General features: G+C 38.3%; 3 protein-coding genes across 6 annotated transcripts; 1 reads left to right on the top strand and 2 right to left on the bottom strand.

Annotated features, from left to right (window-relative positions):
• Nucleotides 1–20,562: 20,562 nt before the first annotated feature.
• LOC132114435 (growth arrest-specific protein 2-like) lies at nucleotides 20,563–36,250 on the top strand. The gene is made up of 8 exons (XM_059522557.1): nucleotides 20,563–20,697; nucleotides 26,162–26,327; nucleotides 28,740–28,849; nucleotides 29,543–29,684; nucleotides 31,599–31,662; nucleotides 31,754–32,150; nucleotides 32,260–32,367; nucleotides 35,914–36,250. The coding sequence occupies exons 2-8, from the start codon at nucleotides 26,183–26,185 to the stop codon at nucleotides 36,121–36,123; spliced, it is 1,176 nt and encodes a 391-aa protein (XP_059378540.1). The 5' UTR covers nucleotides 20,563–20,697; nucleotides 26,162–26,182; the 3' UTR covers nucleotides 36,124–36,250.
• Nucleotides 36,251–38,193: 1,943 nt separating this feature from the next.
• On the bottom strand, nucleotides 38,194–47,923 carry LOC132121204 (transmembrane protein 178B-like). The gene is made up of 4 exons (XM_059530399.1): nucleotides 46,916–47,923; nucleotides 40,955–41,068; nucleotides 39,655–39,792; nucleotides 38,194–39,474 (listed from the first exon to the last, which is right to left on the bottom strand). Exons 1-4 carry the CDS (start codon nucleotides 47,292–47,294, stop codon nucleotides 39,224–39,226), a joined length of 882 nt encoding a protein of 293 aa, XP_059386382.1. The 5' UTR covers nucleotides 47,295–47,923; the 3' UTR covers nucleotides 38,194–39,223.
• Nucleotides 47,924–50,753: 2,830 nt separating this feature from the next.
• slc39a13 (solute carrier family 39 member 13) lies at nucleotides 50,754–64,031 on the bottom strand. Of its 4 annotated transcripts, none has more exons than XM_059530379.1 (11): nucleotides 63,842–64,031; nucleotides 63,127–63,161; nucleotides 62,205–62,580; nucleotides 60,575–60,682; nucleotides 58,980–59,113; nucleotides 55,599–55,727; nucleotides 55,359–55,448; nucleotides 54,578–54,628; nucleotides 54,218–54,350; nucleotides 52,132–52,231; nucleotides 50,754–52,007 (listed from the first exon to the last, which is right to left on the bottom strand). In XM_059530379.1, the coding sequence occupies exons 3-11, from the start codon at nucleotides 62,551–62,553 to the stop codon at nucleotides 51,932–51,934; spliced, it is 1,170 nt and encodes a 389-aa protein (XP_059386362.1). In that variant the 5' UTR covers nucleotides 62,554–62,580; nucleotides 63,127–63,161; nucleotides 63,842–64,031; the 3' UTR covers nucleotides 50,754–51,931. The 4 variants fall into 4 exon arrangements, with proteins under 4 accessions (XP_059386362.1, XP_059386370.1, XP_059386354.1 ...); XM_059530387.1 differs by having other exon boundaries at nucleotides 62,205–62,561; XM_059530371.1 differs by lacking the exon at nucleotides 63,127–63,161.
• Nucleotides 64,032–72,089: the final 8,058 nt, after the last annotated feature.

Here is a 72,089-nt window from a genome sequence, read left to right as displayed (position 1 = left end):
AATTTTTCCACAGTCATTAAAATCTCATCTATCCCAACAGAGGGGCATATAAGCGAATGGAAAGGAATTTTTATGTAGTCATTGTTTTAGTGGCAAGTGATATGTGGTGATGTTTACCACTACCTCAGTCCCAACACAGACAAATGAAAACTGTTAGATTCAGCATATACATTATATAAAGCTGAGGGGGAATCTGGGCTTTCCCACTCAGCTCCACCCTTTAGAGACCACCTGACTGCATAGCCTTGGGTGGGTTTTTGTATCAATGCTGCATGCTGACATCCCATATTCACTTCCTGTAATCAAGATTCACATCATGTTCAGGTGCTGGAAGGGGAAATCTTGTGGGTGGGGAAAGTCTTGCTCGTGAAACTGGAAGGGCAAGCCGTTACAGCTGCTGGAGGAATTCATATGTATTTGTGAAGATGCATTAAAATTATAAAAACCATGTAATAGAAATTAACAAATACTTGTTCTTGCATTATTTTCTGCTGGAACAGAATATAACAGGCACAGCAGTTCATTTCTATTACAGGATCTTTATCATTTTAATACATGTTCAACATTAACACTATTGTTTTATATATATATATATATATATAAACTATTATTTTCCACCCTCATTCTGACATCTAAAACGACCTGTTTTAAGGGGCGGGTCACAGTATTGATTCGCTAACATCACTGCATAGGGAACAGTATCAGTGCCCCCTTACTGTTATGTATAAACCTGTGCATCGTAAGTATAAACTTGTGTGGTTTTTGCTTGTGTATGTATTTTTGTTGGTAGGTGGAGGTGCTTGTGCATCCACTAATGGGGGGCAGGTGTTGCAGTGGTCTCTTGATACGAGTGTTTTGACAACATGATCAACATAAAACATCATTTTCAGACAAAGCATAATGAAATCATTCACTTACGGTTTGTGATGCAGCTGCAGTCAGATCTAGTACCGCTTCATCTTTCAACAAAGGTTTTGTGTGTGTGTGTGTGTGTGTGTGTGTGTGTGTGTGTGTGTGTGAAATGTCCATGACCTTTACAAAACAAAATACTCAAGCTTACAATCTTCGGACAAGATTCGGGATGCAATTAAATGCTGTTTAAACAGATTGCAAATGATTGCACATTTAAACTGAACTGAGATGATGACATCACTCACTGAATTCAATTATGAACTGCCTTTAACTGTCATTTTGCATTGTTGACACAGTTTTCCTAATCAATGTTGTTCAGTTGTTTTGGCAATCTTTTTAGTTTAAAGCGCTATATAAATAAAGGTGACTTGACTTGACTTAAACCAAACGCCTCAAAGTGAATGTTCTTCCACTCCATTTGTCTATTTGACGGCAGACTTGAACAAGTGAACTGTGTCGAAAGCAAACACACATCTGTATACTGTATCCAGTGTAGACAAGATATCAGAAGTGATTGTAATTGTGTTTGTTTTTGACGCGGCGCTAAATGTTTGTATCGCGTAGCGAAATCATGCGATTGGACGCCAGTGGGCGGGGCATCAGAGCACTCAGATCACTTGGACGTGGTTGTGTAAAAGAGGTAAAAACGATATAAATACTGTTCGTTTTCTTACACAAACCGCTCGTTTCGTGTCTTAGGTCATCAGTGTGTACTTATGATGGGGAATTGTTTAATTTGGACTCCTCTGTGCCTGCTCTTTGAGGTGGTGACCATAGACCTCCATTATATAAGTCACAAACAAGAACGGTTTGACCTAAAAATATTAAAATGGGAAATACTGCGGAAACAAAGAAACCTACATCTTGGATGTCCTTGAGGTAAGCTAAAACATACCAAAATTTAATTTGAGAGTGAACTATCCCTTTAACTGATTTTGCATTTATACATAATATGCAGTGGTGCTCCTTGATCATCTGAATGACAGAGTGAGTGACTCGAGAGGAGAAAGACCGACTGAAAGGCTCAGGGGAGAAGCCTGACCTTTAGAAAGCCAGTCCACAATGAGACTTGCATCCCACAGAGGGGCAGGACACATCCAGTGAAAACAGCGCATAGGATATGGACATTATGTTGCGCATATCTGTTATCTTTCATACTGTGCACCCAGGGCTGTAGTGGGGTCAGTGGGGCCCCGCTGAAGGTTGTACCAGTGGGCCCTGTTTAAAATTGTTTAATTTGTATGTTCGTTCATTTTTATTTATTTTTGCTATTTACACAATGTTTAAGTTTTTTTCAAGTTTGTAGGTGTCCAGGTACAGAAACCGAATAATTAAATGTAAAATAGCACTGGATAGTCTTCAATGTAAAAATGAAATATACAATCAAACCAAAATTTATTCAGACACCTTGATCATTTCTCACATTATTACAGTTTATTTGCTATTGCTTCTAAAATGGTTATAAAATATGACAGGAATTTAGAGTTAAACTGTGTCAAATTCATCTTGATAATGTCATAACTTTGATAGAAATGTATGTAATGGATTACGATCAACCAAAACTACAGACAACTGTGATTATGACAATATTTACACAACTATCAATACTTTGTTGACCAATTACCAAGCAATGCTTCATTTTGTTCAGACTGTGGTGTGAAAAGGTTGCATTAGCAATTCAGAAGAAAAAGAAACACATAAGCAATATGTGGTGCTTTATAAGGTGCTGAATAATTTTTGGTCCCAATTTTATATATATGTGGCAATGCTGAGGGAGGGGGGGGGAACGTTGGAAGTAAGTTTGAACACACCCAAATACAATCCGACTACGCCACCCCGTAAAGAAACGGGGAAATAACCAAAAATAAGGGACACAGGTTCGTAGGCTGAAGTAATCCGAGAGAGGCGTGTGAACAATGTACAAAAGACTTTATTCAAATAACCATAATTAGTTAAAACGTCAATGATAATCAATGTCAATTGTCAGGTCACCATCAAACACTGTCACAATCAGAAACTCTGTGTACTGGACAAAATAAAAATATCAATTCGAAAATACAACAAAAGAATAAACAAAAATAATAATAATAAAAGACACAGGCTTTCCAGTGGCAGGGGGCAGGCTAGATGGAGTGAAGACCCTATCTGTGGATTCGTGTAACACACACGCACACACACACACAGTGAGAGGTGAATCCAAGCAGCACTGCACTCCACACAACTGCACCACCACCTGTAATACTCCAAACTAGCTAGCTAGCCTCCCAGCCCCGGGCCAGCAGTGCCTAGAATAAACCAAAACAAACAAAACAAATTCAATTCAATAATACAGTGGAAATATTTCCATCAAAGTAAACAAAAACATTTATAAAGAAACACTATTACAATATCAAACTTAAAATATTGAAAGTATACAAAACAGAATACTAATAAACAACGATATAAACACCACACAAAATGAAATGAATGCAACAGTCCGAATCGAGCAGGTCCCAGAATCAGAGTTTCCCAACACTAGCGTGGAAACACTTATCAGGGCACGAGCGATGACACTAATAATGCCCTAGATGTAAACCAGCCCAAAAAGCAGGGAAAGAAAAACAGCAGCGCATCCTCCTTTAACGACGGGTATAAACTTCCGCCTTCAAGAAACGCGACGGGAGAGACCACCCAGCACACTAAGAAAGAAGAATTCCTAATTAAATACTTGTCTTGCGAAAAAGAGGAAGCAGATTGATCACGCTTACCCAAAGCAATTCTTTGTGCCACATGAAGTGTATAGTCGCTCACAGCTCATAATGAATTAACATGCAGGAAGACTTTTCACTGATTTCATGGCTAAGAGTTAAACAGATAAGTAATCACCCGACGCCAAAATAACAGTAGGTAAAAAAAAAGAAATCACGCACATACCTGACATGCAGTGGACAGCCTGTAACCCAACCAGGCATAAAATGCACGTCTGCACCGGCACACTCAGTATGGGCGGTACCAGTCGTGACGCACCCCAGGCGATCTAACTCCAGCCTTAAAATACCATCAGCGCCACCTCCAATAGGCTATGGTGGGTGACAATCATGCACCAATGAGCCAATGAAACTAAACTACGTCACCCACCTTGCCACAATCTACCCCCAGCTCTTGAATCGTCGCCCCGCCGATTATTCCAATAACACTAATCCCAATGTCTAAACAATGCGGATATAAAACCGGTTGAGGCCTCAACAGCCTCCAAACCTGCCACCCTCCCTAAAGCCCTAGGAAGATGGTTACGGTTAGAATGATGACCAGCAGTAGTTCGCCTAGTACGCCTCACTGCCCCATTCACATAAGATGGACCAAAGGGAACAAAATCAGTCAAGGTTAATTGACTTACGGCGCCCTGCCCTGATGGTCCAGGAACCACAGGAGCCTCAACCTCCACATCCACCACAGTCGTGGTTCCTGTCCAAACATGAGAAAATAGGGATATTCTCCAGTCACCTGATGGGGAGTAGTGTTATAACAGAAGAGTAGTTGGGGCAATGCAGAGACCCAGTCATCCTTCCGTGAACTAGGCAGGGTACGCAGGAGATTGTGCAGGGTCCTGTTAAAGCGCTCACACTGCCCATTGCCGGCAGGATGCCACGGGGTAGTGCGAGACTTCTCCACCTGGTATAAGTGACACAACTGCTGGATAAGGGAGGACTCAAAACTACGGCCTTGGTCTGAGTGGATGCGGGCAGGAACGCCAAACTTACAAAACCACTCAGACACAAGTACCTGGGCTACGGTTTCAGCTCGCTGGTTCCGGGTAGGGACTGCCTGCGTAAATTTAGTAAAGACGTCAGTCATTACCAATACGTTCTCAATTCCCGAACGTGAGGGCTCAAGCAAGGTGAAATCGATGGCCAAGATCTGATTTGGCCTTTCTGCCAAGAGGTGACCCATAAAACTCTGAACTACAGTCTGGGTGTCCTTAGCAGCCTGGCATCTCTCAAATTCACGGCACCACTGAGCTACATCAGCTGTAAGGCCTGGCCAATAACAGCGCTGTCGAACCAGCTCAGTGGTGCGGTCAATGCCCTGGTGCCCATGCCCTTGATGAACATGGGCCAAGATCTCACGTCGCAAAGTAAGTGGAAGAACCAACTGAAAACCCTCCTCACCTCCATCTGGGCGAAAGACACGGCGATGCAATACACCCGCTCTATCCACCAGCCGATCCCATTGGCGGAGTAACACGAGGGCAGCTTTAGGCAGCTGTCTCCGCTCTGCTGGGGAAGGGGGAACACCTTGTCTCCAAAACTTTAGAATCTGACCAATTACGGGTCAGCTTGCTGACAAGCGCCCATGTCGCCCTCAAAACCAGGCAACACGGAGACTACAGCTTGAGTTGCTTGTGGACGTGATTCTGCCACAAACACCTGCTTAACAGTGGCTGGCACTTCAGTTCCCAACAAGAGTGCATTCATCTCACACTGCCCAGAGGGGTCCTGTCTGGAGAGGGCTTTTTCATTTCTATTGCTCCTACCCGAGTGATACCGGATGGTAAAATCAAACGCTGCCAGCTGGGCAGCCCAGCGTTGCTCAGTAGCAGCAAGCTTAGCGGTCGACAGATGGCTAAGAGGATTATTGTCAGTGTAAACGATACACTTGTGTCCTAACAGATATTCACGAAATTTTTCAGTCATGGCCCACTTGAGCACCAAAAACTCCAATTTCATGGAGCTATAGTTAACCATGTTGCGCTCAGTGGTAAGACTGCGGCTGGCATACGCAATAGGTCTTACTCTCCCATTCTGCTCCTGAGAGAGGACTGCTCCCAAACCACCATAACTAGCGTCCACCTCCAGGATAAAAGGTAGGGAGAAATCTGCGTATGCCAACACCGGTGCTGTTGTAAGCCTCACCTTTAATTCCTCGAAGCTCTGTTGGCACTGTTCCGACCAGGCATCAGCAAAGCTCTTACCAGCCCGTTCCCGGGGCCTACCAGTAGTACACTCAGCCACCACACGATGCAGGGGGGCTGCCAGTTTCGCGAATCCCTGGACGAAACGGCGGTAATAACTGGCAAACCCCAAGAATGAGCACAGTTCTGATGCCCCGGTAGGACACCGCCACTGTGACACTGCCTCTATCTTGCTGGAATCTGTGGATACGCCCTGAGCCGAAATCACGTGACCAAGATACTTGACCTCTTTCTGGAAGAACGCGCATTTTGCCAATTTGGCCTTTAAACCCTCACGCTCCAAGCGGCCCAGCACAACCTCCAAACGCTCCAGATGCTGCGAAACAGAAGAGGAGAATACTACAATATCATCTAGGTACAGCAGTAACGAGCTACCCTGTTGGTCTCCAAACATCCGTTCCATCAGACGCTGGAAGGTGCTTGGAGCATTACAGAGCCCAAAGGGCATACGGTTAAATTCAAATAGGCCAAATGGTGTACAAAATGCGGTCTTCGATCTGTCTTTTTCATTGACGGGCACCTGGTTATAACCACTAGCCAAATCCATGGTGGAAAACAATCCAGCCCCCGTCAAGAAATCTAGCGACTCCTCAATGCGCGGGAGGGGAAAAGCATCCTTTCTTGTTTTCGCATTTAGCTGACGGTAGTCAACACACATACGTAGACTACCGTCCTTTTTCCTAACCAGCACAATGGGTGACGCATACGGGCTACAGCTTTCTCGGATCACGTTGGTTTCTAATAGCTGGTTAATATGAGATTTCACGACCTCATATTCTGATGGTGGAATCCGCCTATACCTCTGACGAACGGGCACAGTATCCAACAGTGGTATCTCATGCGAAATCAAATTGGTGCAACCCAGATCACCGTCATGAGCTGAGAACACAGATTGATATCGCTTCAGCAATGCCCTGACCTCACCCTGCTCTCTCTGAGACAGGACTGAAAGATCAACTGCATCAATTGGTTCTTGAACTGGTGCAACTATTTCCGCAACCTGAGAACGCACTAAGACCCTCATTGGCTCTACCTCAGTTATCCCAGCTGGCAGGCTTACCACTTGAACACTATTAAGTGTTCCCAATGTCGCACCTGCGTACAACATTACATCTACGGTCCCCACATTAACCATGGGCAAATAAACTGTACCCCGAACCACTCTAACCAGCGCAGGCGAGGCTAGCAGGCCAGCTGGCAGTCCAGACACCGGAGGCTCGAACAACACGGTTCCATCCGCATATTGTTCGGAACAAGTAGCAGGCACTAGCTTCAGCATACCACCTGGAATGCGACACGACTTACGACCCCGCAATTTAGCCCTACCAATACGCACCACAGAAGGCTGGTTTCCCACTAGATGGCAATGTTGTAACGCCTGTAAGACAAATTTTGGGGCCTCCACGGAAGAGGGAGAATCAAATAAGTCAGGGCCATACTGTCCAAAGAGCTCCCGGTAGCATCTACTAAGAACATTCATTCCCAGTACTCCAGGAACTTGAGTACAGATGCCCCCAGGAGGATCCCTGACCACCAAGACCCCGCACTTAGAAATCAACCGGTTACACATCTCAATGTCCAATTCCATGTAGCCAATATAGGGAATTGACAAGCCATTGGCTGCACGAAGTTGGAGCCAATGGCACGACTTTAAACGGTCTACGCCCCATGATTGGAAATGAGTTTGGAAACAGCTTTCGGTAATGGTAGATACCATTGATCCTGTGTCCACTAAGCAGGACACTGGAACACTACCCATATGAACAAGCAGGTGTGGGCATGACGACATCAAATGGGATAAAATAGTACTGGAGCCATTTTCTTCCCCAACCACGCCTTGGCTCTGCAACAAGGTGGGAATTAGTTTCCCGATGACATAGTTGAGTCAGGCTGTCCACTTACCATTAGTGATGAAGCACTTGAAGGGAAACGGGTAAGTACGCGTTCTCCATCACACTCCCTAGCGAAGTGGCCCGATTTCTGACATCTACGGCACACAATCTGATTACGAAGAGGGGATTGACTACGGGGTTGAGGGCCTGTAACCGGGCGATACTTTGAGTCAGTTTACTAATTTGTTCTTGCTGCAACCGCAACATTTCTTTAACTTCCCCCAATTCGGACTCCTGAGAAGACCTCACGGTGTTCTTACGAGGCTCACTCCGTACCCCATACTGGATACCACCTGTAATACTCCAAACTAGCTAGCTAGCCTCCCAGCCCCGGGCCAGCAGTGCCTAGAATAAACCAAAACAAACAAAACAAATTCAATTCAATAATACAGTGGAAATATTTCCATCAAAGTAAACAAAAACATTTATAAAGAACCACTATTACAATATCAAACTTAAAATATTGAAAGTATACAAAACAGAATACTAATAAACATCTATATAAACACCACACAAAATGAAATGAATGCAACAGTCCGAATCGAGCAGGTCCCAGAATCAGAGTTTCCCAACACTAGCGTGGAAACACTTATCAGGGCACGAGCGATGACACTAATAATGCCCTAGATGTAAACCAGCCCAAAAAGCAGGGAAAGAAAAACAGCAGCGCATCCTCCTTTAACGACGGGTATAAACTTCCGCCTTCAAGAAACGCGACAGGAGAGACCGCCCAGCACACTAAGAAAGAAGAATTCCTAATTAAATACTTGTCTTGCGAAAAAGAGGAAGCAGATTGATCACGCTTACCCAAAGCAATTCCTCGTGCCACATGAAGTGTATAGTCGCTCACAGCTCATAATGAATTAACATGCAGGAAGACTTTTCACTGATTTCATGGCTAAGAGTTAAACAGATAAGTAATCACCCGACGCCAAAATAACAGTAGGTAAAAAAAAAAGAAATCACGCACATACCTGACATGCAGTGGACAGCCTGTAACCCAACCAGGCATAAAATGCACGTCTGCACCGGCACACTCAGTATGGGCGGTACCAGTCGTGACGCACCCCAGGCGATCTAACTCCAGCCTTAAAATACCATCAGTGCCACCTCCAATAGGCTATGGTGGGTGACAATCATGCACCAATGAGCCAATGAAACTAAACTACGTCACCCACCTTGCCACATATAGATAGATAGATAAAACATTTATATCTATCTGCTTAACTATTAGTTCACTGTATGAATATTCTTTGGGTATAATATGTCACAGTTTGCTTAGTGTCCTGTACCTACTAGTAAAATATGTATATCAAAAATTATATCTGGAGTCTGGATAATTTTTGGTTTGACTGTACATAAATTCTTGTTAAAGCTACAAAGTAATTCAGTCAAGAGCAGTGAGTGATTTTTCTTTCATTTTCTTGGATTAACATTACAGCAGCTAGTAGCTAAATTAGGCGCGGTCACTTTAAGAGACGAAGAACGCATCTTTTTCCTCAACTGTTTACTTTCACTTAAGAAATAACTGACGAATAACTGAACCCCCCCCCCCCTCCCCCCAGTTTTTTCGAGCATACTTTCCAATCGGGTATTTTGACATATTTTGTATGTATTTGTCGGCACAAGAGCAAAAATAAGCAAATTCGGTGTTCAAGTGTTTTGAGACGCCTTTCTCTGCGTGAGTCCTGAACACCAGAACACCGCGAGTACTGAATTGGGCTCTTTCACATCTTTATGTTTGTTCAAACTGCGATTTGTATTTGTTCGTTTAGGTGCAGGAGGGACTTCGAGGAGAAATTTGCAGAAGACAGCTCGGTTCAGTGTCGCTGTCCGTGATACGCGGCTCTCTCTCTCTCATGCCCACCGAACACAGCGCGCGAGTAACCAGCTACTCTGTTCAGCTTTTCTATGGGATTTAAATCCTGCCACAATTCAAAACTGAAAATAAAGGTCTGAAAGGTTGAAAACTTAAAATGTTAGAAAACTCAAAATCTTACAAAAAAAAGTTTGCAAGAACGAAAAATAAGATTTGCAAGCTTGCAAAATGAAAAAAATATATATATACATTATAAAAAAAAACATTATGTTGTTTTTGAGATTTCCTTCTTCAGAACTGCAACTTTTTTTTTACTATGTTGCGCAAAGAATTTTTCAGAGTTTCAAATTTGTTTGAAATGTGTTCTCCCACTGTATTAGATTGTTTTCCAGGTTTGAAACCTTGTAAATGGTGATCTGAAAACTGGTGTGCGAATGTGTGAAAAAAAGTTTTGAAACTCTGAAAACAGCTTTGCAGGCTTGCAAAGTGGTAAAAAATGTTTTATCTCTGCAAACATAACTTTGTTCCTTCTTCAGAAGTGCAACACTCTTTTTAATGAGGTTGTGCAATCATTTTTTCAGAGTTTCGAATTTGTCCCTGTTCTCCCAGTGTACATAGATATTGTTGTCGTGAAGACAAGATCCTGGTCTGTCGGCGGCCTCCCTCTATGTCACCTACAGCAGCAGCAGCGTGCCAGAGCCGCGTCAGGCACGGTTCTGGTGTGTAAAGACACAGAAAACACGACGCAGCTGCCACGCAACTGACACACAGCAGAAAACTTCCGTAGTCCCCAATTGGCTAAAATGCTCTGTTCGACTTTTCTGAGATCATCTACTCTTCCCTGTGGATGACCTGTGACCTTCTTTCTGTAAGATCTGAATTTTTGAGTTTGAATTTTTGACATTGAATTTTAGAAAACTTAATTTGAAGTTCCGAATTTCTTCATCTTGAAAACTTGAATCTGACTTTTTTTAAATGAATATTTGCAGTATAAGAATTCAGAACAAAAAAAATAGCTGTTTGAAAATACATGTCTTTAAAATTCAGCCATAAAAACATTTCAGTTTGTTAAATTTCAAATGTTCAATATTCGTTTAAAAAAATCTAATTCAGAACTATTTAAAGTACCACTTAAAATTCAATTTTGTTAGATTACACTTGCAAATAATTCAAATTTACTTAATTCAAATTCAAATCATTTTGTCAAAATAATAGCTCCATAGGGCCCCCCCACCAGCTGTGGGCCCCTATAATCGTCACCAACTTTCACCCCACAAGCAACGGCCCTGTGTGCACCTTATAGATTTTTGTATGTTTTCAAATGGTTGTAGAGTTCTTTAATGTTTTGAAATCACTGTAAAACTGCAGATGCTCATCAAATGTTTTACTGTTTCCACAGAGAAAATATTTACATATAATAAGATAACTTTTTCTTGCATAAATGACAGAATTACAAAAATGAACAACAGGGAGAGAATTAGAAATCAATTAGTGGAGTCATTCTTTGTGTGTGGTGGTGGATATGAATGTGTGTGTGTCAGTGCTGCCAAACTGAGCTTTATTTACTCAGCTCTCACAATACCCCTTCACCAGATGGGAACCAACAGAGTGAGGGGGGAAAGTGAGAGGAAAAAACAAGAGGAGTGGGAGGTGTGTGCCCCATACTCGCAGCCATGAGGACTCCTTTGTTTCCCGTCAGACCCCTATTGCAGAGTGGCAGGGTGACACAGGCTGGCTGTAAAATCTCATTAAAAAGAGAGAGACACACAGGCCTCAAGAGGGCTTGAAATACCATTAAGACGTCGGCATACAAACTTCAGTCATTACAGCGCTGAGGACTCCTGTCAACGTACAGAAACATTAGGGAAAAAAGCAAGACTTTTATTCAGGAACAAAACACAGTAAAACTGAACATGGTCTCCAAGAGAGAGCACAATATAATAGAAATACAAATAAACACTATTATGTTAGATTATACAAATACAATTACATTGAATATGCTTTAAAGATATTAGTTTGTATGTTTACAGGTACAGGTTGGCGCCGGTACAGGATGGCTGCCTCCGTGACGTGCTCTGCATATGTTTTTGTCTTTTTGTTATTTTGTCCTGTCTTTAGTTATATTCCTGCAATCAGTTTCACCAGGGATGAACTGCTGAACATTCGGCAGAACGCACCACAAGATGTTTTTCCGGATTTCAATTATTCAGACGTTTTATTGAATATTGTTATCGGAGGAGCAGCGGCGCTGATCAAACGCTTCAGGACGCGCAGGCGGGGAAAGCGAGCTGGCGCGCTCGTCAGACTCAGCAAGCGCGGATTTCGAACGCCGTTGCCTAGCATCCATCTGGCAAATCTACGCTCTCTACCCAACAAAACGGACGAACTCCTTCTGCTTTCTCGGACAAATAAGGATTTCACACACTCTGCTGCTCTGTGTTTCACGGAAACCTGGCTGAATGATGCCATACCGGACAGCGTGCTCCATCTGCCGGGCTTTCAGCTGTTTAGAGCGGATCGCGACGCAGAATCAACGGGGAAATCGCGCGGCGGCGGGACATGCTTTTACATCAATGAACGGTGGTGTACAGATGTAACTGTATTAAAGAAGATGTGCTGTCCAGATCTAGAAATGCAGTTTGTCAACTGCAAGCCGTTCTATTCGCCGCGGGAGTTTCACTCGCTCATTCTGGTTAGTGTTTACATTCCTCCGCAAGCGCAAGTAAGTCTGGCTTTACAGAAACTCGCTGAGCAGATCACAGAGACAGAACAACAACACCCGGACTCTGTTTTAATCATTCTCGGGGACTTTAATAAAGCCAATCTCTCCTGTAAACTGCCAAAATACAGACAGCATGTTACCTGTCCCACCAGAGACAGTAATATATTGGATCACTGTTACACAACAATAAAGGATGCATATCACTCTGTTCCATGAGCAGCTTTGGGACGTTCTGATCACCTTCTGGTTCATCTTATACCGACCTACAGGCAGAAACTAAAATCAGCTAAACCTGTATTAAGGACTGTAAAAAGATGGACTAATGAAGCAGAGCAGGATTTACAATCTTGTTTTGACCTCACTGATTGGAGTGTTTTTGAAGCTGCTGCCACCGATCTGGATGAACTCGCAGAGACCGTAACATCATATATCAGTTTCTGTGAGGATATGTGTATTCCTACCAAGACTCAACTAAATTACAACAATGACAAACCGTGGTTCACTGCAAAACTCAGACAGCTCCGTCAGGCCAAAGAAGATGCTTACAGGAAGGGGGACAATGTCTTGTATAAACAGGCTAAATACACACTGGAAAAGGAGATCAAAGTGGCAAAGAGGAATTATTCTGAAAAAATAAGGACTCGAACGACTCAGCATCAGTGTGGAAAAGTCTAAAGAAGATCACCAATTACAAGACACCACCCCCCAGCACTGTGGAGAATCAACGACTGGCAGACCATCTGAACGAGTTTTTACGGCAGGTTTGAAAGAACACCCATCACCTGCCCTGAACACCTCTCCACACAACCGTTCACACCATTAACAGCTCCTGCAACCCATCCTGAACACCTCTCCAATCAAGCACTCTCACCATTCACACCTCCTGCATCCCCCCTCTCCCCCACACCTGCAATACAGATCAGCGAGGATGCGGTGCGCCAGGTCTTCCGGAAGCAGAAAAGGAAAAAAGCACCAGGCCCAGAGTGGTGTGTTACACCAGCCTGTCTGAAATCCTGTGCTGACCAGCTGGCCCCCATCTTCACAAAGATCTTCAACAGATCGCTGGAGCTGTGCAAAGTCCCTTCATGCTTCAAACGCTCCACCATCATCCCCATCCCAAAGAAACCCAAAATTACAGGACTAAATGACTACAGGCCTGTGGCTTTAACATCCGTAGTCATGAAGTCATTTGAAAAACTGGTGCTGGCCCACCTGAAGGACATCACTGGACCCTTGCTGGATCCTCTTCAGTTTGCCTACAGAGCAAACAGGTCTGTGGACGATGCAGTAAACATTGGACTGCATTATGTTCTGCAACACCTAGACAGACCGGGAACCTATGTGAGGATCCTGTTTGTGGACTTCAGCTCGGCTTTTAACACGATCATGCCAAACCTCCTCCTGCCCAAGCTAACTCAGCTCTCCTTCGCCAGCTGAGGAAGTTTAACCTGCCACAGGAGCTGCTGAAACAGTTCTACTCCACCATCATCGAATCCATCCTCTGCACTTCAGAAACTGTCTGGTTCAGCTCAGCTTCTAAATCTGACCTCAGAAGACTACAGAGGGTAGTCCGGACTGCTGAGGGAATCATCGGTTCAGCTCTCCCATCTATTCAAGAACTGTACTTATCCAGAGTGAGCAAAAGGGCTGGCAAAATCACTCTGGACCCCTCACATCCAACACACTCCCTCTTTGAACTGTTGCCATCTGGTCGACGCTACAGAGCACTGAGCACCAGAACGACCAGACACAGGAACAGTTTCTTCCCTCAGGCAATCCATCTTATGAACAGCTGATACACACTGAACACACTACACTTTATATTTATATACACATACACTTAATTTATCTAACACACATACTTAGTATACACTTAAATTTTGCACATAATATACATGTACATACATAACTGCATTTTTCTAATATACCTGCCTACAATTGTCAATTTGTATATTGTCATTCCTTATCTACTTATTTGTATTTTTTGTATTTTTATATTCTTTTATTATGTGTTTTATGTTCTGTCGCTGTCATTCTGTTGTACTGCGGAGCTTCTGTCATGAAAACAAATTCCTCGTATGTGTAAACATACCTGGCAATAAAGCTCATTCTGATTCTGATTCTTTTGTTGCCCCCCCCCCCACTGTTGCATGAATATAGATACACATAAAAACACACGCATGCACACATGGTGCACTTGCTCCCCACCTCATGGGCCTGATTATTGATTTCACTCCTGTTGTGTAGACACCTCCTCTGCAGATTTGATTAGTCACACAGAGGTGACAGAGGGGAAGTAAAGCACTTAGATTAGACAGAGTGATGAAAGAGAAAAGGGGAGAAGGAAAAGAAAAATAGTTTGTATGTGATTAATTGTGGAGCAATACTTCGATGAGTACTTTGATAATTTCTTTATTGCTTAAATTAATCTGCATGTATTTATTTATTTGAATATGCTCTCTGTTATTATCATAATGCATGTAACACTGTTTTGCAGGTAACAAGAGATCACATTATGACACCTGGTTTTTCAGGTTTGATGTCATTATTAATGTCTTCATGTCACTTTGTTGTCTAATGCACTGATGAACTGACTAACTATTTTCTTATTAATGTGCCTTTTAACTGCTGTGTTAACACACACACACATATATACAAATAAAGTTCAAAACAAATAAAAAAAGCTAATAATATTTTTTTATATCGCATCTTCCCATGCGTGCTTGTGCACGTTTCACAGTGAAAGAGTGTTACATTACACACCCTGTAAAAAGCTAAATGTGAAAAGAAAATCGCCAAGTGTGAGCATAGATCTCAGAAGGCCCTTTGGAGAGTGCTTGTGTTTTTATGACTTAACAAAGTCACATGAAATATAGAAAAATCTGCAAAGAAGACTTTGATGATCAAGGGATTACACGTTGCATCTGTGTTAACAATTTTTGCTTTAATATCTGAAATCAGATTTCAAGCGTGGACACTTTTGTAGTAGTTTGAGCTATAAAATATGATGATTACAAAGAATAAGTGAAGCGATATGGGCTGTGTTTGCCTGCAAACACTTTTTGCCCTGCTCTACCAGGACTGACATTAAGTCCAAGTTAACTCTAAGCAGAAATATGTTTATTTGGATATGTCTGTTGAGGAAATGCTGATTTTAAAAGGACTTTATTTTCAGAGGTTCATCTTTTCTGAATTAATTTGGGTCTCTATGTTGTTGTTATGAAATGAACACTCAAAGCCTAGTGATCTTATTTAACACGCACATTTCTAAGGCCTTTAAATTATCAACATGATCAAAACTTTGATGAAATCCCTGTTATACACAATCTACTAAACACCTTTATATCGTCTAAATTATAAATTATATTTTCACGTAAAAAGCCTTTTAATATAATTCTAAAAACTCCCACCTTGTTGTGGTTCTTGAGTCTTGAAAATATTTGAAATATTTACTGATTCTTTTATAAAGTAAACTTCAATACTGTTACTAATATTTCAAGATGAACACTTATTGAAGCAACCATGCTTCCCTGATTATTAATACATAATTTTGTGATTATTATTATTATTTATTTATTTATTTTCTATTTTTGAAAAATCAAGTTAAAATGTGAACATCAAATATAATCAGCAGGTTTTAAAGTAACATGTATTATAACTTTCAATAATCCCTGTAGCGCAATACAAAACCTAGAGGGCTTTGATCATAAAACATTTCAATATCATCTAAGACATATTTCTGGCTGATATAGAGTGTCTGATATTTATGCATTTTATGAACTGTAAGTATTCTGTTATAAAGGATTCATTGATTTGCTTTACAAGCTATCAGAATTTCATCCCTTCATGTTGGCCATATAAATATCAGCAGCTGCACCAAACTGTACACTGTATTTTTGCTCTTTTTGGGCTTCTGAATAAAATAAGTTGTCCATCTAAATGAGTCCTGACAGAGAAAACTGAAATGTGAATAAACTGAGTATTTGTTTTACATATGCTTTAACATATCACATTTTATTAATCTATTCTGTCTGTTATCTATCTCGTCTGTCTGTTCATCTCCACCTCTACCCATTCATCATTGTACCTATAGGTGACTCACACAAGGCAGAGGTGATGTGGTTGGTGACTCATTAGCACGCGCATGCTTTCACTCAGTACACTCTGTTTTTCTGGCCAGCGTTCAGTGCTCTACACCTCCACTCCTTTTTCTACCCTCTATTGTTTTGATCAGTGGAAAATCATCTTTCAATTCCACTATCATGTACACAAATGTTCACATCACTTTTCTATACTGTCACTCATTCCTTCACAGACAGACTGGACTAAGAAGCACTTTCTGGTCAATTATTTCAGTATACAGCAGTCTGGATGAACCAGCTAACTGTCACTCAAGTGGGCTGAACAACAAAAGAGGGCAGTGAAACAGATTGAGTGATAAACAGACAGAAAGAAAGATAATGAGAGAGAAAGATTGAAAGACAGATAGCCAGAAAAGATGCTTAACTGATCAAAGTTGCTTTTATGCTCCTTTCTAGGAAAGAAAATCTGATTCATATCTAACACAACACACAATCCATGTTACAAATTGGCCTACCAATACACTGTATACTTTCGAGACTTAGACCAACATAGATAGATAGATAGATAGATAGATAGATAGATAGATAGATAGATAGATAGATAGATAGATAGATAGAAAGATTGTGTTTTCCAGGATGGAATAGACATACTTCTGAAGCAGATATAGAATATTTAATTAATTTTTGGAATTACTGTAAAATCCTGCTTAAGAAAATGTTTGAATGAACAAGATCATGTATTTGAATGTTTCAAAAAAAAAAGAAGAAAAAAAAAAAAAAAGGAATAAGTGTGGCTGTATGTCTATGTGATGAGTCATCCTGAACCAGGAGACACTTAGACCTGTTTCCGCAGCTACAGCACCCAAGAGATAATCATCCCCTGATTCAATTAACAACTCAAGGTCAGGCAGAGAGCTGTAGTAACTCAACATGCATTTGCTTGCATGGCTTGTACACTGTAAGATAACTAAAAATATGAGTGTGGATTTGTGTGAAAGTTGGTGTGTGTGTGTGTGTGTGTGTGTGTGTGTGTGTGTGTGAAATTTTGAGTATAGTGAGATATCAAATACATGCAGAAGAGAAGTAGTTCCTTCATGTACCCCCTCCCTCAAGGTTGCTATTCTGAAACGTGAGAATGTGACGCACATTCTGACGCAGTCATCACTGGGGCATTATAGCCCCACCCACCGATCCTACCTGAACCAATCAAATTCATTATGCTCTCTCTTCCTATAAGCTGTCCATCAACACCACAGAATGGCTGAGAACACTGAGCATGGCTATATTGTAACACACAGACAGATCGACCGACAGTCAGACAGACAGAGAGGGAGAGAGAGAGAGAGACAGACAGACAGATAGACAGACAGAGAGGGAGAGAGAGAGAGAGATAGACAGACAGACAGATAGACAGACAGAGAGGGAGAGAGAGAGAGAGACAGACAGACAGACAGATAGACAGACAGACAGAGAGAGAGAGAGAGAGAGAGAGAGAGAGAGAGAGAGAGACTTGAAAATGTGTGTATCTGTAGAGACAGACAGAAGTTCCTTTTGTCATCCTGTATTTTTTATGAGATGCTCATTCTAAACAGAAGATCCGTCTGGCCTTGGCTCTCTCCATCTCGTTCTCTTTTTCGGTCTCTTTGTCCTGGGGCTTTTCTCTCTGAATCTTTGGAGAGCATAGAAGGTTGCCATAGAGACAGAGATGCTTGTAGTAGTAAAGAAGGAATGTGGATGTGTCATGGAATATTTTGAACTAAGAGAAAATCAATGAATTATCGAGACTGTGCTATAAAGAACACAAATGTGAGGGGACTGTGCATGTGTTGTGGAAAAAGAGAGATGGAAAGAAGGGACATAGATCGTTCTGATCAAATCAACAATAATTACAAAGTGCAGTCATCTATTTTGTTTAACGTGAAAGTTTGTTATATAAAAAATTGAATCGGTCCAGAGTTTGGACATTGTTACAGACCTGATGATGTGGATGAATGAATGCTGATAATGTACTGAGAGCCAGTTCTCCATCATGTGCTAATTACATTACAGCTACACTTGATCCCATCACCGCTCACAAGTAATCATATTATTGCACACACACACAGAGCAAGAGGGAAAGAGAGAAAGTGGAGGATGTTGCATCAGGACCGCAGGGATCATAAGAATGTGTTCCTATTTTTCTTGGTTGTCTCCAATGCAGCTCTTTCTAGCACAAATTAAAATAAAATTCAATATAACATCAGTACCTATTCACACAACTGAAAATATCAATCTGATTACAGTGATATGGGTTTGCCTGTCTCTAGCCTGGGAAGCATCTCTAAACCCACAGGAATATTGCAGCCCAGTGATGACTTTATGAATAAATCGTACAAGGCTTCTCTTGCAACTGTGTGAAACACGTTTATTGTCTATTTACTTATTTATTTTTAAAGAAATTGTAACTAAAATTATTTTAAATAAAATTATTATTTTTAAATACATTATTTAATTTAACATTATTGACACACGTGAAATGATGACACAAGAAACACGTGGAACAAACTAAACGGTTTCAAGATCTGATGTGTACCACATACGACGTCACTAATGGCACATTATTTGGCAACAGTAACTCTAATAACTTCAAGTCCTCTGCAGCAGTGTACAATCTGACAGCAGCAGTACAGTAATTACTGCAGTCGCACCCTGAGGCCATTGACCCGGATGTTGAGTTGACGTTTTATGAACCGAGACTGCTTCACTCACTCCTTCTGAAAGCAATACTATAATTAAATCTGTGCCTTTCCGAGTAAATTAAGACATGGCGCATATGACAAGTAAATTAACTTACCTGCGCGACTGATAGGCGCCAGCTCTTCATGATAACCCACATGTGCTTATTTTCCTCCCTTTATTCTGTTTTCACGCTTGCTTTTTATGGTGGGTTTTGTTTCTTGATCTAAATGAAAGTTGTTGAATTTTCTAATTATTGAAATATTAATATTAATAATTAGATGTAGCCTAGTCTATAGTTGAGTGCATGACACGTCATGGATCTATATCGAGCATAAACTGTGGGAGAAAGAACTCCAATTAGTGATGGTCCCATCTAATGTGATTGGCCCTACAGACCCCAGGGACCAATTGGGACAGGCACGTGCCTGGTGTTCCGCGCGTGTCTATCCATCACCAGACGCGTTCTTGGTTGTCCAGGAAACGCACAATCCCGCCTTCTGTCACGTGTCTGAGCAGTGATCCCTGTCGTGTAGCCGAGGATTCCTAACTAGAGAGAACACACTGCACACATTACCCGCCATAAACAACCGAGTGGGTGGGAAACCCAGACATTTCTAACACGCCCTTTCAGGACTAAAACAACGCGTCTAATGGATGATACATTTCAAAACATTTGATGTTTCATTTCAAAACGCGGACACTTGAAATTAATTAATATCTAAGATATAAAGATATTTATATATTTAAAACATGCTTAGACCTGAGGAAAAAGTGCCAACGTTACTTGAGAATTAAGTTAACATTGACTCAAACTCATCCCGATTGCAAAGGCAATGCCGATTGCAGCTGAGTGGTTTCGATGCCATCTGCTGGTTGAAGTAAATGAGTGTTTATGTTTTTTTTTTTGTTTTTTTTTTGGATAAAAGCAAGAGATGATTTGCAGCGTGTCTATGAACAAAACGTTGTAATGTTACATAGATAAAAGATAAAACCAACCAACAAATACGGTCAAAGACTTTATCCACGCTGTAAAAATAGTTTGCACGTTCCGTAAACTTGATTTTACATAGGCTTTAACACGGATATGCAAATCCTACGTGGGTAAACAAACAAAAGAGGACGTTTATCTTCTCATCGGACAGAAATATCATAGCCCTTATTCAAATTCATCCCACTGGGAAAAAAAACAGCCTAATAAGGCATCGCGAAATGTTGAAAATCACGAAAATATGATGTAGCCTACATGACTTTCATGCTTGCCTACTCTTCCGTTTTTGCTACTAATGAAGAAATAGATCAGCTGAAGATGACTAAACGTGCTTATAAAACCACAGTATTCTTCCGAAAGACATCCGAGAGACTGCTCCCGAAAAAACTTTTTTTTTTAATTGATCTAATCTTTATTAAAATTGTATTTACACGTTTGCAATCACTGAAATAGCTGACTACAAAAAGATGAATGACTGTCAAACGCGAAGCCACTGATGATGAATTTGCGCAGGTAGTGTGTAAATGCAACTTGACACCTAGCGCGTTTGGGGCAGAGAGTGAAAGTTTTGACAGTGACATTGTTGGCGGATCTGCTGAGGACACACGGAGAGGTAAGCACTGTATGCTCTCATGTTTTTGTCTTAAGATGTATAGCATAGAAAATAGATAAAACTGGAATTTAATATGATAGACTTAAGTTATTTATTTATTTATTTATTTATTTGCAAAGGTCAACAAATTCATCAGTACTTACACGCTACAGTGGTTGCTGTTACCGATCTGAGCCTAGATATATTTTAAGTTGTTTTGAATATCTTACAGATGGCTTTTCATAAAACATAACTCTTTACTCATTATCTGTAGGTTATCTTTGGCTAGATAGCCAAATAAATGTAATGTATAAATGAACTGTTGCTGAAAATGTCTTTATTGTCAATGTTTCGTGACAGGCTTGTTGTAGCCTATGATGTAAAATTACACAGCAATAATATCAATGTATTGCCATCAGGACAGGACTTTATCTGTAATCTTAACTCTGCACTCATAGAAACAAGTTCAGTAAGGTTTTATATTTTCTGTGAGCGTTGGAAGGTTATTGGCTAATTTTTTTTTTACTTGTGGCACCTATTACTGCCTAATAAAGTTTCACTGTCACAGTAGAGCTCAGTAATGTGGAAGACAAGATAGTATTTGCAGTTCACGCAGAAATGAAACATATAATAGTTTAGTCACACTCGTGACATTCCAAACATGTTTGACTTTCTATATTCAGTGGACCACAAAAAAGAAAAGCTTTGAAGAAAGTATGTGCTGCTGTCTGCCATATAATAAAAGGTGACCATAAAAGTCAACCATTATGCATTATATTCTAAGTTTGTGTGTATTATTATATTATATTTTGTGGTATATTAGTAGTCATTTGAAGTCATTTGCTTTCTGTGAGGAATAGAATAAAACGTAGGCACGTGGTCATTTCATGAAAGTCTAACGTCATTACATTAAAAAGACCAGTATGGGCTATCAGTTAAAAATAATTGCTATTGTGTTCCATGGAGGAAAGAAAGTCATACAGGTTTTGGAAGACATGAGTGTGATGAACACACATTAAAGGGTAATACCACCCCAAAATGAAAATTTTGTCATTTATCACTTACCCCCATGTCGTTTCAAACCCATAAAAGCTTCACTCGTCTTCGGAACACAATTTAAGATATTTTGGATGAAAACCGGGAGGATTGTGACTGTCCCATTTGCTAATTTGAATAAATTACACTGTCAAGGTCCAGAAAAGTATGAAAGACATCATCAGAGTAGTCCCTCTGTCATCAGTGGTTCAACCATAACGTTATGAAGCGACAATAATACTTTTTGTACACAAAGAAAACTTAAATAATGACTTTATATAATAATCTGTCTCCTCTTTGTCTCTTTGCATCACCGTAGTGCCATTTTGGAGAACATCCACTGAATGCAAAACTGCGTACGCTATTCAGTGTCAGCCACAATACAAGGATACGTTTTCTACGTGTATTCCCACTTAGATTTGACTGAAAACAGTGCATCCGTGCAGCGCAGCTGACAAAGAAGAGCGTACGCAGTTTGAATGCAGCAAATATTCTTCAAAATGTCGCTACGGTGATTCAGAGGAGACAAATTTTTTAATAAAGTCGTTATTTTTGTTTTCTTTGAGTACAAAGAGTATTCTCATCGTTTCATAAAATTCAAATTGAACCACTGACGGCAGATGGACTATTCTGACAATGTCTTTCATACTTTTCTGGACCTTGACACTGACACAGTCCCATTGACTGACAAGTAAATTGCACTGTCAATGGGACAGTCATAAGCCTCCCGGTTTTCATCCAAAATATCTTAAATTGTGTTCTGAAGTTGAACAAAGCTTTTACGGTTTTGGAACGACATGGGGGGTAAGTGATTAATGACAAAACTTCATCCCTTTTAACCCTTTAATTAAAATGCAAATAGAATTTACTTTTTTTTTTTGGTGAACTGTCCCTCTAAGAAAACTTGTGCAATAGCCAAACTTTATTTGATCACCTAATGCAAATTGTACACAGTTTGCTAGATACAGAGGGTGCTCATCTTTCACACCAACTAATTTTACTCCACATTCCCAATGGCCCCAATGAATTGCAAGTTTCACTCACTCTGTTTGTGGTTTTGATCCACTCACTATAAGCAGTGTTCCACTTTTGCTTAGGTGGTCTCTCAAGTTTCATTGAAATGTAGACCTTTGTTGTAGTCAAATTTGTTGAGTGCGCAAACATTCTCAGTTATATTTTGCTGCTGAAGTTCAGTTACACATGCCATTAAAATAAAATACAGCCTCTGTGTTGTTTTTATACATGGATTTACTCCAAAATAGATTATATGCCTTGGGTGTTCTTCTATATGCTTTGAAGCAGAGATCTTATCTTTACACCCAAATTCCTTGATAGAACAAGTACTCTACATTTTGCCTGTCAACCCAGTATTATGTATGGTAAATATCAAGCCCTTTCTCCACTTTAACTCATGGCTGTAATTTAACAGAGGTAAGAGAAGCCAGTCTACCAGGCCAGTAGGAATGTGATTTATTGTGCTGGACGTACCCTGAACCTGACACTTAGATTGGTATGGCAGTTAAAAATGGCAGTTTGGATCTGTTTTAGCTTGTATACCTATACATGAGCTTTCAGCCTTAACTAAGTTATCAACCAGAACATGAGTAGATGACAATTACAGTCTGTAAAATTTGACTGTTTGATGAGGAGCTTGCATGAAAAATATAATTGGATGGGTGCAGCTGATCCGTCTGTATCTCATGTGTTGTCTTGTGTCAGTGTGTATTAAGCAATGTTCACACCTATCTGTCGGCGGTGAACTGGAGCGTTAGTCCTTATGTGTGTGTTTTAGTGTTACGTGTATCTTGGTGTGTGTGTGTGTGAATGAACATAAAGCGTCTTTTTGTCTGTGGGTTTGGATGAAGACCTCTTCCTCTCCTCCTGTCTGAGTATGGTGACGTTGCAGTGTAGGTGTGAATGTGGCACCTGTGTGCTGTAATCCTGTTGTGTTCTCATGCTCCATCGGTCAAAGAGCCTCAGCCTTCATCACTGACACACACGAGGGCCTGGAGTTCAAGGCATGTTTATGTTTTGCTGTTCTTTAATCATTCATTCTGACAATTCAGTCTATTACTTCTGCACATTTCCACATCATCCTTGTCGACCTCCATCTGATTGGCAGATCCCTGTGATGATGAGATGATATATCATGCTTTAGTTTGTTTGTCTTTCCTGTTGTTCAGGCGTGTTACTGAACTAATTGTGGAATTGTGGTGTCAAAGCCATGATGGTACTCTAGATTTATATAATTGTGTACAGTATTGATGTACAGATTTTTTACTGTATACATTATCCACCTTTTTTCTCAACGCGGAAGACTTCCGGTTCATTAGCGAGGAGAATAACAACGTGCAGTAAACCGTAAAACTGTTTGCAGTACAAACCAGTGTGTTCTTAATTAAGATAACAGATTAAAATAATATGATAGGACACATCAATTGTTAATATTGAGCAGCAAAATTAACTGTTTTGTACAGCTAAAAATAACTGGTCGCAAATGAGACCGGAAGCTAGACCCATAGAATTTACAAATGGTGGCACCCATTTTTACATCAGGAAAAAGATGTATATTTAAATATTTTGTTCAAGAATCTGTCCTTTTTTTGTGTTATATATTATTTTCATTGTGGGACACTTAATTTACTAAAGCATAATTTGTGACTTTTTACTTCACTATTTCACTGATGTTCAATTCATAAATTAATTAGGGGTGCACGATAAATATCGGCCGATAATTAATGTGCATCTCGTCAGTAAAGTCGGTTCTCTAATCAGCTGTAAATTCCATCAGGTGAGTGATTTCACATATATCCGGGAACATGTTGTACTTGGTGAAATCACGCTCACTGTTACGACAAACAGAGCTGTTGTTAACTGACAAGCTGCGCCACTGATAATGAACGCTATGAATGCTATGATAATGAATACTTTTGGTACTTTCACTTAAGTAGAAATGTAAAAGGAGTTATTTTACTGGAGTGATGTATCATCATGATATTTGTACATTAACTCAACTATAGGATTTCATCTCCCAGTTGCAGTTTCAGCTGTCTCTGTATCCTCTTTTTAATCACGCCACATGTATTATTTCAATTTTCTATTGTATCTTTAAAAACCTTTCATACAAAGCTTCTTTTTTCTTTTTTGATCTTGCGCTATTCTTGGATGTAGAGCTTTTATGAAAGCTTCCTTTATGATTTCTCCCTGCTCACATGGAACCACTCTAAACATACATAACATCTCATCACCCCTCACTCTGTGTTGTGGAGGACAACACCTAATGTTCCAGAGTTTATGTGTCTTACTCTCCTCTTCCTCAACAACCTTCTCCTGGCAAGCTCTCCAACATCAGGCCCCTCTGATCTCTCGATAGCTTCTGCTCATCCAGCTTTAGTAAAATAAATAGGTCTGGACTTACATTTACCACTAATTCTCTCTGCGCTTGTTTTGATTGCACACATCTGCCCTGCAGGTGTCTGCTCTCCTTCCTCTGCCTTACAAAGCCTTGGCAGTTATGGGAAACAGGGGCATGTTTCTACATGTGAAAGGCCCCTCTGATGAATAGTTACTTGAATAGGGGGGAAATTACAGGACAGAGCATTCTTCAGTTGCTAGGGATTGAAGTAAGACTTGTACATTAAATCCTTCCCTGAGCTGGTATTTGTCTGTTTATGTTTGCCCCTTTTTTCCCATCCAGTCTAGCATGACAAATCTTAATGGTTTTCACTGCACAGTAATTGAATGCACACTTCCAAATATTTTTTAAAATGTTGTATTTATACAGTTTTCCCTCATTCTAATTGTACTCTTCAGAAGATTTTCATATCCATGTGATATTTTGTACAATACCTGGCATCAGTTAGACTAAATATCTCATCCTTAGCCTGTTTGTTTATCAGCAAAGTTGTAATTTGTCTTTCATTGCTTTGGTCAGTTTTAAAGAACAGTTGGAATGTGGCAGTTGTGCATCATTAGGTAGAGTGTAAATCCAGCAGTAGGTTGAGGTAAAAATCACACACTGGCCTATATACAGAAGCAATAAGAGAACAGATGTGCTTCTATTATTCATATGTGCAGCATATTTAATAGTCCGTCCAGCCTGCCCATTGCTGCAGAGGGAATGTATGCTAGATTATGTCTTCAAAGAGGTAACAGATTTCATCTAATTGCAGTTGCTCTGGATTATTTTAAAACATTTTTTAACAACAAAATTAAAACACAACTGTTCAAAAGTTTAGGGTTGGTAAGATTGTTTTTTTTTTAAAGAAATAATTACTTTAATCAATCAAAGATGCATTAAACTGATCAAACATGACATTAAAAGGGCCAAAAAAAAACAATAAGAAAGATATCTGCCAGTTTGTTTTGGATGTTTTATAGATGTTATCATTTTAGAAACAACATTCACTTTAATTAACGATATTGTTGCCCTCTTTCCTTTTCTATCCAGCAGTGCACTACTTGAGTCAGAATGAACTGTCCCTTCAGTCCCAGGTGGGAACCAGGACCTGACCTCTCCTGTCTGCACCAGTACAATGAGTGGCTGGCGTGTAGGCATAAGTCCAGTCTACTGCCCATGAAAGAAGATCTGGCCATCTGGCTTAACACAATCCTTGGTAAGATGTTCATATTTGCATAAGCATTAGTGATTTGTAAACTAATGACCTTAAAAGTAATGTTGACCCAAAAGTCATACTTCAGTCGTCATTTTCTCACCCTCAAGTCATTTCAAGACTGTATGGCTTTATTTCTTCTGTGGAACACAAAAGAAGATATTTTGAAAAATGTACAACCAAACCACATTGGTCACCATTGATTTACAGTGGATGGGTAAACAACTTTTCTCAAAATATCCACCACCAGCAACAAGGATGGAGAAGTACCTGGATATGGACAATCCTTCATGTAGGAGTGCAGTTAGCCAGAAGTGGCTGATTGTAGTAAAATCTTAAACTTTAGGGCAACACTGAGTCTTTTACAGCAAACAAAAATTGCATTTGGCAGTTTAACACATGAAAACTTCTAACTACAGCTCAAGTGTTTTAAGGAAATGTGAAGTGGAAATCACCAGCCCACTCATTTTATTATCAATCATGGTTCTAGGAAAAGTGCTTCCCAAAGGCTATTTTCTGTATGTGTTTTGCATTTCTGTTAAATCTTCTTGTGAACAAGGACACGTCTATATATCTCAAGTTTACCATTTTTCCCACTGCTGATTAAATCCTGCACAAGCCAACAAATAAGGATTATTCTGTCTGCCATATCAGGAATATCATTGTGTTTACATACAGTCATTTTAATAGAATCCCTAAATTCCTCTGCACTTTGGATCAATGGCACATGCCCTGATAAAACCCCAAAGCAGGAATTGCCTTTATCAAAAGGAGTGTCTTATACATGTACCTACGTGTCTTGACCTATGATATTTGTTGTCAGAACCTTTTAATACTTCTGGGGGCTGAAGAGGCTTGATGAAAGCAATACACAACACAAAAAGGTCAAAACACTACAAAACCCTTAAGCCAACAGGCTGGTGGTTCCTAAATATACAGTAGAGACACAACAACCTGAGAAATGAGATGAGACGTGATACAACATCAGTTGTTGTTGTTGTTTTCACCAAAGAAGCTGATGAGGGATTTCTCTTATTAACACATGCTTCTCTTCCTCAACTCTTCCTGTTCCTGCTGATCTCAGGGCAACATTATGACTCTGTGGTTGGCAGACAGCAGGAGATCTCTTTGTTTCCTTACACACTTTTCCCCCACTCTATGCTAATGACCAGCCCCAGTCATTCTGCACATCAGGATTTCTGTTTTTGTTGTGGTTTCCCTCCGCCATTGCCTCGTGTGTTCCCCCTCCCCAGGCCCCCTACTCCCCCTTCCCCGTGATGGTAAGCTCTGGTACCACTGCTGTGTTTGAATCTGTATGTACTTAACACCCAGGCCTCAGGAATGTATCTGCACAGCCGTGAGCATCTCAGAGCGATTGTACTTAGAGGATTTTTTGGGGGCATCTTCAAGTTGCCTTAGGTATTGAAAGAATGGTAAATAAATGATGGAGAAGATTATTTGTATGGAAGGTAAAACAACGAACATGAAAATTGTAGAGAAATGTATGTAAGCCTAAGTGTCAATATGTATTTTATAGCCACCAGATCATTCACTAAAATTCATTCAGTGCCTTTATAACGTTACTTTTTAGTACTGGAAGTTTCTTGATCATTCTTTATCTCTCTCTTAAAGGGGTCATGAAACTGCCTTTTTAAAATTATTGTGTACTGTTCTCTGAGGTCCACATACAGGATAAAAAAAACATAATTTAGAAGTATTAGGCTATTTTCTGTCCTGTTTTTTACCCTTCTCATCAGAAGACTCTTTGAATAGGCATGGCAGATTGTAAACACCCACTGCTATGATTGGCTAATAGTTGTGTTTGTTTGACAGCCTACAGCCTTCACAGATGGATGCTGCTGTGATTTAGATTAAAAATGCATATATACTCATATCAAACGATCTGTAACAACAGACAAAGCAATAGTGTTAAGAAAATCCAACGTCGAATTGTGCCTTGCTTGTAAATGAATCCACAGTAAAATTAATGGAACAAAGGACCAAGTTCTTACTGACGCGGTCTAGTACTTTATCAAAAATAAAGTTTATTGTTTGGTTTCTTCGGTGACCTGCATTTGTTGCTCTTATCATTTACCTACACTATGTGCATGAATCGGTGGGCGGGGCTAAACGGGCTGCGATGTAGAAGCAGGCGTTGATCTTCTTCTCCACAGGGAAAGATGTTTAGCCACACTATTGCATCATAGAGTTGTACATTCCACAAAGTTTTAACAGATTGGCTTCAATATACAGTAAGCTGTTTTTAGACTAACAAAATAGTTTTGAGTTCTGAAACTTACAGGATGTTTTTATAACTTCAAGAACACTTATATATTAAAAGATCAAGGGAATTCTGATTTCTCAGTTTATGACCCCTTTAATGCTCATTTGTTTCTCTTAACACTCTCTGCACAGGTTTGGATATAACAGTGGATAACTTCATGGACAGACTAGACAATGGTGTCGTCCTGTGTCAGCTTGCAGAGGCGCTACAGGAGAAGATGGTTCTGGCCAGCAATGAAAAGGTGCTCATAGCATTAAACATTATATTTATGGGTAGTTTGATCAATGATTATGTGCTAATTATTGTGTATAAGTGCTAATAGTGTTTCAAAGTCATCTGTATTCATGTCACTGCCAGGACTTTAGTCTCACTAATTAGCTGTATCTAAAAAAAAAAAAGATCCTGCACCCTCCAGAGGTCTCATTTGTCAGCCGCATACATCATCGAAGATGTCTCGTTTAAGAAAAGTAGCCATAATAAAATGCACTGTTATTCCTCATGAGGTGTGATTTGCTGGAATGTCTTTTGTACTTTGGATTGTAAAGGTTACTTTTCTTTGACTTATACGGCCGACAAATGTAACATCCAGAGGGCTCAGCCTTCAAAATGAGACACAACATATATCACTACTTTCCTGGCAATCTTTCAGTCTCTGACATTGACCTTCACCTGTGTATGTGTGTGTGTGTGTGTGTCTCCATGCTGGTGTTGTGGAGGTGCATCAGTATCTGTTTTTTTTTCCAGCTATTTAGAGACTAACTAACACTAGCAGGATAAAGCAAATTTCAAACACATGATGCAGGGCTTATTTTTGAACAATATGTTTTTTGAAAAATAAATTATCTGTTGTGCTATTTATATTGCTAAATATTCAAATGAGCACATGCTAAGCTAATCAGAGATATATTTCAGTTGTTTTTTTTGTGTCCCATAGCCCTTTATTCGGTGTGTGATTCGCTGGCGGTCTGATGCAGCCTCTGGATCGTTCTTCGCTCGAGACAATACAGCTAACTTTCTGTACTGGTGCCGTAAGATTGGAGTGGAGCAGTCACATCTGTTTGAATCCGAAGATCTTGGTGAGTACTCAAATCAGCATCTTATCATGAGACGTTTAAATGTTTTTGTTGTGCATACTTTGTTGATATATTCTGCCTTTGTGATTAAGGCGACTAGATTCTTTGGTTTTAATAGTCATAAGTCTGTGAGGTGATTCACCAACAATCCTGAGAAATCTGACCATGGATATTAAGCACAGAAATATCAATGTTTTCCTTGTTCATTTTTTTTTTACACTTTTTGAGATCATTAAGTGAGATGTCCAGTTACAATAGGCCTTACTTTCGGTCTATGCAGGCTGTTGTCCTGTGGGGCTGTTGCCCTAAAGAACTGCTGAATAGACAAGCAGTATCAATATCTGTGTCACTCCACTGTTCACTGCTTCACAGCCTTGGCCCCCGCTGTCTATCACCCTGTGAAGAATAATGGAGAGAAAGAGAAGGAAAGAGAAATGAAAGGACAGTAGGTCAGGGGGAAAATGGGGAATGGATAAATAGAGTCAAAGATAGATAATATAATACAATAATAGATAAAAAGGAAAGGAGTGCGCCTTGAACGGTTTTGAGAGGATAGATAAAATAATGTAGCGTTCAAGAATGAGATAAGTCGATAACTGTTATAAAAACAACAAAACCCTTTTATCAGTCTCCTAGTATTGGTAGGTTTACAGGTTTGTTGGTCATATTACATTGAGAAGGGGCTGAAATACTATAGTCTTAGAACCCAAGGGATATTTGCAGTGACAGAATCAGAGTTGATTTAACTTTGTGTCTGTGCATGACTTTTATATACTGTATGCACATGCCTGTTGAAATGGGTTTCATGAACTGTTTGACATTAATGAACATTCTTTGTTTATTTTAAACTTCAAACCAGTCTACAGTGATACCTTCTCATTAGGACTGTTAATCTTGCCAACATTAATCATAGCTTTCAACCTGGGGCTATGTTGGATTTATCCATTATTTCTTTGTTTTCATAAGGATTCACACCTTCAAACCTTGTCAGAGTGTAAGGGAGACAGATTTCTGTTTTTGTTCTTGATGATACAAGTTTCAACAACCTTTTTATCCCTCAAATTAGTGTCTTTGAGTTTTTCCCCTTTCCACTGCACAACAAAGATACAGTATCACTATGACCTCTGCAAAGTTTGACTACAAAGTTTTGCGTCTGCATTGCAAAGGCTCATGGGTTGGGAAGCTCATGCAAACATCTTTTAACGACTTTATGCGGCTGTTGTTAGTTTAGTGGATGAAAATCCTCTACAGCGTTTAGTATGGCTATTAACTTTAAGACAAATCATAGCCATTTTACTCAGTATTTCTGCCTTGCATTCCAGTAAAAATATCAAAATATCCTTGAAACAAGATAAATATTTTTCAGAAAATTAAACCAGATTTAGTGAGAAGAAAATTATTTGCTAACAGGGTAAGAAAAATAAATAATACTTTTATAATAAGATAATTTGAAATAATAAAAAATGGCAAATGTTTTTCTTGTTTTAAACATAATTATTATTGTTATTATATTTAATAAATTATTATTTTTCATATTAAAAATAACTTTTGTCAATGTCAAAGTGTTTACATATTTAAAAATAAAATGTTGATTATTATATATTTTTATTTATTTCAAAAATAGGAAGTAAAAATTGTTCCTCGGTACGATTATGGATACAAACCTGAGGTCACCCTAACAGTCATCTTCATTCACTTTACAGGGTTATAATGCTGTTATTTGAGAATGTTTAATTTTATTTATCTGAATGGACACATGCAAAGATTCCCAAAGCAAACAGACATTTGATGTCTATCAAAGCCATTTTCTTTTGTCCATTGTTACGCCCAGGGTACAGTGGTTGACATAATTTGAGCTGACATCATAGGCCTCTGAGGATTTTTTTTGTGTGAATGACAATATTTGTGTTCCAACAGTTCTTCAGAAGCATCCCAGGGATGTGTGCTTGTGTCTCATGCAACTTGCGAGAATTGCCTCGAGGTGAGTTCCTTTGATCTTTTAAAGTTGTTTATATCACGTCATCGTCCTGTAACCATCTCTCAGTCGGAACTGAATGAACGTTTCCCTTCAGGTATGGCATTGAGCCGCCAGCGCTGGTCAAGCTCGAGACAGAGACTGAGAAACAGGAAGATGAGTCTTTGTCCCCATCCATGTTCTTCGCCTCACCACTGCCGTCTCCCTCCACCACACCTGTTTTTTTCCCTCTTGATCCAGAGCCCCCTCCAGTCTCAACGCCCTCATCCATCTCTCCTCCGAACCCCTCTCCCTCTCCTCCTCTAGCCCCTACCCCTCCCCCAGAGTGCACGTCCATCTTCTCTGACTCGAACACCCAGTCAGAACCTCAGCAAACTTCACCGAGAACACCGTCACCCATCAGGACACCTGTCAAATCAACGCTGCCCTCACCATCAAACAGCCTTGTGAAGACTAGTGGGAAAAAGAGCAGCGCTAACCTGCTGGATGAGATTGTGAGTATTTTAAGCTATATACTGTATGTGGTTTTCCAATCCTTGGTGTACTGGTGCATGACCTCACGCTCATAAGCAAAAGCATGTTTTCTTTGTTACCTTCTTTCAGGTGAGGCAGATATCAGAGGATCCACCATGCAAATGTCCAGTCAAATTCTGCATTGAGAAACAGCCAAAAGGCCATTATCGTGTCGGAGACAAAGTCCTCTATGTCAGGGTATGTAATGCTTTTTTCACCACAGATTGCCTTCTTTAGCTGAAGGAAAATGTTATCTGCTATTTAAAATTGCCCACATTTGTATGGTTTCCTTTGAAAGATATGATGCAATATGTAAAATCATGTTTCATTGTTTGTTATAAGCATCAAAGTGTCAATAAGCTCTGCCGTGCTTTCAGTGTTTCTTTAGAAGAACAAATGTTAGTTTGGAACCTGAAAGAACACAGTACTTTGTCAAGGCAAAGCCTCATGGGAGCTGGTGTTGCCTGGCAACATAAAGAAAAGGTTCACACCTTTGAATAGGGAAAAAGGAGGTTCAGACTAACAAATGTCTAGGATCAAGGCTGAAAAGTCTGTTCATATATACCGGAACAGAACACTAATAATGCACAAGAAACAGCACAATAATAAAATGCCCAGTCATACTGAAAATACACATAGAATATTGTTTATATTAAAACACAAAGTGCCTAAAAGCTTGTGCATTTTATTTTGTTGAAAAAAGGGCAAATGCTTCTAAACCCTACAGGGATTAGTTGAATTGTTAACAGATTTACAACTTTGTCTCATTTGGTACAAACTCATTACATGCCTAATTAAGCATGATGGAATACGCTTTTTTATGTAAGTGTTTACTGTCACATTAATAGTCATCAAGCTGTTTGTGAACATTAATAAGAACTTACCTTGGTTTTTTTTCCATTTTGACGTTTGTCTTTTAATTTCTTTCTGTGTCGAAACACTAATCAAACATTTAAATTTACATTTATAGATCAAGTCTAAGTCAATACTTGTGTGTATTTTCTCTGCTGAAGGGGAGAGCTTAAAAAATCTGATGATTCTGTTTAGCAACCAATGATTGTCACCAGGGGTCATCTGAAGCAAGAGTTAAAAGGCACCTTCGTACTTTCGTGATGACAAAATTTGCCATACAAGCAGAATTCATCTATATGCTGGTGACTGATCAAGTCATTAGCAGTGCGAATGTATTCAGAGACTTACAGCCTCGCTTTTGTTCGCTCCAGCCCTCCCTTTTACGATTTTTCAATCAGACAAATCCTTTAGGGCAACAGTATGTGTGAATGAGGAAGAAAAGCAGCCGCTTTCTGTCAGAGATCCAATTAGAGAGAGAGGCTTACTGTAGCACTCAAAGAGAAAAAGAAGGGGAGCTTTTAATATCATTTCTCATGGTTTTTCTCTCTCACACTTTTGTTGTTACATCCTGAGATAAAACGAAAAAGAAGGAAGATCCATTAGATCATCACAATAGCTGAGCTGTGCAGCAGAAGGGGTGAAGAAGTGGTGATTAATCCTAAGAAATAGGATTTATGCCATGTCTGTCATTAACAGGGTTGTTTATGGGATCATGAATACTTCTCTCTTCATCTCGGACTTGAAAGCACAATTCCATTTTAACACTGACAGTGAAAAGCCGTTTACCTTTATCTGACAAATCTCTCCTTTATAGGGACCCCACATTTACACTAAATGAAAACTAAAACAAGAGTTACATCCTTTTATAGCACTTTTTATGCATCCATGTATTTTGGCTACACTCTTACGTCTATCTTGCATCTTTAACTGTTCAGTAATTAAGCATTTATTCACCATTCATTGTTGCTACAAAAAAGGCAAATTAAGTCTAAGATATGGATCTCATCCAGGTGGATTGGGGAGGGAAGCAGAAAGCAAAACAGACCCACAAGGCCCTGGTGGTCTTGTTTTTGTACTTTTCTGTAGCTGTTTGATGTGCTTTAAAAAGCTAACTGTGTGTACAGAGTACAGGTAATCCTTCACAGCCATTTATTTTACCACACGTTACACTTCACTAACATAAAGGTGTGCACATATGCAGTTTTTTTAGTACACATACTAGCTGGTTTGAAAAAACAGCTCTGTCCTACCAAGCGGATGTGTACTCAAATAACTAAGAATTTAAAAGCTACATTCTGCCATCTAGCGGTCAGTGCGTTAAAAACAGCACGAACGCTCTCGGGCTCTTTCGCATTATTCCCAATTCTCCATTATTTTTTTCAGTAGTCGAGGAAAATAAAAAGGCTCAAATCAGTTTCGCCGTCAGCATATATAATGAGAACGAGACGAGAGGCTGAATGAGTCTTGTAAATGCGAATAATGCAGAAAGAGACTGGAATTTGTCAACATTTTTTTCAGAACAAACATATAGCGTTTAACTAACACGTTACAATGTCCACTCTATCACTGAAATAATGCGTAATATATACTTTCATTCGGCACTGTTTTATTTACGTACATGTCAGATTCGATAAAGGTTTGACTGACGCGGGGTTTTCTTAAACGGACCCCCCCCACCCGCGCGGCTCTCTCGTGTATTTGTTCATTCTCGCTCGCCCTCACCTCCTCTGTCAGCCTTGACATTTTAATCTGCTTGAAAACAGCTGAGACTGATCAGACCGCGTGGTAATTAGAATTACCCTGCTTGGCAAACGTGCGCGCGTGTATATATCCCTCTATTAGGATGCATCAAGCTAAAAGGGTTTGGAGGGGGAGGCACAGAACATCTAAATCTGGTTGTATCACCAGCAGCTTAACAGCTTTGTAATGAGAGGGTCAAGACTGATAAGGTGGAGGGTAGGAGGGAATAGATGACTGTCGGTGGCTCAGGGGACAGAGACACATTTCTCTGGAGACGTGACCCTTCCTGTGCTCTTGTTTTCAGTTTCAATGCATTTCTATTTCGTTTTTCTTGTTCTTGCTCTGGAGGGGTTGCCGTGGCAGCGCGCGAGGTTCACGCCCAAGCGCCGTAGGTGTGTGTGTTTGAAAAGTTAGTGTGTGTGGATTTGTCCCGCGCTGGTGCTCAGTTTCATTAGGCTTAATGAGATTTTTTAACCCCCCCACCCCCTCTCTCTCTCCTGGCGGGGATCATTTGCCTTTCATCGGATCTGCTGCATATTGGATGCAGACTGAATATTTTATGAGGAAGGAGGGGGTAATTAGGAAGATCACTAAAAAAAAAAGAAAAAATATATATGAGTGTAGAAATCAAATGTCTCTTATGTGCACCTTTTGTTTTATCCTTTTTCCATTTTGAGCCTTGAGCTATGAATATATGTTTACATTTTGTATTGTTATTGTTATTGTATTATTATTGGAAACCATTTCAGTATTTGTTTTGTGTTACTTACACAAATTCAAATTATTCCAATAATGTGCCTGCATCATTGTCACCACAACAAAGTTTTGTCCTGAAGTTAGCTTTACTGTATTGAAGAAAACAACAGTATCAGTGAGTAGCATCAGATACTTCAGATGCAATATGATGACATAAAGTGTGAAGATTAAGAAAACAAACAAACAAAAAAAATTAAAATGTAAATATCACTTGTGAGCCCATTTTTTATTGTATGTGAATTGCAATAATTTTCAAGACATTAATGGCAGAAACAAAAGAGTCTGACACATTTTCAAAAGTAATTTCCTTCACCATAAATGTTACTGTAGGAATTATATTAAACACAATTCTTGATTTGAGCTGTGATGAATCAATTCTGATTCTTGCTTTTACAGATGCTGAATGATAAACATGCCATGGTTCGTGTTGGCGGTGGATGGGAGACCTTTGTTACTTACTTGTCAAAGCATGATCCTTGTAAGATGACTGAGATCGCTCGGCCTCGAACCAAAACCTGCAAGCCTAACGGCAGGTCCCCAGTCAAGAGAGAGCTGTCCCGGGACAGTTATCTGGTCGTGGGTACTCATTCGCGCTTCAAGAAGTAATGTGACAGTAAATGCTACTTCTGTTAAATCAACAGCAGGCTTTTTTTTTCTAGGAGGGAAGCAGCCCAGGTGGCTTGATCTTTTTTTTTTTTTTTTGTAATTTAAATAATCTTTCTTCAGGGCAGTGGTCTTCTTTTGGGTAATGGCTCAAAAATAAAAAGAGGACGAAAATGCTTTTAGAAAAAGTGGGAAAAGGGAAAAAACAAAATTATGCAAGTTAAAAGAAAATTGCTAGCATATTCATAAAATTGCTTACATAAAATTGCTTACATTCAGCCCAAGGCATGTTAATGTTGCGTACTGATGGATCTATACAGTACATGATTATATTAATACATTTTAAAGTTTATTTTTTTTTAAACATTCTCTTTACTTTTGTAAGATACAATTTTGGTAATGTGCTGGGTCACTATTTGATGTTCAATGTAAAATCTCCCCTGACACAAAAGAATATTGACCCATATGTTTTTTACAGGGTATCTCATACTGTATCTCCTGGGTTTTGTTTACAGATATTAAGAATTTTTCATCTTGTCTTTTTTTTTTCTTATGTTAAATTTTAAAAGGTCAGGATCATTTACTGGGAAGCCAATGTCGGTTTACTTTATCTTTATTTTATTGTAACCTTTAATTCTGATTTATGGGTGTTGTATGCTGATTGTTTGACTTTACAAATTCATTTAAGTAGTGTATTCTAAATGAGGGTTTAAAGTGAACATGTTCCACAAAGATCCTCTAGGGGGTGCCCCATTTAAAATTATCAACTGTTTTTCAGTAATGCAAATACTAAAACATTGCTTTTCTATGTGAAAATTTGTCTAGAATAGAAAGTGTATTAAACCTGACCCACCTGCCTCATATGCTTCCATTCATGTACGCAGGATAATTATTATATACATTTTTTTAACCCAGCATGTACTTGGCTCATTTAGCAACTGAAGTCCAAGTGTGCTGGAACATTCAAAACTACTTTAATAAATAAACTGAATAAAATATAAATAAAAAGTGCCTCGTGATGAAATGCAACTAACATTTTATTTCATAAAATAAAATCATAAAAAAACCTGACAGAATCTATATACACTGAATCAATATGATGGCATGCGAGACAATGATACTTGTTTTCTCCAGTTGTAATTATGAAATGAACTAGTAAAAACAGTTCATAATCAAAAATAAATAAAAAAAGTTGTGCTACTTTAACTGCCAAAGAATATGGCAGCTTTTGTGCAAACGTCTCTCATATCTCACCATAAATGACAAAACACCTGAAGCTGCTTTTATTAGAAAAGCTTTTTTCCCATGCTCTTTTTTTTATCCTGCCCAAAACATTCCCATATTCAGACGTTTAACACAAATCGTTTCCCAAGTGGTGTTTATTACTTCTTTGCCACTATATTTTTAGTCAATACCTGATCTGCAGTTCATCAGAAAGGTCCCACTCAATACAACACTCTCCTATCCACCTAAAGGGATTTGTTCTTTTGGCTTTGTTTATTTTATGTATGTGTCAGATGTTTGTGCCAATCAGCTGTAAGCTTTACCCTAAAAAAGACTGGACTCCACAGTTTCCCTTAAATGACAATTTCTGAACACATTCCTATTTCCCAAATTGTGCACTTGGAATACATCCACAGTATTGGCCATCTTTAAAGTCTTACATTATCTATGGCGTTTCATCCCACCGTGAATATCAATGTCAGTTCATTGTGCTCAAGAATTGATCTGGGATCTGTGGAGGTCTAAGAGATTTTGAATGTACATCTGGCAAAGACGTGAGGCATTGGTAAATGATTTATGGAAACTGTGCTTTTCAAAGTAGCATCCTCAATAAATAATATCCATTGGTGAGAGAAGAATCAATATGAATTATTCATGATAATGTGGAAACACTCACTTAAAAAAAAAAGATATTACTAGATTATTACTAGGATAAAACCTTCAGGCCGGTTCGGGTTTTTAAAATATCGTTTGGTTGGAGTCATCTAAATAAAAACATTACATGATGCAAACATTATAGCGTCTTGTGTTCAAACACTCTTACCTGCAATCCATCATCTTGATTCAAATTCTGTACATAACGCTTTTCTATCTTCACTTATTGTGGCTAAACAACACTGAATTTCCTTTAAAATCTTGATGTGTAGCCAGAGCTGTAACTGTATCTTGACTATTCAGCAACATTCAGTTGTGCTTGGAAGGTGCTGAGCTCTCGTTTAACTTTGATTCTAATCACGTTGTGCTCTTAACAGCAATAAGGCTTCATGAGAAGTGATGTTCAGAAATACCCCCAAAACATTTCATTTAGTTGGTGATTCACAGGCTAGAAATTCTTCAAATTTGGTCAGGTTCCTCAAAACAGCTAGCCATGAAACCAATCGTTACAATCATAACAAAGAGTGAAAAGGCTCCATTTATACCCCAAGCATTATTTCGTACAAATAGACCTGAAATCTAGAAGAAACAAAGTATTTTTACACATACAGACTCTTTGAGGCCTTAGGAAATGTGCTTCTCAAAGTTTGAATGACAGAAATACTTTTTTCTCTCTTTTCCGTTGCTCCCCTCTTCACTCCAGACTCACAATCCTCCACACCGTCAGTCAGCTATAAGAAAAACCGTGGATTTGTCTTTGTCAAGATTTCTGTGCAGTTGTGTGATTTTGGAAAGAGAGCACCATTTTATCCTCTTTAAGAGAAGACAGTCGCCTCCAGCTTGCTTCTTCGTCATGAAGCAGAGCGGTGAACATTTTCGTTGTTTTTATTTTTTTTTTATTGTGACAAAAAAGAACCAGAGTGAGACATGTGAGACTGTGGAAGATGCTCGTAGGTCTGTGTTTGTGTCTCGATTTGACTTTATCAGCAGTGTTCAGGCCATTTACAGACTTCAACCTTTTAAACAAATGGACGGTGTACACAAGTTGTGTTGACAACTGTGATCAACAAGAGCTCAAGAGCCACTGGAGTCATATGAACATGGAAAGAGAAATTATCTAGTCAGTATACTGCATGACGATGAATAGGCCAGATGCTTTGTCCTTATGTAGACGCTGTATACATTGGTGAAAATGTTGCTGCAGTGTTGCTCCAGAAGTCTCTGATCACACAGTCCCATTTTCATGCCTGGATTTGTGGACTGTGGTGCGGGCCAAGGGGCTGCTTAAAGAAGGGGCCAGCGTGCATAAGAAACCGGCCAGCAGGGTGAGACCCAGTCCGCCCCAGGCACAGAACATGGACCAGCCATACCCATGACTGATGTCCTCCGGTAGGCCGTACAGGTAACGTGGGTAACGCGACAACTCGAAGTTAATGCCGGCCACACACGTGCACAGGGAGATAATACAGCAGGTTCCTGTCAGGGGAAATTACTTGAGATGTATCATCAAACATTCATGAAACAGCCTTTCTTTTTAGATCACAAAAATATAGGATGCAAAGCTTTTGATCTATTTTCAAAGCACCTTGTTGAATTAAAAAAAAGTTACTTCTTTCTCTCTCACACACGCGCATAAACGAACACTCTGTATCTTACCGCCCATGAGGAAGAGTAGTCCAGCTACATACTGCATGAGATCATGTTTTTGACAGCATCCAAGCACTCCGACGATCCAGCCAAAAAGGATGATAGAGACAGCCATGCCCACAAAACCTGCTGTCATCCTCCGCAGATCTGCAGGACAAAACACCAACATTAAGCCTCGTTTGTTACAATTCAGGGCTTGTAAGCATCTAGTGATGACTTTTATTACATATCATATATTTACTTTTGCATCCTGGATGCTTTACTTTTATTCATCAAGGCCTTTTTATTATTATTTCACATTACTACAAAAATTTGCCAACGAAGCAACCGATTAGCGCCTTACTACTATTATATCTTATAAAATTTATAAATAAAATGCACATTTCAATGCACATCATTTTTTGGCCACACAGGGCCAGATAAAATATTAATTTGAAAAAGGGTAATAATAATAATAATAATGATCAATTTCTGTGCATATTACTTCTTGTACACATTATGATACATTATCTTGAACAAAGTAATTTGTTTTATTTTAAGGTGCCTTTTACAGTGTAATTATACATTTAATTTAAATGCTGAGTAATATTAATTAACTATATGTTAGGGTTTGCTTAGGGTTACTTGCATGGAATTATGCATCATTTATTGTTATTAAAATAATAAGTACATGTAATGTGTAACAAGGACACCTTAAAATAAAATCATTTGTCTATTTACTACCATTCAAAAATAACTATCAATATTAAAACAATTGTGCTGATTAAAAATGTTGTGGAAAATTCTGGACAACAGGAAGTCTGAATTAAAAACAGAAAGAAATCTGTAACTTTATAAATGTCTTTACTGTCATTTTAAACATTTAATCGTAATTAATTATTACTCAAATATTCACATCAGTGAGTATTCAGTATGTTTGTCAGAAAAGGCTACTGGGTAATATAAAATGTTTGACCTTTTTGGTGAAATAATAAATCATGTTTAGTTTAGGTAGTGACTGAAAGTGTTTATGTAAGATGTCAAGCATAGGAGAGTAACAATAGTATCATCCATCCATTCTACACACATCCATCCATTCTGTCCTCTGCAGGGTCACGCACTGAAGTATCATATTTTACCAAAATATTCCTACAACTAGGAAAGGATCAATTACAATCTTTTCTAAGAAAATACGCGTGTTTCATAAATGTTGCATTGGAACAAGCACATCACAGACACAATTGTTTATGCAATAATGAGCAGCTCAAACCTCAAGACATGAATTTTGTAAATCTGTAAATTTTGTAAATAAAGAGACTGTCAGACTCACGCAGGGCATGCCACTCATCTTGCCGGATGGTCTTGGTGATGTTGACAGGAAGGTTTCGAGGCAGGATTGAAGAGGTGTAATGATACGTCACAGGGGTGCATCTCTGAATCAACCCTATTTGAACAAAACATTGAATCAAACATTGTACAGGAGTATACTCTTTGATGACATTTACAGTGACTGTTTAGGAAAAGCAAATCAGTCCGATGCTTTAATCTCCTGAGGATCAGCAGGTCTGTTGAGATCGCAAAATGCCACAAGAGGCCCATGCTTGTATTCACTTTAATTAATCTATTTCCTGGAGAGCAATTAGGTGCATTTGATCAAATGCACAGGGTCATAAATGTCACAGTTGCATTTTATATTGATTTTAGTTTCATGTAAAATTAGAGCACCAGACTGTAAACCAAACCTACATCACTGAAACCTTTAATACGGTCTATAAATTTCTCAGTATTTGGACTGTACTAATGTCACTGAAATAAAGCCTACGACTGCAAAACTACTATTTTAAAAGGGAAGAGTTATGTTTGTTTATCTTAAAAAAAAACAAGCAAATTAAATAAAATAAAAAAACCATCATGCTTCAGTAAAAAAGTTAAGACTGCAATTCCTAAGCAGTATAACATTACACAGCATTTTTATTAAAGACAAGCACTTGGTTGGCCCTGTGAGATTTTGCGTCATCACGAATGACATAAGTGTGAGTGTGTTGTGTGTGTCTAGTGCTGATTGCCTTCCTCACTGTTGAAAATTGTATGACTCCTGAACAGGCGAGTGTAAAGCTCAGAATAATTAACTTGCACTTCATGAAGCTGAAACCATCTACAGTCATTTTCTTTCATAAGGTTTCCTCCTTCTGGACATAAAACAGGCTTAATCGGGTAAAAATTCAAATCTTTATCAGAGGAACCTAAAATGTAAATCAAATAGCATTAAAAGTTGCAATGACTTGAATAACAAATATATTTATGTTGCCACAGGCTACACAGGGTTATTCAAGGTACACTTTGTGTTGTTCTCCCCCACATCAACATTATTTTTAGCTTTCATCCAGCTGATGATTTGGTCTGGGATTGATTTGCATAAATCAGAGCAGGCATTCATGTTCTATTCATAAGTGTTGCAACATGCGAGGTATGGTTTGACACTCTTCCAGTTGTTAGACTAGGCGATGCTGATGGAAGACATACTGTAGAGTGGGTTTCTGTTTGGATGCCTCTATATCACTCAGTGTTTTAGCTGTGTTGCAGTAAATAGTTGTTATTGCCTCTTTGGTGACAGGGGAAACATTCTCAGCAAACATTTATTTCAGATTCCTATGGAGGCCCAATCTGCATTGGAATAAAAATCACAACTTCCATATTACGCAATTTAGACTTTTTTTTTTTTTTTTCAGATTTATTTTTTATATAATTAGACATATGAAGTCAGAATTGTGAGATATTAACTAAAGTATGATTTATGATATATAAACACACAATTGCAAGTAAAGTGTCAATTACCTTTTATTATTATTATTTTATTCCATGGTGGAAAAAGTCTGAACTGTGAAATATTAACTAAGAACTTTTAGACCCAAACTTGGAATTTCAAGGAAAAGAGTCAGAATTCTAAGCTATATAATACAGTTCTGAATTTTTTCTCATAATTGCAAGAAATAAAGTCTGATTATGAGATAAAATGTTGCAATTTAAAAAAAAGTGTTTTGTTTTGTTTGTTTTGTTTTTGTTTTGTTTTTAGCAAAAATAGGCTTCCATAGATTCCCAGCATTAAACTTTTATTTTGAATACTTTCAAATTTTCTGTACATTGTCACTGCCACTGTAAAACCTCATTTGTTGTCTGAACTTAAAATTGGAAGTAAGCTTTGGAGCACACATGAAAGTGTTAACTATACATATTTTTTAATTAAATCTACTCATACAGCCAGAAAATGTCAAATTAATGTCAGTAATATATGTTAAACCCCAGCAAGTTTCCCATAGCATTTCCCAAAGTTAATATGAGTATTATACTGTGAAATGTTACATAAAGGTTAGCATGGCCAGTTGGGTCAAAGTCAGACCAAAGTTTTCTATCTTATAATATTCCTTCAAAAGAAAAAGTTTAATTTAATAGAACTTGAACATGTTTTGTAAACAGACCTTTAAACTGATACATTTTACATAACTAAAAAAAATAAAAACAAGTGATAAAAATGATCATATTTGTAAAAATCTACTAACTTTGACAATTAAGTCAAAAGGATTTCAGATTTTAGTGGTTGACACACAGCCTTTGCTGAAGACCATGTGGTTTTGTCTGAGACCATAAGCCAAGACCCAGATCCAGACCAGGACGCTGAATAACAAGACCCACATAAAAGTGGTCTCGATAGGTCTCCAGACAAAAACACCAACATAGTATATAAATTCAACCTGAAGGATATTAGGAAACTTCTGCTGGGAGCTAATCTAGGATGATATTAATCACCCGTTTACACTTCACTAAAAGCAATCATACATAATCTTCTAAAAGATTTGATGATGCAGAAACTTGCTTTCAGCAACATCAGTCAACGGAATGACTAAAACACAACAAATCGGTTCTCAATATAATCCATCAGAGCATGACCACATCCTGCTACATCAAAATGCCTAGTTGAAAGATGATTTATACACCACAGAATATAAAGCACAAATGCTGCACTTGAGTGTTTAAAACTGGTTTACTGGATTCTCTGTCATTAGAAGCATGCTGGGCCAATTGCTGTTATTGTGGATTAGAAAAACAAGAGAGGAGAGGTCAAGGATAAAGAAAAGGATGAGCAGCCATTTAATTACAGTTTTAAAGAAACTGGACTGTGTTAAATTGATTTGTTGAAGTGTTTTCTATGAAGACTCAAAGGCACAAAAGGCATTGAGTTTGTTGCTGTACAGATCTGTGGTGAAGTTATTTGCACAGACCCTGTGCGTGAGCTGAGCCGTTGTGTCATGTTTATCATATCTATGTGTCAAATATATTGTGACAGCTTGTTCTATGTTATAATCACAAACAGACACATCAAAGCCTGAAAATCTTTCACAAAGACACTTTGGGCACTCAACTGTTCATCTGCTGAAGAAAAAGCATGTTTTTTCACTCTTATTTGTGTAAAAGATGAAAAACATAAAAGAATATTTGTGATCCGATGGAAACTACAAAGAGACTTCAAATTAATTGGTGTTAAAACAAAAGAAAAGGATGCCCTGCAGATCAGTTCTTTGAAAACATCAAATTTGCAGCTCATTTTACAAATTTTAATGCTCTTATTGTGATAGATTACTCTTTAAAGATACTTAAAGGTACAATTTGTAAGATATTTGAAGTAAAATATCCAAAGACCACTAGGCTAGTGTTATATATTTTGTCCAGCTGATTACTAACAATATCGCTAATGTTTTCAACAACTAGAAAATTCCCATTCTAGTTCTTCTTCTTCTTAGTTTTATGGCAGATTGCAACCATGGCTTATCAGGTGTATACCGCCACCTACTGTATGGGATGTAGAAACCACATGACAACAGTGTTGTGGCCAAATGCAGAAGTAGCTTCGTGACAAACTTCAACTAGAAAGAGATGCCTTTCTCGTTTGTGTATTACTCGACAGGTGAGTTGTTTTGATTTGTATCTTTACAGAAAACATATGCTATTATAATGATCAACAAGATTAGTATAATGGGGCACACACGCCAAATGCTGGGGATCGCATATCTTGACCCACGCGGGGACGCATCTGATCCATAGTCTGATCGCGTCTTTGCATTGACTTTGTATGTAATCTACTCACGCAAATCGTTGAACTCGCGTTAAATCTGATTTGATGGCCATCAGCGGTTGGGTAGAAGACAACAAATCCCATCATTCCACGCTCCTCCTTAGCGTCATCAAACCATGTGATTGTTATTGTTTTGATAGTGCGCCCTCTAGTGGCAGGTCCTACAAACTGTACCTCACTTAGAGCTTTGGTACACACTGCATGAAAGGTAATTTTCAAAAATCCATAATAGGGGCACTTTAACATTTAGTCTCATTCAGCCTTTTAAAGAATTCTGATAAGTTTAAAGCATTTTACATTTGGATAAGAGGACATATGGCGTACTATATTCATTGGATTTAGCTGGAACTGTTCCAGTTCTCTAAGGATCACTGTCAGTTTGCTTTGGTGGATTTACAGTTCTCAGTTATTATATTGTTATTATGTTGTTAACATTTTGGTCATGTAAACATTTATATTGTCCTGTTTTTAAATTTAGAACCAAATATATTCATTTGGGATGGTAAGGAAAATGTTCTGGCTGCTTTATGTGAACACAAAGATAACCGTGTTGATAATGCAGGGTTGGTGAATACGCTGGACTATAAATCTGGAAGCAATGTATTTCTGGGTGTTGGCTCACAGTCTTACTGGAGTGGCTGCACACCATCACTACTTCATCATTCATGACATCTACAGAGCCACTTAGGGTGACCTGGGAAAATCAATGAACAAATTATTGATGAAGATATGGTCAAGTGAGCAGCGTTCCTTCTCTCTGTAACCCAGCAAGAGAAATGGCTGCTGTAAAAGCTCACACTTAATATTTAAGGCCTTAACATAATGTGGAATGCAATCTTTATCAAAGAATACTGTACCAAACAGTAGAGATGAGTGCTGTAAGCCTCTTATATGTGAGATCAGTATTCATATAATGAGGGTAAGTAAAATATGATAATTTTGCTTAAATCTAATCATCTTATGGATAATAATATCTGATAAACTATATAGCCTAGTCTAGACATTTCTTATCATAATTTGTTATTCAAAAACCAATACTCATATTTGCTGGTATTGCATTTAAATTTCACACTTGAACATTGCATTTCACAGTCCTTCCTCCTGTAATTTTTTTTAATTTTTTATTGTAGTCAACCCTAAGCAATTAGATTACATGAGATTTAGAATACATACATTACATAACACATTCGGTGTTGCTTTGGTTCTGTGTAAATAATTCAGCATCAGAGCAGCCTTAAACTTTCCATTGTCAACACAAAGTCAAAGACAAGATGCTCTTTTAAAAACAAACGATATGAACAACAAAAATCAGGTATGCTCTTACTTTCTGTGAGTTTGTGCTTTTTGGTAGGAATAAAATAAACAGTGAAAACATTGATTTTCAAAAACGTAAAAAACAAATAAAATGCCTTTATTCAACTGCCTACTTCAAGGTAGAAAACATTTAAAAAGAGAGAACAATAAAGATCTGCAAACTCTCTTTTTGTTCAGATATGCCATTCAAAAATACATTAAAATGAATCATGGAAAAAATGACTTTGATTCATGGTGAAGTTGAAAAAAAAAATCTAATACCTCTGCCAAATCAGTATGGCATAAACAACACTCATAAATATATATATATATATATATATATATATATATATATATATATATATATATATATATATATGTAATAACTCTGCCAAATCAGTGTGGTGTAAACACCATTAAGGTTTCCATGTCTCTTTCTAGATCGATTTTATTATCATAGACATACTAATTTTTCATCGATACATTAATGCATTTATATAGCAATACAGAATTAAATAGTCTGTAAGTGCAGATTTTCGTAGTATATAAGCACCCAACTTCACACAGGACACATTCAGCACCTCGGATAGCGACATTAGAGATCTGATCAGGCCTTTCCCGTTGATATCGCATCCCAACTAAACTTCATAGCAACATTACATAAAGGAAATGCCACTAAGCGGAGGTTAATGCCATGTAGGCATGGTGTAAACATGAAGAACCGACCTAACCCAATGGCCAAGCGCCCTGATAACAGTCGTGGGAAATTTACCCCTGAATGAACGTGCACATCCGTTCACTTCAAAATAAAACGACCTGGACCGAGGCTCCAGTGACTGTCAAAGCACCTCCAAACAGAGAGTAGCTCACCTTTGTAAATGAGATCCTCGGTCTCCAGGTCAAAGCCCTCGCGATGGCACTTTCTCCACAGACCGGTGATCGTGGAATTGAACTGGCGGCTACAGTGAGACTCCATGGCCGTCGCCGAAGCCGGAGCGTGCCGCTTCATGCGCGCCTCCGTAGCTTTCTTCTCATAACCCTTCGGAGCCATCTGGAGAGGCAAGTTGTGATTTGAGATGTAAATGTATCCGGGATCGTTACGCTTGTTTGCGTAGTTCTTACAGCGCTCGCGATGCCGCCGGGCATCCGTCTCGTACCAGTAATCGGTGCAGATGGCTATAACCAACAAGATCAGCGAGCAAACCGCCAAGAAAAGCCCCGCGCTAGTTAAAATCTTAATGGCGGCCATCTTCTCCGCTCGTTGGAGAACCCAGACAGACGCGCGGTCCTCCCTCGGCAGCCGTTGTGAAAGGCGAAGCCAGAAAACACACCGGATCTCTAGCAGCTCTCGCACGCGGACATGACCAAGCTCGACTCCAGCTCGATGCGATCTATCGTTGCAGAGCGAGCGGACAGATGTGCTGCTTTTCCACCATCTGTTTTGCTTTTGAGTTGAGGAGAGGGGGAGAGATGGGAAGAGGAGAGGCGATGCGATGCGATGCGAGGAGAGGACCAGTACCGAGTGAGTGTTGCTTGGTGTGAGTGCAATGCTCTCTCTTTCCTCTTGGGCCTAAGCGAACTGAGAAGAGACCAATTAGGTGCCTCACTATTGGAGAGCTCGGGAACACGAGGAATAAGTGATAGACATGAGAGGGTCATTTATTGATTACAAACTTGAGCACAGCATCACAGATCAAACCAGCTTTTCAAATATTTCTTCAAGACTGTATCCTATTAGTTCTCTTGCTCAGCTTGAAGTTTAAACACCTTTCATTATTAGGCCTAATTGGTGGGGCGTTCCATGAAACGGATGCCTTTTACATTTCGGAGAGGGGATTTAAGTAGCCTACATTTTTAAAACAATTTCTTATAGCCATCAATATAAAATGGGACCCAATCTACTTATTTTTTTCTTCTAAACATGTACATGGTCAGTCTTTGTTTTATAAATAAATATATCTCATTATATTCTCACTCTGTATGAAACCAGGCTTAACTCCCAAAATGGCTATTAATCATATATTTATTTTAAAATTATGAAAGATAAGAAAATCTCCTAATAACACAATCTCTAACAAATAAAATAAAATATAAGATGAGATAAAGTACTAAAAAAAGTCATAACAGTACAAGAGAGTGCATGGAGGCATAACCTGTAAACACCAAATAAAGTCTTAATAAATATTTCAAATCAAATCTAAAATAAAAGAGATTAAATTCTAAATAAAAGCTTTAATTATTGTTCTCCAAACAAAATTGGTGTATGTGCCTGTTTTATTTAGTAACAGACATTAATACAGCAAATATGAAGATAGGGCAAAAAAAGCATTGTTAACACAAAAAAGAAAAAAAAATTCTTACTATGCGTTGCTTTCTTGAGAACAATTATCTATAATAAAACAAAATTAATGTAAGCTATTCATTTTCCAACAGACGTTCACAAGAGAAACAATTTAAAATTTAAATTACAATTTCAGCATTTCCCGATCTCAAAGTTAAATATAACCAAACACACAGAGAGAAAACGTCTTACATATTCTTTGGATTACCTGAAAATGTTGATATATTAGCACTTTCAGAAAAGTAAACAAAACCAAACAGAAAACTGCTCGAAGGAAACTCCCAGAAGACAACACAGTTTCCCGCCCACATACAGCAGCCTGTCTTCTGAAACATTCCCAGTCGCAATAAATAAAACAGAACACATCCTACCTATACTAAAAGAACTGAGAAAGTACTTTTTTGTACTGTGCTATGACAAAACACATTCACAGCAAAATCTCAAACTTGATAGACATTTGCCCTTCCACATCACATCCAGTGGGTGAAATGTTTTACAGTCTAAAACCTTGCATCTGTCCTTTCAGACGTGGTCTAGTTCTTTCAGTATTATTCTCCTTCACTGCTCCTATCTGTATGTTTCTTACCATTTCCCCATGATCAGGTGCACTCAACTATTATATTAATATATTTGTGTGAACTGTAGCAGCACTAACTTGCCACCTGCCATCCATGGAGGTGGCCCACAGAGAGGGAGAGAAGAACTGAGAAGAGTTTCAGAAGCGTGGGAGGTTCAGGTCAACATACAGGAGAATAAATGACATTAGTACAAGCAGCCGCGTTTTAGGTGCCATCAAAAATGGTTTGAAGGACAAGACAAAGACTTTCAAATATAAAAAAGGCTACATTTCACTGACTTAAGTTCCAGGCAGTTTACCACACAAAGTGGACTCTGTCAGGGCAGATGACAAAGGAAGACAACCCACAGGCTAGTCGTTATGGCAACAGCCCCTTGCCAAACAGACTGTGTTGAAATAGGACAAGTGTGAACACAAAATCAATACCACCCCCTGATTCCCATATGACATTTCAGACCCAGACTGTGCAGTAAAAATGTGCTTGTTGCACGCATCTTGGCATAGCTGACAGCGTTGCAGAAATGCTACTTTGAACACACACAAGACTTGGAGCGGCAGGCAATGCAAGCCATTTGTGAGTATGACATATCAAAATGCAAAGACCTTGCAGACTGCATGGGACAAAATGGACTCAAAAAAGACTCCAAGCAGCTGTCATCCAAGCAAATAGCATCAGCATAGAGTAACAGTAGTGGAAGGCCAACGCTCGTACACACGTCACAGAAGCACGGTCTAGGTTGCTAATGGTTCAACATGGTGGGCAGTCCATCTCATGAGATTGATTTAGCATAATGGTTCCTCCGCATGGGCATGTAACAGCAATTTAGCAGGTCATGTGCAACATATGCTGGAAACATCGAACCCTCATTATTGAATGCATTTTCCTACTTCGGGAAGGTACTATATATGCAGTGTCAATCAAAAGCAGAACTCCTAAAGAATCCATTAACTTTAATTCAATAGAAAAGACCTGTTTCGAAAGGCACTCAGTCAACATACATCACTTTGGTGTCACGAGCAATCTACTGTATGGTTCTGCATCTAAAAAATGAAAAATAAAAGTGAAATATCACAAAGATATGTTAGCAGTTTGATAAAACTGAAATAGAAAAAGCTGTGGTGGTTAAATGTATGGCAGAACATGGCCCTCAAATGTACCAAAGAAAGGTAAATCAAGGTGAAACTGTTTTCGTCCCTTAAAGGGATAGTTCAACTCAAAATAAAGTGTCATCTTTTACTTACCCTTGTATTGTTCCAAACCAACATTACCAAGATTGTTTGAAATGGTTTTATTTTTTGGGTGAACTACCCCTTAAATTGAAGTAACGTGTTTTCAGAATTTCTGTTTTTATTTGCACTGAAAAAGAGTCACTTAAAATTTTGATAATCTGATGTTAAAGAGATAGTCACCTAACATTATTTAATCATTTATTCACCCTCATGTTGTCCCAAACTTTTATGAATTTTGTTCAGCTGTTGAAAATGAAAGATTTTTGAAAAATGGCAGCAGTTGATAGCCATTGACTTCCATAGTATAGAAAAAAAAAATACTACTGTGGAAGCAAGTCAGAGGCTACTGCCAACTGCTTGGTTACCAACATTCTTCAGAATGTTAGTAAAGGATGAGATTTTCAGCAGTAGAGAGAAGCGACACTTTGCTAGGAGGCAAGCAAATGATTTAGATCGGTCTGCTGAACTGATTAATACATTTCTACAAGGAATACAATGCTGGGAGCAGTGCTACTCCTACGAGTAAAAGTTGCACACATATAAATCAGAAGTCACAACAGTTTGGAATCAAACTGTAATATTTCTTTATTTCAAATATAACATTGTGAGGACTTACAAGTTCGACATTTTTCTTTCAACATGACATTGTTTACAGAATAAATATATATAATCTCTTTTCAATTATTTACAATCTGGCAAAGACTGTTCTGACCTGCCATGTGACACGTTCAGAACATTCTTTTCAGTAACAATCCATATACTCTACTCTTAAACAGACAATCCATTTATTAACCATTTAGCTTTTGAGAAATGTGAATAAAATGGCACCAAGTCAGTTAAGTAAACAAAGTGTCTGCTTATGAATCCATCAATCTTTAAGACTAAATCCCTCAAAACTATGTATTGCAATGCCAGGACCACAATGAACTGTACAGAAAATCAGTAAATTAGAGCTAAATGCCGCAGTGTAGTGGCTATCAGGACACAATCAGCATCAAGACTAAACACTGTAAGAAAAGACAGACATCACGATTTAAAAAACATGACTGAGGAATACCTGAAAATAAGGCTAGTTAAGCATTTCAAAAGTGTTTGACAACAGGAGTGTGTTCACTGATGTATGTGCAATTAGGAAAATGTAGTCATGCAGTGTGGATGTCTCAACTTGAGCAAATGAAGCATGAAATGAGCTTGTATAGATTTCACTTCAACAGAAAGACTTCTAAAAGTGAAGCCGTATTAGTTTATAGAAACGCAATGATGAAGACCATCAAAAATCTGATTATGTAAGCATATGTGCTTGTCTCTTAATAAAGGATAAAGTGTTGACTTGTGAAACCTGCATTCCATATAATTAAAGCAAATCACATTGATGTAACCAACTGAAATTGGAAATGTGTTTGACATAAAAAAAACCAATGCAAAATATTACCAAATGCAACCGCTGTTATTTTGGAGCACCTTTTGCACAAACCTGTATTTCCCTTCACTTTCAGCTGGTGCCTGTCAGGCATGAGTTCAGTCTTAATCCGGACACAGAAGTGTATGAAGGAGATGACTAAAACACATGGACACAGACTGAAACACCTGATTGTCAAGGCTGTTTCTTTCTTAGGTCTTTCCTCACATGGTCTTTGGGGGTGACAACAATTATTAAAGCATAACCAGTGGAGTGAATTGTCCCCAATCCTCCAAAATGCTAGGTAGCACTCTTGATAAAAGCAGTTCTCGTCTGTGGCTAGTCCATGACGACTGAGAGAAGAGCCATGACTGCTATCCCACAAATCAAGAGCAGAACCTGTAGAAAGGAGTTCCTGTGGGAACAGGGCACACGATCATGAACATTCAGTTTATTTCATATGTGAAGTATGGCAGGATTTTACTGTGGGAGACAAACAGACAAAAAGACCCCATTTCTCAGGGAAGTGGACACCTTACCTAGGGTTGGTCTCCTGCAGCAGATCAGGTACCACATTGACCAACGCAATGTAGAGAAAGCCACCTGAGGTGAAGGGCAGGATCCAGGCAGTGGCATTCTCTAGAAAGACACATGAGAAGAACCAACACTGAAGAATAAGTTTGATAAGGTGCTTAGGAGTTTTCCACAAATAAAAGTATTGTTAGGCATGGGATGGTAAGTCACAAATAAGGAAGAACAACATTGCAACTAACAACAAATGTTGACAGTCAGAAGAAACATGAAAAGCTTAAAGATATAATACATCCCTTAAGCCTTATAAAGACTATTATAGCAATCCTATATGATTATTGCAAATCACATTGTGCAACGCTGATCTAATAAACTTGGGTATGACATGTAGACTGTATTATGATGACACCTACTGACTCGTACGCTACGAAGCACATTACTATAGATAGAAGAATAAAATGTCATCATCATGAACTAGTGGTAAACAAAAAGAGCATGATGAATCACACTTAGGCAGGCGTAGTTTTTATGAATGCTGAAAAAAAGTGAAAGTGGCAAAAGAGGAAGGGATAAGAGCTTGATGTGAGGTAAGCGCAACCACAATATTAATAGATTTCATGTCACATTTTTACTGGCTGGTCAGTAACCGTGGGTCATAGCAGTAAACACACTGGGCCTCATTTACAAAATGAACATATGACAGAAAATGTATAATAAAATAATTAACAGATTAACAAAAGGGAAGAAAAAAACACTGTGCAACAAGTAGCCTAAAGGATTTAATCCATCTGATCGCACAGGAGCCTCACGCACACAAAAACAACATTAGCTCTACCATTGCCTGACATTTCAGCAATTCATCCTCAAACTAAAATGCAGTCAACCAAACATAAAAGTTATATTGTTTATTTTAAAATCCCGCTGTACGTAAAATCAGCATGCAGTACCCAAACAAACATTTTTGTCCATGTGAAGGATCTTACACGGATATGACAACATGAGGCAAGTGTAAAGCTATGTTTAAGCTATATAATGAATAATAGTTATGCAAAAAAAAACATGGCAAAAATGGAAACATTTGGATTCTTGTGGTATGAGACAGGTGTGAGCCATATGCTGTTTCAGTTTGGCTTGACATTTGTATGCTGTTATATTGTAATATGAATGCCACTATATAGCCTAATTAGTGTTTTATTTTAAAGTTTAATATATCATTTTATTACTGCTTATTTTTCATTCTTGTTCTGTTCTGAATACCATTAAGTTAAAATATTTGTTGTAGAGTGAGGGGAACTATATAGACTGTTTATATTTACTAGTATTTTAAAAATACACATAAATTACATTAATTTCTGTATCCTAATTGTTTGTAATTACAAGGTCAACGGGTGTTTTGGGAGTAAGATCAATTTCTCTTTCATTAGATTACGTCCTCTTTTTGGCCGGGTTTCATTTCTCTGTGTCGTAAACTATGTGTGAGGTTTCTAAACCAGGTGTTTTTAGGTGCGTGATATTCAAATGACGATTGTTTGCCACCTTTATCAACATGGGATTATTCGTACTGTACGACATAGGACCACCGATTGGAGCCAAAAATCACAGAAATCACCATGATTGTTTCACGATTTGTCTGACTGGGACAGCCGAAAATCATGCAGTGTGTCTCGGGCTTAATGCTCACAAAGTTTGCATTTATTTAAACTACTGTAACAAGAAATATTACTACAATTTAAAACAAGGGTTTTCTATTCTCAGCAGCCATTACTCCATTACATTATTATCAGTCTCCGGCGTCATGATCCTTCAGAAATCATTCTAATATGCTGATTTGGTTCACACAATAAAGATTTATTATTATTATCAGTGTTAAAAACAGTTATGCTTAATAATTCTGTGGAAACCATGAATATTTGTCTTCAGTATTCTTTGATGAATAGTAAGTTCAAAAGAAAAAAGAATTTATTTGAAATAACATTATATTTATTGCTTTCTTACTAAATACAAGTTTGTTTTATTAGAAAAATCATAGTGACCCTAAACCTTTGAACAGTAGTCTGAGAGGGGAGAGATGTCTTGAGGACTGTGGTGTCTCACCTGCCCCATGCTGTGATTGGGAGCAAAGAGCAAAACATGCCCCCAGGACTCCTCCTAAAGCTGTAGAGAGCTGCATGCGGGCTGCTTTCCAGCGGTCAAATCCTGCTCGCAGCAGAATGGCAAAATCTCCCACCTTTCCGTAAAGACAGAAGTGTGTGTACAACAACAGAAATTGGTAAGTCCTGAGTACTATAAAGTATTGAGACATTTCACATGCAGTAACTCTTGAATGACTACTTGCTCATTCCAAGTCACTAATATTAAACTGTTATCGATCGGTTAAAAATTAAATGCATTGTTCCTGTAAACTGATTACCTGGCTGAAACTCAAGAGACAGAGAAAGATACTAACTCACGTACCTCATGAGGGATCTCATGAAGCAGAATAGCGAATGTTGTTAAGCAACCAACCTGTTAGGACAAGTAAAAGAAGGTATTGTAAATATATTGTAGTATACCTTTGTTTTCTAATTCAACCATGGTAGGGCAGCAAAATCATATTTTATAATCCAGACCATGTGTTTATTTGCCACATATATGTTTAACTGAATGTCAACAGAAGCTAAAATGGTTAAATGGCACAGTTCTCCATCAATACTCTCCCTTGCATTTCTGCAGCCAAAAATGTACGTCCAGTGAGCAAATGTGTAAAAGTGTGTTTTTCTGTGCAAGTATAGTGGTTTCTGTTGCACCAAGTCCATTTCCTCTGTAACTCCCTTCCCACGCATGCTGGGAGCCTTATGCTTCTCCACCTGCACTTCAACTTCACAAAGCCATATATATACTGCTGCACTATAAATATTCCCACACATCACAAACATCTCCATCTCACTGTTTGCAGTGATTACCATTGACCAAAAGAATTATGGAAGATGCAATTAGTTTAAGGTCTAAAATGCTTAAAAGTGGCCAACCCATATTATATTTACACAGGCACTCTGAATCTATTTATAAAGCACATAAAGTCATAATTACCAGACATACAACTGCCCTACACAGATCTGTTCACATTAAGCAGAGATACAAAACTAGTCATTAATAGTGCACTCTATTGCAGGCTATGCTAGCAGCAACTTCTCTGTAGTAGTAAGAATGAAGGCTGAATCCAATTTATATGGAATTGATCTCTGTTTGCTCTTACCTTTCGGCTTACTAAGAAGCTCCCTGCCACTGCCAGCCCATGAGTGAAGTTGTCAATGCAGTTAGCAAGAAGGTTTAGATAACCACTTGTCTGAAAAATAAAGAAACAATGTAAGAGAAAAGATAACAGGTAACAGACACTTAAATGCTGTATGATTGGTTCCAAGGAAATGGTCCTAGTACTTGTCTGGAATAATCTTATAACCATTTAGACAAGGCATGATTTGTGTGTGCATCTTACCTTTATTTTCTTTGGCTCTGTGTAAAGGCTGATGTCAGTCTTTGGCTTGGAGTCGGTGTTGTTGTTTGAGCAGATGCCATTTGTTTGTGGGGACACAGAGACCTCGCTGCTCAGATCTGCTGAAGACGACTAGTTTGGAAAGAGAGAGAACACCACAGTAAGTATTTCTAACAAATCCGGGTCTCATTTCACAGCATTCAAGAGCAAATAGACAATTTTACCAACTATCAAATCAAGATCAAATAGAATACGGAGAAAACTGAAATAGTTACACTACTATTCAAAGGTTTGGGGTCAGCAAGATTGATTAATTTTAATAACACTTATTTAGCAAGGGTGCATTGTTATGAAATCTCTTGATGAGAATAAAAGACTTCCAAAAAGACTTAAATATTTTACCCCGCCCAACAATCCTAATTTAATGCAATTTTTTTGCCAGTACTGCATATTTTAAACATTTATTCACAGTGCTACATATTAAAAGTACACTGCTAAAACACGTTCCATTCATTTTTATAAACTGAGGAAAATGTTTTGTGGGAATTTCCAGCAGACCACTACTTTGTAGACTAAGCAGTAAAAAAATAAAAATTAATAAATATTTCCTAGTTCAAACAGATCAACTCTAACAGTTTCTACAGAACATTACCAATTACCACAAATTTAAGCATTTGTGTGATTAAAAACATTTCTGCTTCTAAATTCACATAATTCTTACCACGGTTGAGGAGACAGAAATGGCTGACAAAGGTTGACTGTGAGAAAACAATCGTCCTTTATAGCAGCAGGTATTTTAGATTGTAATACCAAAACTAGACACTTCCTCCCTGTTCTAGCCCACAGTCTGTAAGGCCTCTCAGCTGTGGTTTCTGTGCACCGTGGCTGACTTCTGTGGCTCGTCTGTCTGCTGATGGAATGCTGGTGGCAGCTGCTTCCTGCTAGAGGCTATTTATAGCTACCCAAACAGAGCAGAGGCTATCAATCAAACTCCCAGGTATCCCATAAGCAAGGAAGAAGACTCAGACATAAGCATTCACAAACAGATTCAAGTCATAGACCAAGTCAAATTAAAAGTTATAATTAGAAGGGAAGGGGGGGGGGGGCACTGCAGGTCCCCTCTGTTTGCTTGTGATCTTAAATGTCCAAGACACTGAAGAGCTGATGTCATGTCTACACTAGAAAGGTAGGCAGAACAAAACTGTAATTTGTTTGTTTTAGGAAGCATCTAAAAGCAAATATTTCAAGGCCTTAAGCTGTTATATCCTTCAGGGTGGAGCCCAAAAAGTGAGAAAGTGTGCATTTGTGTGTGTGTTTAACTGGCTGTTACAATATGCTGAAATAAGGCCAGAATAAAAGGGGTTTGGGGTTCTTCTTGAGAGGCAAAAAACAGTCCTGTGGGTATTTGAATGGGACATGAGTTGTAATGTTCAAATATCCTCGTGACCCTACAACATTCGTATAGCATCAATTATTCAATCAGGACTATTCCCTCTCTCTTGGTCTCTCTCTCTTTGTGTTTTCACCGAACATCCTAATCTTTAATAAACAAGTTTAAACAAACAGCTGCAATAAACCAGTCAGAAGTTTAAAAGACATTTAAAGACTGATTAAGTTTTTTCCCGAAACTCAAAAACAAAGACAAAACTAGTATTAATTTTGTCAGCTATTTTCAATTTTAGTCTTAAACCTCGTGCATATCAGGGCGATTATCGCATGCGCTTAACACCAGCATTCTTCGACGCATCTTTTGTGTTCATACCCAAGCGATTTTCGCTGCCGATGAGCCGAGTAAATGTGCAAATGCAGAAATTGAATACCATTTGATCTGCAATTCCTCTACATAACTCCCCCTTATCAAGATTTTTGTAGTCGCTGTCGCGTTTGTCAAAGCCCTTTGTGTTCAGCCATCAATGAGACCAGCAGATCTACATTCAACTTTCCTCGATGCATCTTCTTCGTCTACTTACTTCCTCGTCATCTAGGTATCAATTTGTGCTCGGCAAAACAGTTTTGTGCTCGAGTGCCACCAAGTCATGTTTTATTGTAACTTCAGCAGCTCCAAACACATGAACAAAAGTACCAATCTCATTGGTCAGCCTGTTTTAACAAGGCACGTCAAAAAAAAAAAAAAAGATCCCGAAGCATTTTAAAAATAAAAATTATAAAAAAAAAATGTTTTTACGCCTGCCGTTTTGCATATCGGTGTGCACACTCACACTGCCGCCATTTGTTTAGTCAAGAGGTGTTAAGCATCGATAATCGTGCCAGTGCGTACAAGCCTTTAGTCCGGTGTTAAATATAATTGGTTCGTTTTTATCAAATTTAGTCAACCTTATCCTATTTAATTTTAGTCAACTAAAAATCTCAACATTTTAGACATTTTAGCACTCATGAAAGCTCGGGTAGTGGTGGCTTGGAGAGAGGTCCACAATTAGTTTTTTTTCGACAAAATAAGATTTATCTTTTTGAATACATTTTAGTCTTGTCTTATTATGTCCACGATATTGCATGTTGATATAGTCTTAGTTATTATCATAGGTGGAGTTTAGGAGGGGGTAGCAGCATTTTGGAGAATATCTGCTGGAAGCAAATAGTGTACGTTGCCACAACGAACAACACGCTATTTTGATCCAGCGTATATTCTCCAAAATGGTGCTATCCTAATGTAGAGGAAATTAATTGTTTAATGAAGTCATTGTTTTTTGTTTTTTACACAGAAAAGTATTCTTGTCGCTTCATTAAATTCAGACTGAACCACTGATGGCAGATGGACTATTCTGATGACGTCTTTCATAATTTTCTGAACCATCCTGGACCGTGTATTTTACTTGGCAGTCAATGGGACAGTCACAAGCCTCCCGGTTTTTATTCAAAATATATCAAATTGTTTACCCCCAAAAAGACAAACAAAGCTTTTACGGGTTTGGAACGACATGGGGGTAAGTGAGAATTTTAGAATTGTACTGTAGAATTTTTGTTACATAAATATATGAAATGCAGAACACTTGCTAGTGGCTCTCTGCAAGTGGGTGCCCCCCAAACACACACACATAAAAGTGTAACTCAGCCAATGATTATCGTTTATTGACCTTATTCTCAAAAAGCATAGCTCAAAAACATTTTTAAGTTCAAAAGCACTTGTACCTTTTTTTGTAGTTAAATAGAAAAAAAAAATAAGAATAAAAACTGGGCTATAATTATCGTATATTACAGGATGGTTAATGTGGATGTATAATGTGTGCTAGTCTGTAGAGTGCATAACTCCAACATCGTGCTTTGGCTCCCCCATGAGGTTCAGAATTGCATTGTTCCAATGTGGACAGGAGTCAGTTGAACTGATTCAAGGGGCTGGAATATGTAATAAGAACACATGTAACTTACTTCAGTTCTTTGGCAGAAATCTTTGCTCTCTTGGTCACTGTCTTCGTCTGGGAATACTTTTTCCAAAATCAGAAAGGACAGCAGACCCCCTATCAACCACAAACCCTGCGTATGATAGTGCCTTTGGGACCCATCTATCCAACACATGCAAACACAAATTTTATTAACTTTTTTTTACAAACAAAGATAAAAAATAACTTCATTAAGCTCTGTCCAATGCTGTTATCGTTAACTAAAACCACTTAAAAACCTTTAATAAAATAAACTATCAGATGAAAAACTTTATAAAGGAATAACTGTATATAAGAAATGTTGCATTGGAAACTAACTGAAATGCATTAAATATATCAATAAATGAAATGCATTAATAAATCTAAATGAAAACGTAAAAATAAAACTAATAAAAAATTATAATGCAGAATTACTAAAATTAAAATTAAAACTGAAAATATAAAATTAAAAATTGTATGCTTGTATACTATAAAATACTAAAATAACATGCTCTCTGCCTTAAAAACTGTACTGTATATTGAACAAACTTGCCTTTATTAATAATATTTGAAAAGCTTTCAACATTATAATATGATCAAACAAAAATATCAGCTATAATAGTAGCAAAATACACAGTATGGACTAGGGATGGGACGATAACCGGTTTTATTGATAACCGTGAAGGTTAGTAATATCGTTTAAAAATGAATTATCATTAAAACCGTGTTTGATTATCGCGGTTTTAATAACTCACTATTAAATCATGTCCAGCCAGCAACAGTCTGACGCAAGCGCACAATGTTTTTTTTGTTTTTTTTCGAGAAGGAAATGTCAAAAAAAAAAAAGTCAGTGACTTTTCTATGCTTTTCTATGCTTCTACACTTTTCATTGTAAGGAAGGAAATGCCACAGAATTTAATCTTTCTTTAAATTAAGTGCATAGAGTTGCTTGTTTTATTAGTTGTTTGTTGATTATTAAATATAAAACTTGCTGAAATGTTTTCAGTGTGAGCATCAACTATTTTTGAACACTTTCATCTCGTTTCAACAAAACCGTGATAATATTGATAATCGTGATAATTTTAGTCACTATAATCGTGATATTAAATTTTCATACCGTCCCATCCCTAGTATGGACTTCTAAAAAAATTTAAATAGCACTGTGTGAGCCTTGAATCCCAAAAATGAAGACATATGATCAATAAAGGGACTAACATTTCTTCAAAGTAAATGTGACTAAATGCCATTTTCCATATCGATTTCAGTACCACAGTAAATTTGAGAAACTGGAGCAGAGATACCAGAGAGAAAAGGGTTTAGCAAAGGTCAGTTACTACACACTATTGATTTTAAAATTTAAAAAGGCATAGTCTCATGCAAAACAATGTAAGGAATTCCCATACAGGAGAGAGAAACGGGGAGGGGATGAATTACAAAACCACACATTTATACCTACTGGGAGTCACAGGAAGGTTTATTAAAAAAAAACAGAACAAATAGAAACAGAAACCGAACTGAGATAAGACTAAGAACCATAAAGATCACAAAGATTATGATTAATGCATGAGCACCAACAAATGGTATATATAATGTGAAAATTCTCACCAGGACTGGAAGTGTAAGCCCAGGCTTCAGGAAGGAGATGAAGAAACACGTCGCCTAAGAGACCACCAATGGCAAAACTCAGCAGCTTCTTCAGCTTCTGACACCCAGCTGCAAACAGTGAAGAGCATCAGTGGAAGTTCATAAACAAACATTAGCAGAAATGCTTGATATGCAACACTCCAAAGATCTTGCCGTGTTAAGCAAATTGAGCAAATCCTTCACATAAAGCAGATGGTTAAACCACCATACAGTTGCAAAATCATTCTACAAGTTCTTACATTTAATTATTATTTTGTTTTTCGTACAGTTTAAGTTCTGAAGCTGCACAGCTTTAATAAGCTACTTTTGCAATTGTAAGAGCTTATGGGAATATACAGTAACAGACATACATTATCTAAATCCAATACTCCAGACTGCTTTGGAAATCATGTGGTCAGTCTCTGTGGTACAGGACACACTTATAATTCAGCCTAACCCTCTTCTCCCCTGCCCATTGCAACCTCTACTGGTAAATCAAAACAGACCTTCTCTTAAGCCTGTCTACTTCCTGACACTGCCAGAATCCGGTCTATTTCTGCATGACTGATATCATCACAGACAAAAGCTTCACAGAGCAGCACTGCCCTCTGCAAAGATCTTTGGAGTGCGACCTGTCAACCATATAATGTTATTGCACACTTTTTGGCATAGTTCTGTTGGTTCTTCTATTGAACGTCCGCTAAATCAAGAACTATTTAGACAAGCCATGACAGGTGTAGCTGAACAAATTCTTTTATAGGTCAAGCATGCTCACACAACACATTTTTCTCAGTGATCGCTGGATACGGTCTCTACAAGATTCTTCATATCAGTTTGGGGAAGATTCCTAAATGTAATCTAATACACAGATAGTTTGAAGAAGATTCCATGAGGTCAGTCCCCAAAATTAACAGGTCTGCTCATGAATTTTACTTTTAAAATGTTGCATTTTCAGTGCCTCCTATTAAAAACAAAACCATAGATAAATCCAATAATTTTATTGATTGTACCTACCTACCTACCCAACTATAACCTTCTGTTTAATTTATAATTAAATTGGACTTTCAAAAAAGTTATTGTATTAGTATTATAACCGTGGCTGGGAAATTACTTTACCATGGTATGAAAAACTAAATGTGGAACCAGGCATAAGCAGGGAAAATCCCACGGAGAATATAAGTTTAAAGTCAAATGAGCTCTGATTTAATGTAACCAAACAACTGAGGACCTAAATCAGACTACAAGCCAGTCCTCTCTTGCTTGTAATAATAACAAACATGTGTCTATTTGTCACACTAGGCCTGATGTGTGACCAGAACAGTTTCCTTTCTGCTCGCAAACTATAGATAACCTGCACAGGGCCAGAAAGACTCATCATTTTTCCACCTCTGATAGAATGAACAAAGAAGAGACACAAAATACTAAATCTCTGCCCATTAGTCTGCATAAGGACACTGTTGTGAATATCTGGACCAGCTCTGAATGTAACACAATGCTACCTCTACCTGATCTGCTCAGCATGTAACCTGATCCTAGATTAGCTGTTACAATGAGCTATTCACATACACACAGACCTAGAACACAAAAGCATGCAAGCATAAGTTTGACTTACCCTCAGATTTTAAAGCTGTTCCAGCTTCAATGGGTATCACTATGAGTGGAAAGACACCACTGAGTCCGACGGCGATTGATCCCACAAGGGAACAGAACCAAACATCTAAGTTATCTATGGAGAACAGCTCGTTCAGGTACTGGAGGTCTAGAAGGTCCTTAATGCACCATGGTCCTGGTCCTGCTGGTGCAGTCTTTGCTTGGGCCACAGCAGTCTGAGCCATCATCTTCCCACCAAGGGATGACGCCAGTAGGGCGGCGCCAAGGAGCAGCACAGCCAATGCCCAAACGGGCTTCTCCTGTCCTGCGCTCATCAACCCAGACCTCCGCAAAGTATTTGGAAGAAACATGTAGGGTGCTGTAAGGCGGAGAGGAGCCTTCAAACAAAATTTCATGAAGTGGAAAGATTAGTTGAGTTTGAATGAGGTTTAGGGTTTCTTAGTCCCAGACTAAACCTAGTTAGCTAGTTATCTTATTGTGGTAGAGAATTAAAACAAACTTTTTTTTTTCAAGATTCACAGTTACATCTCTTAAACTACTGGATGCATAGAAATTCTAAAACTGACTACTCACACTTAATTTTTGAAACATTTTAACCACAGCAACTACCACAAGGATGCAACTTAATTTGCTTTACAAGTTCAAAACAAGTGCAACTTAACAACACCTTAAAAATTAATGTACTGTGTCTGTAAGACATTTATGTTGTTTAAAAAAAAAAACATTTGCAATTCCAGGGGAAGCCTTGCCCTGTAGCTTGGCCTCCAAATTGAAAGGTCTGGATATGGTGACTGAGCGCTTCCACTCCTATCCACCACCCAAAAAAACAAAACAACAAAAAAAAAAACCTATACACCATATAAAAAGACACACATTCAAAAGACCATGGCAATGTGAGTCACAACCTAACAAAAACAGCACACCTTTTAGGTCCTTACTGCCAACACGGGAAAATAATCTACATAGAGATGAAAACATGATATCAGATAATGCATTAGAGTCAGGCCAAACACAATCCCTTCAAACAGTGTATAACTAGCACCCATAACAATGAGGATAAATGTGTTCACTGGTCTTCAGCAGCTGATCTTTATACAATATTGAAACATTGCATTTGAGCTTAAATTGTCTTTATTTCACAAATATGTAAAGAATATACACCTAAAAACAACATACTTTATATTTACTTAAACTCATACTTCACTCATACATACTTGATAAACCTGGATATACGACCTCCGTTATGGGGGGACAAAAATGCAAATGTAACAGTCACAGAGGAGCAGGTTTGGACGGTCTGTGGACGTGCAGGAGTGGAGGGAGCGGCGAGATTCCTGACAAATTCCAGCCCCGCTGGGCTTTAAAAACACGCCAAAGTTTGCCACGGTTCTGCGTTTGTCTGCTAAACTAATTAAAATAACAAGAAGGTCCCAAGGCAAAATCGTCAATTTTATGATAGCTTACTTATGGGCGATGATGAGCCTGTCTAAACGCAAAAAACAACGTTGTTGCAATGTTTCTGATAAAAACAACGGTGCACGCAAACTACATCGATACAAAGTTGCGTGCCTTGAAAAACAAACCTCTGTCTACAAGATTCGCAGCAGAGGAAAAACTAAAACAAACGTTTGGTCTTACCCGGCTGAAATTCCTAGTTTTTCCTCCGGCTTGACCCTGCCATCCAGGCACTTCTTGACTAAGAGCAGGAGCACTGCAGCAGACAGTCTCCCGATTTCCCTCCTGAAGGATTTTCCACCGTCAGCCACGTCTCACCGACCGGAAGTGCATTTCCATCCTGCGCAGAGAGGGGCGGCCTGAGCGCGCGCTTTACCAGAGACAGAGGAGGAGACTCAAGTAGCAAACATGTGAAGAACGTGCTGGAAGAAGATGGTTATTTAACCCGCTGTAAAAATGGAAAAAGGTAATAATACAAAAGTACATTCGTATTGGGGGTCGAACACAGACGTTTTATCAAAACAAATTTCCCATATCTTTATAGTGTTTAACATTGTCTGTCTGTCTGTCTGTCTGTCTGTCTGTCTGTCTGTCTGTCTGTCTGTCTGTCTGTCTATCTATCTATCTATCTATCTATCTATCTATCTATCTATCTATCTATCTATCTATCTATCTATCTATCTATCTATCTATCTATCTATCTATCTATCTATCTATCTATCGATCACATAGAATATCCAAGTATTGAATAACTGCCATGCAATACATTTTCAACCACACTGAACACCTTCATTTTTAGTCTGCCAAGTATTCAGTTTAATCAAATCTCTATTCAGATGGCAAGAGTATTGAAACAATATAATAACCTTCACAAGTCAATACTTTTATTTTTTGTAAACTTTAAGACAAGGCCTCTCCAAAGTTCGTCTTGATGAACTTCTCTGTATTGTCTCTCCAGACATCTGTCTGAAGTTCAGTTACTGCTGGCTTATTAAAAATGAAGGATGAAAAGTGAAGATAATTTTCTAACTCAGGTTGTTGAAGTTTGTCTACAAGTAGTTCACCTAAAAATGAAAAATTCTGGCATCATTGATTCACCATCATGTCGTTCCAAACCTGCAGATGAAAAAAAGTACTAAATTAAAGGGTATTTCAGTGGTACTCTTTATAATTTACTTAAAGTGCTCTATTTTCACATACTAATTTTGTACTTAATATGGTAATATATATATATATATATATATATATATATATATATATATATATATATATATTTGTAGTACTTCTTAAGATAATCTTAAGAACATCTAAGCATACCCAACTCTGCTATTTTCAGACACCATTAATATGAACTAAATATATATATATTTAGTATTTAATTACCACTTGTGGTAGCACACTAAACTTGAACACATCTTTCATATACTCATCATACATAGAAAATATACATATTATTCAAAATATAATAATAATAATAATAAATATATAAATAAATTATTTGTATTGTATTATACATTAAATATTTTATGTCAAATGTAGGCCTATAGTAAATTTATTTTTGGCGTTTTTGCCTTTATTGGGATAGTACAGTGTTGAGGACACAGGAAGCAAAGTGGGAGAGAGAAAGGGGGGCGGGATTGGGAAAGGTTTCGATCTCAGGACACCTTCTTTCAAGAACAAGGCTTTCGAAGCTGACCTTCACTACATGTTAATGGAGTCCTTTAAAAGTACAGTCTAGTACACTATTAATATGTCATTTGTAGCACTTTCCCACATTTAAGATATAGCATTTTATGCTAAAAATATACTTATTGTTAAATTATTATTTTATTACACATTTAACCTACAATTAATACGTTTCTACTGTATTTTTCATGAAAATCCATTAAAGTAGAACTTAGTGAAGTGTTCATGTAAGAAGTGCACATATAAAACACTTCTGTATATTAAGTTTACTTTATCTGACTACACTTAAAGGGTTAGTTCACCCAGATAGCAAATTTATGTAATTAATAACTTACCCTCATCTTGTTTCAAACCCGTAAAACCTCCGTTCATCTTTGGAACACTGTTTAAGATATTTTAGATTTAGTCCGAGAGCTCTCAGTCCCTCCATTGAAGCTGTGTGTACGGTATACTGTCCATGTCCAGAAAGGTAAGAAAAACATCATCAAAGTAGTCCATGTGACATCAGAGGGTCGGTTAGAATTTTTTGAAGCATCGAAAATACAGTTTGGTCCAAAAATGGCAAAAACGACGACTTTATTCAGCATTGTCTTCTCTTCCGTGTCTGTTGTGAGAGAGTTCAAAACAAAGCAGTCTGGATATCCGGTTCACGAACGAATCATTCAGTTCACCAAATCGAACTGAATCGTTTTAAACGGTTCGCATCTCTAATACGCATTAATCCACAAATGACTTAAGCTGTTAACTTTTTTAATGTGGCTGACACTCCCTCTGAGTTCAAACAAACCAATATCCCGGAGTAATGCATACACTCAAACAGTACACTGACTGAACTGCTGTGAAGAGAGAACTGAAGATGAACACCGAGCCAGATAACGAACAAAACATTGACTCGTTCACGAGTCAAGAACCGTTTCTGTCAGATGCGTCCGATTCGTAAACCGAGGAGCTGATGATACAGCGCATGTGTGATTCAGCGTGAAGCAGACTGACACACAGGGCGTCTGAACTGAACTGATTCTTTTGGTGATTGATTCTGAACTGATTCTGTGCTAGTGTTATGAGCACGGGTAAACCGAAGGCTTGAATCAAGGGCAATCATCGCAAATGACGCCATTATACGTTGAGCGCAAAAGAACCGGTGAACCGTTTTCTTCAACCGGTTTATTGATTCGAACTGTCCGAAAGAACTACTGGTGATCCGAAAACTGATGCAACCGGTTCTTGACTCGTGAACGAGTCAGTCTATTGTTCGCTATCTGGCTCGGCTCGGTGTTCATCTTCAGTTCTCTCTTCACAGCAGTTCAGTCAGTGTACTGTTTGAGTGCATGCATTACTCCGGGATATTGGTTTGTTTGAACTCAGAGGGAGTGTCAGCCACATTAAAAAAGTTAACAGCTTAAGTCATTTGTGGATTAATGCGTATTAGAGATACGAACCGTTTAAAACGATTCAGTTCGATTTGGTGAACTGAATGATTCGTTCGTGAACCGGATATCCAGCTGCTTTGTTTTGAACTCTCTCACAACAGACACGGAAGAGAAGACAATGCTGAATAAAGTCGTCGTTTTTGCTATTTTTGGACCAAAATGTATTTTCGATGCTTCAAAAAATTCTAACCGACCCTCTGATGTCACATGGACTACTTTGATGAAGTTTTTATTACCTTTCTGGACATGGACAGTATACTGTACGAACAGCTTCAATGGAGGGACTAAGAGCTCTCGGACTAAATCTAAAATATCTTAAACTGTGTTCCAAAGATAAATGGAGGTTTTACGGGTTTGAAACAACATCAGGGTAAGTTATTAATTACATAAATTTTCTATCTGGGTGAACTAACCCTTTAAATTGTATTTAAGTGTTAGTGCTTATTAGTGCATTTATATTATGTGTGAGTAACACAGTTTGGAGAATGTACTTTACTGTAAATATGCTTTTAATAAGTGTATTTATTGTGTGTAACTTTTACAGTTCTATTTAGCACACATATAAGAATGTACTACAAATTTACTTTCTTGTATTTAAGTAGTTTTTAGTGCATTAAGGTATACTTTATTTTTACTTGGGCATGTATGAATGCATATTAGTCATTTTAACGGAACTTAGGACTGGTGCTGGAGCTGGAGCTTTTTTGGTCGTTCAGTTTTTCTGTAAAAGAAATAATAATGAAATGAATTCTAAGAACAATATAAAACGCACTAAGGATTAAAGAGTTGCTAGAGTCATGGACATTAATCAGGTTGTGTGCGTTCGCTCGAACTGATTTGCTGAAATCAAAACAGGGATGATAATAGGTGAGTGCAAGCCAATGAGATTGGCGTTTGTGCATTAGTTCCACCCACTACCGGAAAATCCGGCAGTTCTTAAAACTGGAGAGTTCCAATGGAACGCCGTTATTTTGACAGGAAACTACAACAAAGGATATAATTTACATGTAGCCGCTCTTGCTGCTCTCACCAAAGCGACGGCGAGTTGTGTGCCTTCACACTAGAGTTTATGGTACGTCAAATACAGGTGCGCTGCACATCCATTGAAATGACCTGAAAACTATCACAGACCGTTTGACTGAGACTGAAACTCTGAAGCGTTAAGTCGGTGTGTTCGGCGAGTGAAAATATATCTGTGCTAAACTTATACTTAGCCTCCAACTCACACACTGGCGAGAAAAATCTGAGAATTTATTAGCCATTGGCTAATATAAGATATCATTAAGTCACCCAGAGTGAAGATTTACACGCATATGCGAGTGATTTACAAGCAATGTAGAAGATTGTGAACTCCTCAAATGATGACAGATCTTTCATTTTCGGGTGAACTATCCCTCTGTTTGGTCGTTTATGCTGCTCCTGACCACAAGATGGCGCAGTTGATTGATGTGTAAAGTCTGGAACACAGAACACAACATTAAGCCCCCTTTCCCATGCTCTTCCCAAAAACATGGGAAACAATCAATCATTGTTAAAACACATACCATAAAAAACCTTCAATAATATCATAATCTCTTTGAGTCAACAAAATAGCAAATGTAGAGATAGGAAATATCCACCATATACTGACTCAGGCCAAAACTCACTGCAATTAATCATTCCCTCATTGAGAGTATCCCTCATTGAAACATTGCTATATAAGTCCTTTTTTTTAGTGAGTGTCAAAGTATTTTGATTTTGTTATGGCTAAGAGCGGTTTAAGACTCACTCCATGCTCCAGATGATACATGGTGTCTGAGTCATTCTGGCTTGACTTGAGCAATACATTTAGAAAGAGGAACAGTTTTTGAGCCATGGGGCCCACAGAACTAAAATGACAGGGACACTTGTGTCTGTGCCTATGTGTATGTGTTTTCCCTGTCCAATCATATTTACATGTTTGCAATCACTTCTATGTAACTGTGTGGTTTTACATTGTTATTGGTCATTCATTCACATAGAAATGCACTCTTACATTGCAGAAGCTATAAGAATTCAGTCTTGAGTGCCATGAGACTCTTAGTCATCCAAAGTCAAACACATCTAAGCTATTGGTGTAGTAATCCTGATGATTGTTTGTGCAGAAATTTTATGTGAGGATTTAGCACATGACGAGCAGCCCATGAGACACCATCATAATATTGTGTCATATGAATTTATGACAATAAATATAAACATGGCTCAATTAGTTTTGTGTCAGCCAACTCAAAGTGATTTATAATATTTTATTAAATACTTTATCCCTCATGAAACTAATCAGGGGAACTAACTAAAATTACCTAAATGATGACACAAGCCTCTGACCGGTTACATCCTGACACCATGTTAGTGTCAGTATATAAGGTCAGCTCAAACAATGCAGCAAATATAAAGCATTATGTTTTTCCTCAGTAGACAAGTAAGTATTTAGACACTTATTTTTTCAATATAAGGGTCTTTCACACCGCTTTAGTTCCAGAAATAACTGTACAGTACTAAAGTACTTGGGCGAATTTGAACAAACTATTTCCTAGTACCATTTAAAGGATTGTATTTGCACCAACAGGTTGTGTCTCACAGGTTTCTCAATAATGGACATGTAATGACGTATAAATAAAGCGATTGAAAGAATGGAAAGAAGGAATCTCCAGCGACAACTGGCAGTGATAGATTTGCTACAAGTGCCTGCACTTCAGCGTCCGCCCAATTTATCGTTGTTCTTCATACTTGTAAAATAAGTTGACACAATGTTTACAGTAGGTTACACAGTGTTTTAAACCATGGCAGATGAGGGCGTTTTCGAATGCATTTGACCAATCAATGTCTACTTGCGTCACGGTTAGTACCAGTTGAGCTGGTTAGGCCCTGCTCTGGAGTAGGAGCTAATTTGGTTCTCAAAAAAGGCAGTCCAGTACTAAAATCACACGAAAACGCACAAAAGTGGGTAGTTCCACAACTAGTTCTGGTACTATGAAGGTTCCCACGGTACGAAAGGCCCTATAGCTTCAGCCTGAGTCAATTTGAGATCAGTCTCTTACAAAGATCCCATACACATAAAGCTTGTAAAACAATGCAAATAAATCTTACTAGTTTGTTTTCTGTGAATTTTTTCCAATATAACTCCAGTAGTAGAGTAATGGTTTGAAGTGTTGTACGAATGGTTTCCAGTGCTCACCTTAGATCAGTGTGGTTAGTTGGATGTCCTGTTGAGTCAACATGACATCACTTCCACATCCATTTTACTTCTGTATTGTGACTGTTCCCAAGTAAATAGGACACATAAAGAGGTGTGTGTGTGTGTGTGGAGGGCACTACTGCATAATGAAAACTTTTAATGCTAGTGTTTGGAAAGAAAGTTTGAAATGGGGAATAGGTGACATTAGCCAAAAATGACAGTAAATGGGGTCAGTTGTGATTTCATGATGTTGTAAAATGTCTGTGGTCTTCAGGCTCTGTCTGTGACAGAGGTGGAGTGGGAGTTCATCTCAGTTACCAGCTGGCTTTCCTCAAAAGAGGACAACCTTGTAGATTATCTGGTTGTTGTAAGGTATGTTGTCTGTATGATTGTTTTTCTTTTTAAAAGAATAGCTGCAACATATAGGTGTACTACAACTTTAGGAGAGGTTGTCTAGCCCCCAAAAAACTCTGTATTTACTGTATACTGTTTTTTTTAAAGAACCAGTTTCATCATCTCTGACACTATTACTTCATTCACTGACTCTCATACAAATTTTACATTTGCTGTTGTTAGCAGGATATGACTGGCCATTTTTAAAATGTATAGCAAGACCAAAACTATAGCACTGCCATTTCCACATTTCCTGTTAGAATGTGCTGTATTTGTGCAAACCAATTTTAACACAAACACACACAAGGATCTTATCAAGTATCAAACTGGACGTTAGCAAATGTCTGAAGCAGGAGTATTCAGTCTACAGGTTTTCTGCAGTTTCTATGGGCCTTTCCCTTTTTACTGCCATAAAGTGATCCATGGCTCTTTCTGCCTGAAATGGTTCTGCTTTACAGCATTAATCCATTCAACTTACTGCTAATTTCATCCCAGACTCCATTCCTACAACTTATATTGTGGTTCTGTAGTAATGAACAACAAAAGTGTTTTTTGTACAGTATGTCTGTGTCTACAGTGTATTCTGAATATTTTTTTCGATCACATCCTACAGTGGCCACTGGTTAGTATGTTGGTCTAGGTGTCTGTTAGTGCAGGTGTGACCACTTGAGCTGGACCCAGGGAGGAAGTATTGAACCTTACAGGAAGTCTGCTTTGTTAAGATAAAAACATGAAGCCACCCTCAGGTCAACCGCCCCCTCCACAACAAGTACATGGACACAAATTCAAACACACCTTACTGTTTGATGTGGCTTATTTTGCACACCAAAACCACAGAGATAAAGAGCAGATAATTTTATATATCCACTGTGTTAGAAACCCTCCGCTGCTGTATATTTAGTTTAATTAAAAATTACCTGTTGACCTTTCCAAAGACATATTTGAGAATAAAAAAAGACTTATAAATGAATAAATGGAGATCCCCTTGAAGAATATACACTATATTTAAAAAATATTGGGACACATGACCATTACACCAACAGGGCTTTTAATGACGTTGCATTCTAAACAAATTAATATGGAGTTGGTCCCCACTTTGAATCTAAAACAGCTTCCACTATTCTAGGAAAGCTTTTCTACACAATTTTAGAGTGTTTCTGTGGAAATCTTTGTCCATCTTTATTCATCAAAAAGCATTTGAGGTAAGGCTCTGATGTTGTACGAGAAAGCCTGTCTCACAATATTTGTTCTAATTTTTGTTATATAATTTATTTAGATGTTCGTGGGGTTGAGCTCAGGGCTCTGTGCGGGCCAGTCAAATTCTTTCACACCAAACTCACTGAAATGTGTACTGGAACACATGTTTGAATAGAAAAGGGCCTTCCACAAACTGTTCCCAAGAAGTTGGAAGCATAGCATTGTCAAAAATATCTTTGTATGCTGAAGCATTTAGATTTCCCTTCACTGGATGTAAGGGGCCTAGCCCAACCCCTGGAAAACAGCCCCATTCTATTATCTCTCCACCACCAAACTTTACATTTGCCACAATGCAGTCAGGCAAGTAATGATCCTGGCATCCACCAAACCCAGACTTGCCCATTTCCATTGCTCCAGAGTCCAGTAGCATGTGCTTTATACCACTTGGCATTGTACTTGGCGATGTGAGACTTGCATGCAGCTGCACAGTTTCTGTGCTGATATTAATGCCAGTGGAAGTTTGGAACCTTTC

The sequence above is a fragment of the Carassius carassius genome, chromosome 3 (genome assembly GCF_963082965.1).
Source record: "Carassius carassius chromosome 3, fCarCar2.1, whole genome shotgun sequence".
In the NCBI taxonomy this organism is placed as follows: Eukaryota; Metazoa; Chordata; class Actinopteri; order Cypriniformes; family Cyprinidae; genus Carassius; species Carassius carassius.
The sequence above is the reverse complement of the archived record's forward strand: the minus strand, read 5'-3'. Positions and strand labels throughout refer to the sequence as shown.

Excerpts from the sequence above, each read along its gene's own strand:
- LOC132114435 (XM_059522557.1), top strand. The coding sequence starts at position 26,183 with ATGAACTGTCCCTTCAGTCCCAGGTGGGAACCAGGACCTGACCTCTCC. Across the intron at positions 29,685-31,598 it reads GTTTGAATCCGAAGATCTTG|TTCTTCAGAAGCATCCCAGG; the intron begins GTGAGTACTCAA and ends GTGTTCCAACAG. Across the intron at positions 31,663-31,753 it reads CTTGCGAGAATTGCCTCGAG|GTATGGCATTGAGCCGCCAG; the intron begins GTGAGTTCCTTT and ends GTTTCCCTTCAG.
- LOC132121204 (XM_059530399.1), bottom strand. The coding sequence starts at position 47,294 with ATGGCCGCCATTAAGATTTTAACTAGCGCGGGGCTTTTCTTGGCGGTT. Across the intron at positions 39,793-40,954 it reads AGATGAGTGGCATGCCCTGC|ATCTGCGGAGGATGACAGCA; the intron begins GTGAGTCTGACA and ends TTTGTCCTGCAG. Across the intron at positions 39,475-39,654 it reads ACTACTCTTCCTCATGGGCG|GAACCTGCTGTATTATCTCC; the intron begins GTAAGATACAGA and ends TTCCCCTGACAG.
- slc39a13 (XM_059530379.1), bottom strand. The coding sequence starts at position 62,553 with ATGTTTCTTCCAAATACTTTGCGGAGGTCTGGGTTGATGAGCGCAGGA. Across the intron at positions 55,449-55,598 it reads CAGAGCCAAAGAAAATAAAG|ACAAGTGGTTATCTAAACCT; the intron begins GTAAGATGCACA and ends TTTATTTTTCAG. Across the intron at positions 54,629-55,358 it reads GCTTCTTAGTAAGCCGAAAG|GTTGGTTGCTTAACAACATT; the intron begins GTAAGAGCAAAC and ends TTGTCCTAACAG.